Here is a 71,637-nt window from a genome sequence, read left to right on the forward strand (position 1 = left end):
CTCCCAACACTTCCTCAATATTAGAAAACTTCGCTTTCTTCTTCACTTTATTATCATGGTTCCTCTTCAAGACTTGACCATCCAAATAACAAAGGTTACCTTTATTTTTCTGTCCTTGCAACACCAAGTGTATCCCTTTGTACACTTTACATCCCCACTTTGAACCAACATATTTGTACCCTTGTGATGTCCTCTCCTCCATAGAAATCATATTTACAACATCAAAAGGTACAAATCTTACATTTGAGAAAGTTCAAATAGCACCATTATGGAGCTTTATCCTTACACTCCCTATGCATTCAACCTTCAATTTTCCACCATTCCCTAACTTGAAATGACAAAATTGTCCATCGGTTTTTTAAGTATTAAACATCTTTCGATCTCTGGAAATGTGCTTTGAGACAACATAATTCATCACCCATTTTGTTTTAGCAACCTCATCGTTTATCGTCAAAAACACACCATCTTCATCCTCAACACTTTTTATTACAATAGCTTGGGAGTTGGTGTCACCTTTGTTCATATCTCTTAATTTTTTTCAAGTCCTCCTTCATTTGTTTGCACCTCACTTGCATATGATCATTCTCACCACAATAGTAACATTGAATGTTACTCATATCTCGTTGCGGACGCGATTGCAATTTTGATCTTCCTCTTGGACTATCATGTCTCCTTGAATGATTCCCCCCTCACTCAGACTCCACCATAGCTATTGCATTATGTTCATCATCAACATTTTCAGTTCTCATCATTCTCTCATTTTCTCTAAGAGCGACAGTCATCTCATCCAAATTCAAAGTTGATCTTCCCACAAGTAGCGTTTGAACCAAAACTTTGAAGGACCTTGGTAGTGAGGCCAACAACAACAGTGTCTGCTCCTCATTAGAGAATTTATCATCTTTATTCAACAGTTGACTTACTAGTTGATTGAACTTGTTGATGTGGTCATGAAGATCTCCCTCATCTCCATTTTGAGTTGATACAACTCCATCTTTAAACAGAGACGATTGGTTAGCGACTTTGATGCATAAATATTCTCGAGCTTCTCCCACAAGGCCTTTGGTGTTGTCTCCTTCAACACGTTGTGTTTTATCTCGGGAGCAAGGGCTAACCGAATCTTGCTCACAACCCTCCTTTGGATCTTAGTCCACTCGGTTTCATTTATAAAAGTCGGTCTTTCATCTTCTAACGCCTGATCAAGACCTTGGTGCACCAAAAGGTCTTGAATAGTACTCTGCCAAATCATAAAATTTATTTTTCCATCAAACAACGGTATCTCGAACCTTTGTATGCTCCTGACCATAGTTGTGATACCATTATTGGGTAATCAACACTCCCACAAACAAAATTATCCACACCCACAAAGGATCGTGAGAACACAACAAAGATTACATTATAGAAAAAATAATAACAAACACAAGAATTTAATGTGGTTCAGCATCTCTTGCTTACGTCCACGGAACCGTCTCAAAAAGTATTTCACTATCACAAGAATGATTACAAGATTGTAACTTACCCCAAATAGTGTATCACTCTACAAACCCGAGTACCCCACTCAATGGTTACAAGAAATGATAACACTCTCACACAAAGACACTTTTTTCTCAATAAAGTGATTTTGTTTCACAATCTCTCTTCTCACACACTCTCTCTTCATGTGTTGTGTTTTTCCACTGATTCTCTTCTCTACTTATAGTGAAGATTGTCACCAACTATAATAAATAAGTTTTCTTGGAAGTTGAAATAAAAACAACTTTCAATGCATTCATTCAACTAAGGTTCATCTAGTAAAATATAATGTTTCACTTTATATTTAAACCACCTAAACCTTAGTGATAAAAATCTAATTCTCATTATATATGTAACTTATCTTTTGGCTTGAATAATGACTATAGCCTTGAGAAGGCATGTTCATGTGTACTTGAGTGTAAACTTGTTGAATGATGTTCAACCAGCTGTCTACACATAATGCCATTTGTCATCAACGATCTTAAAAGGGTTCCCGCCAAACAAGAGGCTCATGATAGATACAATTAGTTGATCTTATTGCTAATAATTTTTTGCACATTCTGTTCCATTTGTTGGTTTAAGGCATTAACATAAGGACTCTAGATACCTGATACCAATTTACTTTCAGTTCAGAAAGTAATTCAGTTAGCTGATTTGCAAAAAATGGGTTCCTTCTAAATAATTTTACTTGGATGAAGTACTAAATTAAATACGTACTTCCTTTATTCATATTAATAATATTTATTTATATTTAATTATATTGTTATTAAATATTTTTTTAAAAATGTTGTTAAAGATGATATGTCTAATAATAATGTACCATTGTTGTGCATTGTGCACCTTCATGTCCAGCACTGCTTGCATTCAAATTCATTCAGATTAATCTACCCTCATACAGACACGTATATGATGTGTCTTTAATTTTTATTAAAGGCTAACTACAAACTTGTCTAACATGATGGTGAATTGAAATGAGGTCAGGTTATATAATAAAGTATCAAAATCCCATTATAAAACTCTCATCTTAATCGAGACCCACAAATCAATTCAAACAATTATTCCCTTCAAGTAACCCACTTTTCTTACGGGGGCATAAAATTGGCCACACACAACTACATCATTTATAAGGTTTTAAAAAAAAAAACTCCTAGTATTTTATTTCAGCACTCAACAGTGAACAGCCTATAGGTGAGAGTCATTATATCCTAGTATGTGTATACACTTGTTTCCATTATAATTCATAGCAGCTACTCATGATCAAGGCAACCAAACCTTGTTTGGATATCACAGCAAATTAATAATAACTTCTGGCGGATTATAGAGATTGAAGAACTTCACAAAAAGACTGACTTATTTGTCAAGTGATCACGAAACAAAGAGTTATATTTTGTGCTTATAAGTGCCACAAAATACTGACACATGTTAGTGGAGCTGTAAAGTATATTCCTCATCTTCCTTGGAGTTCATAAACAAAAAGAAGGAATTATGAGTATTTTGGAAACAGATTTCATCTGTCTAAAAAAGAAAGAGAAACGCACTCCTACAACACTTATGCACGATTGCCCAATTGTCAGTTTTTGAGTTCAAGGCTTCAAGTAATCACTTAATTTAAAAATCAAACACTTAGTTGAGAGAAAAGAAAAAAAAACATTTAAAAAACAGTTTCATGAATTTCATCGAATTTCATCGAATTTAAACATTTAAAAAAATCGTTACTCTATGTGGATAGATTCATCGAATTTCATCCATCAAGCATCTTTTTTATCTCCTCTCTAACCTTAGCAATATATATATATATATCCACCTTGTTACATTAATTGTTTTGGATTAGCTTTTTTACTCCCCCCTTCTAATTCTCGAAAATTCTTTGCTATTGATATTTTTCCGAATTCAATTTTTCGTTTTGCTTCATGGGGGTATCTTTGAATTCCAAAGTCTTTCTCTCTGACAAAGATCTGAAAGGAGGCAACAACATGGATCCAAAAATGGGTTTATTGGTATACAAATTCAAGGAGATAAAGATCATCATCACCAAGAGGAGTAAAAGCAATGCAACAATATCGTAGTTAGAAAGTGGATGTGAACAAGTAAATAGGGGGTATTGTTTCTGAGAGAAAAAATAGCTAGAAGAAATAGGGTAGTTCGAGAAAAAAAAATTAAAAAGTAAAATGGGAGGTATAAAAGTAAAATAGTGAGGTAGAAATAATAATTGTCTAACGGGCTGCACAAAAGAAGCCCAGACTTAATTTGGTCTTCTAATTTGATGTGTTAAGATTTTTTTAGTTTTCCTATTGTTTGAGAAATTCACTTTTCATTGTAATTTTTTTACTTTAGTTAATGATTTTTTGGTTCAAAAAATAGTTAGATTTCATAGTTTTTCATATCAGTGAATCTTATAAGATAATTTTTAACTTTTGAATAAAAAAATTTAAAATCATGCCCTAAAATGAACAACATCATTATTTCTGAATGTGAACTTTAACTCAAATTTGAGAGTTAAAATGACCAAAATATTATTTTAAAAGATAAACAACCAAAGAAAAATATTTTACTAAAAAGATGAAGGACCAAACATATTATAGTTGAATATATGTATTTTCAATTAGAATGTTCAAATAATGAAAAGCACAGTTGTTATAATTCCTTAATTAACATAATTATGCATTTTTGAATTAAAAAAATAAAAAAAAATCATTTATATTTTAACCAAAAAGAAAAGTGAATGAAGTGCTACCATGTGGCATTTATTTATGTTGTAAAACTTAATTTATATATATATAAAGTTATTTTAAGATAAGTTTTATGCTTCTTTTATTTTATGATTTAACTATGCATGTATTAATTTTGGTATATTGCATTAGTAAATAAGGTTGGCTTGGTCTTATTACATATATTATAAGGTCTTTATCAATCAAGTTCAAATTTAAATACATAACTAGTCTGCAACCCATGCATACGCATGGGTCGTCTGATCGTATGATTAGTGATTTAGTATTTTTTTTTGCAAGACAGATATAAAAGGAATTGCAGTGTTGAAGCAAAAAAAACTTAATATTGATAATAAAATTGGTATTCAAACTACAAAACATTATTCATAAAATTAACAAAATACAAATAAAATTTAGTCACTATAACTACAATTCTAGTTTTTCTGATAAATTCTTAATCTTTTTTAAGACATCACTCAAATTTCAGATCTCATCGAAAACTTACAGCAGCTTGCCAAACAAAAGCTTATGACAATCTTCCAAATTTTATCATAACGACGGTAGTAAAATGAAACTTCATCTCCATAGATAAAATCGTTGTCCGCGAGAAACTGGTACCAAGGTTGAACAATGTATTTGTCACCGATGCTAGTGTCGAGGACTATGTCATTCCATTGCAGAGGAAGATCAAATCTTCTTTGAATTGTCATATACAAAAGTCAAGTATGTTTTCACCACCAGTGAGTGAAATAAAACTAACCCGTGCTATGCAAGTTGATATTCCTTCTCTGATTATTTTTGGTTGTTTCCAGCTAGCCTGTTCAGTAAAGAATCCCCATCAATGACATCAACTATATGTAAACAATTGCAAATAAATGAAACAAATTCAAAAGAAATTTGATCTTCAAATATCATTCAAGGTTGACAATAAAATAGAGAAACATGAATTCAATCTCAAACACAAATTTTTCATAAATGCCACTATTTTTTTTTACCTTACTGCTCATAAAAAAAATAATTTTCCTTTCGATGATTTTTCTAAGCAACAATCTGCCCTCCATAAAGAAGAACTTGAAATCATATTTCAATCAGTTAAGAACTGTTAAGTGAAAGATGTAAATGACAAAAAAGATGATGCAAAGAACTCACTATCCAAGAAAACGACATAGAGATGTATATTAATATAGGAAAAAAATTACTTAGCCCCACTTTCTTCTAAACAAACTCCACCAGAAACTGATTCAAAGAGAAAGATACAAAAAATCCAACCATGAATTGACAAAAAACCAAAAATCGCAGTAAAGCATGAACAAAAAAATACCCAAAAAATTGCAGGATGAGAAAAGAAAGAAAGTAAAAAAGTTCCTAAAAAAATATCAAGGAAACTTTGGTATTAGAATCACAAAAGTTAAAATGAAAAAGGAAAAAAAATGGAAGAGAACCACCACATACCCACAACTTCTAGTTGTTGGATGAAAGCCATTTGATTTCTCGTATGGAAAATATCAAGAAATCCATTAAAGAAAATTGAGGGGAATTAAAAACAAAAACAAATGTTGATCTTAGACATAAAAAACTGCCCAACTAAGAACAATAACTTCTAAAGGAGTAGGTACTATAGCAGTGTAATTTGCTCCAAAGATATGTATAGTGAGAGTTTTAGACATAAAAGTTAAACATACAATTAAACTAACAGGATGAAAATACCAATTTAAGTATGCTTTCAGTTGCAATTTGGATGACAATGTTATTTCCCAAAGAAGCTACCTATTCAAAAAAAAGCAACATACCAGTACCCCGGGATCCTTCAGGAATCAATAAACAAAATGTTAAGAATCTATTATGAACCATGGTAGTGGATAATATGGAGTTCAGCTAACACAAAGCTGCAAAGAAAACATTTGAGTACTGAATATGACAATCATTATAGGTATGAGCAAGGAAACTAAATATAGAAGAGCTTAGACATTCATCAGAAGTAAAAGAAAATAATGATTTGGCCGAAAGAAACCAAACATATAAGAGAAAGAAAAACATGATAAAAATTATAGAAAATGAAAGAAAAAGAAGTTACCTTTTACTGATATTGCACCTTTAATTGCACATTCACTCAACAAAACAATAATTTATTTTTCTGATTAGAAAACAAACTAAGAAACTATAGAAGAACAAAGTCTACATAATAATAACAATAATAATAATAATAATGAAACAAAACCAAAATATAAACATAAGAACATTCCTATGAGTACGAAAAATATAAGCAACTAAAATTTTGATTTCTTAATATCTACAAAAGATGAACCACTTCCTAAAGTGCATCCTTTTTTTAAGGAACCCAAAGAAACCAAACATATAATAGCAAAGTGGAATGTTGAAGTATCACAGTCTTGGGTATAAGGTTTCTAGGTCTATTCTATGCATGAATTGAAATGTCATGTATGTTTATCATTTGTAACATATAAAAGAACGAAAATCATGATAAAAATGATAGAAAATGAAAGAAAAAAAAGTTATATTTTGCTGATATTGCACCTCAAGTTGCACATTCACTCAACAAAACAACAATTTATTTTTTGATTAGAAAACAAACTAAGAAACTATAAAAAAAACAAAGCCTATATATAATAATAATAATAATAATAATAATAATAATAATAATAATAAGAGATAGGAAATAATGTTTGGTTTTGTTTCATTATTATTATTATCATTATCATTATTATTATTATTATTATTATTATTATTATTATTATTATTATTATGCAGTCTCTGTTCTACTATAGTTCCTTAGTTTGTTTTCTAATCAGAAAATAAATTGTAAGTCTAATATCTCAACTCTACCGTTAGTTTTTATCTTTATCTTGATTGCAACATCATGTGGAATGAACCTTCCACACACAACTACCCTGGTCTGATTCTTTTCTAGGGGATGGGTATCCGACTCTAGCACAATAGCAAAGTGGAATCTTGAAGTATCACGGTTATGTGTATAAGGTTTCTAAGTCTATTCTATACATGCATTGTCAACAATTTATAAATAATGAATTAGAATGTCCATTAAAACTCAAAATTAATCAAACCTTTCGACTTGATCGTGATGTGGTAGTGAACTGAGTAGATTGAGAAAATAGGCCAGTGGCACTTGTATATGTCTGATAAAAAAAACAAAACATTAAAAAGGATATATAATAAGTTGAAAAATTAATAAAATATAAAATAAACACACTTGCTAAAGTTAAATCAACTACACATAATATTATTATTATTATTATGACTAATAACATCAATCTATTTTTTAAATGTCATATGAATCTAATTATTATCACAAAACTTGATTCAGGAGACAAATTTGAATCACGGGATGAAAGTCATTAGTCTATTATGTACATTCACGCGCAAATATCAAAATAAAAATTTTCAACAGAATATACCATTAAAACTTAACCGTATACAACAACTTACTCCTCCATTGGCCAAAGCAATGGCCATAATTGCTGGAGCTTCCATGACCCATGAAATCGAAACATGTTAATTGCACATATACTGCACATATATTCATCCTGTTAATTCTGTATCAATCAAAACGAAATTCGAAAGCCAATATGTATGTGTAACACACCCTTTGAATCCTATTGTTGCAACCCTTGAATGGACAAAGCGTCATCACCTTCAGTACCGCCGTTGTCACTATCGCTTGTCCCAAAAATCAAACCACAAAAAATCAGACCAAAAAAAGAAAAAGAATAGATAAAAATGACACATTTATTCTTCAACAACATCCTGCGAATCCTATTGTTGCAACCCTTACATGGGCAAAGCGCTGTCACCTTCAGCACCACCGTTGTCACTGTAGCCTGTCCCAAAAATCAAACCACAACAAATCAGACCAAAAAAAGAAAAAGAATAAATAAAAATGACACCTTTATTCTTCAACACCGTCTTGTGAATCCTATTATTGCAACCCTTGCATGCGCAAAACGCCGTCACCTTTAGCACCGTCGTTGTTACTGTAGCCTGTCCCAAAAATTAAATCACAAAAAATCATACCAAAGAATAGAATGAAGATGAGAAGAGAACCATATAAAAAAACAGAAAATGCAACATGCACAACACAAAGAAAATGACTTTCTTGTAGCTGGTTGTGTTCGAATCGAAAGAGAAGAGAAGAAAATAGAAGAAGAAAGAAAGGAAGAGAAGCTAGCAAGACACATGACAACTCGGTGGCAGAAAACCAAAGTTAAAACTGGAGGAGTAAATTGACCAAATACCCAGCAAAAATGTCCGATGTCAAACTCTCAGCCATGGACACAATAAACATTTTACTTTACTTTAGTTTTATTATATAGATATAGATAGATAGATTGATATAACAATATGAATAAAATTTAGATACAACTCTTTAAATATTTATACAGCTCATGCAATTTCGAGCAATTGCACAAGCACATCCTATTTTTTTAACTATTATTTTTGCTTCCCTTGCAGAAGATGTGTAGTATAAAATTTGAAAGGTGTCAGTGTAACATAAAAAGAAATACTAATGCAAATATTTTCAATCTTTAAGCAATTAGTGTAGAAAAAAAATGATGAGATTAAGTGTAATTACACGAAATCTGAGGAAGTATTGCTGTAATTTGATCAAATTATGTACCTGAAGTATTATAGTAACACAACACAATACTAATTGTGTTAAATTTCTATTATTATGTAATATTAGTCACTAAATTAACAATTAGTAAATTATATAATATATACTTATTTACATATATGTAAGATATTTTAAATATATATATATATATATATATATATATATATATATATATATATTAGGTGCAGGGCGAGATGAGATATATATTTATCAGAAATCTTAAATATGGTGCAATAATGAATGATTGGAGTTGTTGGTGGTGCTAAGCACGTGTGAGAAGAATGTCCCAAATATGATAGTTCCCGCCATTTGTATCATCTTTCCCGGCAATTGCTCATTTTCGCATTGCTTCCCTCCTCCCTTCTGTCGCTCTCTCTTCTCTTCCCCTCTTTCTCTCTCTCTCCGCACCAAGTCCAAGCCTCCCTCCGCCTTCGACGCCCTCATGTCCGGCGCACGCGCCGCCGCCAAGAAAAAATCCCAATCCCAACCATCCCCCAAGAAACGCAAAACTCCATCCTCTCAAAACCCTAGCAACCTCAAAACCCTTACACCGCAAGAACCCGCCGTTAAACCGGAAGAACACACCGTTAAGCCCGAACCGCTGAATGCCCCTCCCGTGCCATCTTCTTCGAAGGAGAAGACTGCGGAGCTGAAGAAGCAAGTTCCCCAGCTGAAGAAGAAACCCTCAGATTTCGATCCTGCTTCGATAACCGCATGGGAGAAAGGCCAGCCTGTGCCGTTTCTATTTCTCTGCTTGGTCTTCGACATCATTTCTCAAGAATCCAAAAGAATTGTAATCACTGACATTGTTTGCAATCTTCTGAGGACTGTTATGCACTGCACGCCGGAAGATCTCGTCAAGGTCGTTTACCTCTCTGCAAACCGGATCGCGCCCGCCCACGAAGGGGTGGAATTGGGAATTGGCGAGGCTTCCATCACCAAGGCGCTTGCTGAGGCGTATGGAACAAATGAGGCCTGGATTAAGACTCAGTATCAGGTGATTGAATTGAGTCTCTTTTTTTTTTGGTTCTTTCTTGCATTCTGGTTATTGAATTGAATTTGACTCAAGAATATGTTTGTTAAGACTTAAGACTCAGTATCGGGTGATTGAATTGAGTCTTTTTGGTTCTTTCTTGTGTTCTTCTTGTTGAGTTGAATTTGATTGAAGGAGATGTTAGTTGTTTGCAGAAAAAAGGGGATTTGGGCTTGGTTGCTAAAGAGAGCCGTTCTTCGCAGCCCATGATTATGATGTTTAAGCCTGAAGTATTGACTATTAGGAAGGTTTTCAACACTTTTCGCCTTATTGCTAAGGTTTGTTACTGTCGATTTCTGAATATCGTGCATTTGGGTTGTTCGCTTATTCACACTACTTCTTACGACCCACCTTGCCTCAATCTTGTGGCTTTTTGTTTTAAATATTAGTGTCTAGTTTTGTCTTGACAAGTTTAGACCTGTTTTGATAAACTTCTCAATAAGCACGTGTAGTAGAAGAAAAATGAGATGCTAAAATGTTTTAAGTTTCTCCCATAAATTAAAATTAGCCTGTGGTTTGTTGTTTTAAACATTAGTGTCTAGTTTTGCCCTCACAAGTTTAGGTCCTATTTGGATAAACTTTTTCATGAGCACTTAGAAAAGAAAAAAGTAAAATGAGATGAGCTTCTCTCATACTTAAAAATATGTATATACTTCAACTTCTATAGAAGCTTTCTCATCTATCTTCTTCAAAAGTTTACGTGATAAGTTGATATTAGTGTCTAGTTGATTTTAATCCAAGTTGTTCTACATGCGCATGGGGTTTAATTTGAAATAATTATATTAAATTACAATATTGAGTGATTGAAGAAACTAAGCACAAGCATGCTCACGGGCCTTTGTTTTGGGATAACCAGGTTTAGTGTATTCTCATATGGTGGTAGAAAAGGATTTGCAAATATGAATTCTGTGATAAACTGATATTGGTAACTTGGAGTGTGTTATTGGTGCCCTTATCACATAGTGTTGTTAGAAGTTTGTTGGAGTTTAATGTGCTGTACCATGGGAAGGAGGTTTATTTATTTTTTATTTTTTTTCTATTTGCCAGGGACATATTTTTTGCTGAAAGCTGTTACATGTTCGTTTGGATCTTTAAATTTCTTGTCATCTGTGTGGCGGGTATGTTGGATGTTAGTATGCTTGGTCTATGTTCTGTAAGAAGAAAAGAGGAATTTGTGTTTGGATTTGAAACAATTTTTTGTATAGAGCTGAATGTTGTTAAATTTTGCTGGTATGATGTCTTTATTTCTAAAATGTGTACAGGAATATGGGAAAGAAAGTCAAGAGAAGAAAAAGAATCATATGAAGGCACTTCTTGTTTCTGCAACTGACTGTGAACCTCAATATCTAATCCGTTTGCTACAGGTTGAAATTGTAATTTTTATTGAAATGTTCTGGTGGACTTACTTCTTCTTGTTAATTGCATCTTGGTCTTGTTTTCTAGTCAAAGTTGCGAATTGGCTATGCTGAGAAAACTCTCTTAGCTGCATTAGGTCAAGCTGCAGTATACACTGAAGAACACTCTAAACTGCCTCCTGATATTCAGTCTCCTTTAGAAGAGGTAAGCTAATCTGATTGGGGTGGGAAATACAGTATAGAGTGAATTGGTTTAAAAAGCTTAGTCTTGTGAGGCCAGGTTGAATAGCAATAGGTGTGCTGGGTTTTAAATATTTTAAAGTGCTTCAGCACTAAACATTGGGGATGGGGTGCTGCTGCTGTCTAAATGGGCATCAGTGATTTCATGTTAAGTTACCACCAACTTTTCCCTATTCTGCATTTTAGGAAACTTTAGGCGTAGTAATTCATTATATTTCCTTTCCTATTATATATATTTTATTTCTGGTTTCATTTTGCATCAGGCTTCGAACATTGTTAAACAAGTCTATTCTGTTCTTCCTGACTATGACAAAATAATATCTGCACTGCTTACGGAGGGTCTTTGGATGCTTCCAAAGAAATGTAATTTTACTCCTGGTGTTCCAATTGGACCTATGCTGTCAAAGGCAACAAAGGGTGTATCTGAAATTCTAAATAAATTCCAGGATGTGGAGTTTACCTGTGAATACAAATATGATGGAGAGCGTGCCCAGGTGATACTTCATGGTCAAATTTTCCTTCAGAAACATGGCCCTCATGATACTTATTATGTGCAATAACATTAGCTGTATTGAGACAGATACATTACCTGGAGAATGGCTCAGTTGAGATTTACAGTAGACATGCAGAACGGAATACTGGGAAGTTTCCTGATGTTGTTGCTGCTGTTTCAAGGTAAAAAAAAATGTATTAGGAATATTATATGAGGTCTGGTTCAGTCTTTCTAGGTTGGTTATGGACATTCCTTAACAAGAAGCTGCATTTAGAGAACAAACACTCTTAATAGCCGGTGATTGCTTGAGATAAGTACACTGTTGTCTGCTTCCTAGTGCAACTCTCAACTCCGTAATTTCTGATATTTGCTTTCATTGATCAGGTTAAAGAAACCAACTGTATCATCATTAATTCTTGATTGTGAAATTGTTGCATATGATCGTCAAACACAGACGATCCGTTCTTTCCAGGTAATCTTAATTCTGTTTTTTTTTTTTTTGTGTCAATACATCATTTAGTGATAGTGTAAAAACCTTTTAATACTGGCAGATGATTCAAGTTAAGTCCATTTGTTTGTTATGCATGTGTTGTCTTACCTATCTCGGTGATGCAAGTTTTCAATTTCTGATATTTTGTGAGGAGTTGAGATTTTAGACATGTGACTTGAAAGAAAAAGACTTTTTTTTTTAACTGATACATAGAAAGTCCTCTCTTATAGAAGAGATGAAGTGTGTCAGGTAGTTTTCTGCTTACCTATATGACTATATCCCTCGAAAATGGGAAATTACGCCTTATCACATTTTACTGTACTTGCATTTATCCTATCCAAAGTCGTGTGATACAGGACTTACAATTTAAAATCTCTTTTGACTCTTTCAAGAACATGCTTATGTTTTTGACAGGCGCTTAGTACTCGGGCTCGCAAGAATGTAGAAATGGAAGATATAAAGGTTGATGTTTGCATATTTGCTTTTGATTTGTTGTATCTTAATGGCCAAGCACTTCTTCAGGAAAACCTGAGAGTCCGTAGAGAGGTACCAACTTTTGTCTCTGCTCTGCCAAAAGTTTTATTTTATTGTTTTCTTTATTAAGTAGCCAAGTCCTTGATAGAGATGGATGGAAGTTGCAAAACTAAAACCTAATCCAGTTTTTAAGATAAATTTTTTAGGGTCCGTCCATAAACTATTAGATGTGCTGAGTTTAGGTTTTGGGTCAGCATCTTGCCTTGGCAAGGCCTAGCTGGATTTTTGTAAGATTGCACTGTAGTTCTGTATCTTTTAATTCAATGGCAAGCAATTGATTGAGCAAGTGCTAACAAGCTGAGTTTAGGAGTTATATTTCTGAAATGGTGCTGAAGTGTATGAGTCTGGACTGGAAAGATGGGTTAGAGTTTAATTGATTGTTCATTGTGCCACTTGTGTTGGTGCAGCTAAGTTGAAAGGTTTGAGCACTGACTGATAGCTGTAGCTTTACTAGCTTATGGCTTACTGGTTAGTAGTCAATCAAATATTTGTTTCAAATTGAAATGCAATAAATCCTAGTTGGGGAGCTCAAGGGATTGAGTTTTTAAAATAATTCAGTTTGGTAGGGGAGGCTACTGATCTCTTTTATACTGTTTATTAAATTTTATTTTTCAGAAGTAATTTTTCAGAAGTAATTATTCATTAAAAAAATTCAGTTTTCTCTCTACAGCATCTCTATGCCTCTTTTGAGGAAGAGCCTGGATTTCTTCAGTTTGCAACAACGATAACATCAAATGATGTTGAGGAAATACAGAAGTTTCTTGACCAAGCTGTTGGTGCAAGGTCTACTGATTCTTCTAGTCTATTTAGATTCATTGTAGATTGAAATTTCATCGTTTGAGTTTAAAATTATACATCATTTCAGCGTAATATATTATACTCTTTAAGTTATGTTAATGTGATTGCCTCATTACTAAAAGCATTTGATAGGGCATTGAAGGACATTAGACTACTTAATGTGTGTTTGATTTGCCGTTCAATCGTGTTGAACGTGAATGATATGTGAGACAAGGATTTATTTTGAATTATGTTCATAAAGTGGGAAACAGGCAAAACAAAGACAAACACACTCTTAATTATTTATCTAAGCATTCACAGCCGTTTCCAACTTTGGTTTTCTTGCAATAATATGAACGAGAAATTGTCATTGATATTTGGCTTGTCTCTTGATATGTAGTTGTGAGGGGTTAATTATTAAAACATTAAATGAGGATGCTACATATGAACCTTTGAAGCGATCACTCAACTGGCTAAAACTGAAGAAAGATTATATGGACAAGTAAGGATGTGACATTCATATTTCTTAATTCTTTTTTATCATGATGGATTTCTATTTATTCATTGGCTCTAATTTGCAGTATAGGGGACTCACTAGATTTGGTACCTATTGCTGCTTTCCATGGTCGTGGGAAACGTACAGGTAATCACGAAGTATACTCTTTAATGTGGTGATGATGCCTATGTTATTTATCTTTTAACATTATGCATAAACAAGGCTATGCCCCTGGGATTTTATATATACTGCTACCGTAAACCTTTAGCTCAAAGTAGTCTGAAATGAGATAATGGCATGTCTTGTAGGAGTTTATGGTGCCTTCCTCCTTGCTTGCTATGACAGTGACAACGAAGAATTTCAAAGTATTTGCAAGATAGGTGAGTATTTTCATTTTGTTAAGTCACTGCTCAGTTTATTTGTTTACTAAACTTGATTCTTTCTCGTAATTTTCTTGATATGGTGGGTAGGAACGGGATTCTCTGAAGCAGTGCTTGAAGAACGTTCTTCTAGTCTTCGTTCTAAAGTGATTCCCAAGCCAAAGGTCCCTGCCTCTTGTTTCACTCTTGACCTTTTCTGTGTCCTGCTTAATATTTTATAAATTAATTTAAACACGCTCTTTGATTTCAGGCATACTATAGATTTGGAGAATCAATCAATCCTGATGTCTGGTTTGAAGCCAGTGAGGTGAGAAATATCTTGTCCTTTCTTGGCATTTACATTATTATCTTTTCCAATTCTATTCTTTAATGTACTATCATTAATAAGTTATCTTACAATGCCTTTACTGATATTACTGTGCCCTTGTGTTGAATTTCCTATTACTTAAATGGAAGATATGGAAGAATTTTCATATTGCTGGGGATACTATCATGGTTTGGTGCCACTCGATCATGGCTGAAATGTGATCGAGTGGTCATCATATTGGCTGGGGATTTTATATGTTGTCCATCAACCTTTTTTTTGACATTGCCTTCTAGTTTAATGAGCGTCCTTGGAAATGTATTGCTAATTACAGTGTGGAGGATAATGGGATGCAGCTAACTAACATTGTGATCATTTTCTTTTGTATAATTCCTGGGACAGTGTAGTAAGCTTATGATACAAACTGCTTAACCATATTTTCCCTATCATATTATGATTTATGGCAATTCAATTTTTAAGTAAGAGGTGAAAGATCTAGAGTTGACATGCTTTTTCGCCAATGCCTTTTTATTTATATATTTTTATCCAATAAAATTGCATTATGATCATTGTAGCAAAGTTTTTTACTTTATATGTTACCTTATTTCATCCAGGTATGGGAGGTGAAAGCTGCCGACCTGACCATTAGCCCTGTTCACCGTGCTGCAGTGGGCATAGTAGATCCGAACAAGGTAATAAAAACAAGGAATTGGTGTGGAAATGCCACAAGTTTTCCTTTTTTTCACTCTGAATTCTGCCTGTTAACATTATTTAATTGTTAATCATAGCTGCATTTAACTTTTTTGGTGGCACTTGTACATTTTTCTATAAAGGGCATATCTCTTCGATTTCCACGACTACTTCGAGTCAGGCCTGACAAATCTCCCGAACAGGCCTCATCATCTGAGCAGGTAAAGTGCAATCTTCATCATCTGACAAAAATAAATGACAGTATTGAAAAAAGAGCAAATGGGAAATCAAAATTATGCTTTACTCGCTTGCTTTTCAGGTTGCTGAAATGTATAACGCTCAAAAACAAAATCACACGATCAACCAAAATGACGATGAAGATGATGATTGATTGAGTGAAAAAATTCTGTTTCTCACGCTGAGCTATAAGATCTCAGTATTTTTTGCTCTGATGATCCATTAGAGTGTAAATCTGAATTCTTTACCTTCAAGCATAGGTCAGAGAGCATAACTGCCTTTTCAACATGATTGAAAATTCGGTGTAAAACGTGAAAGAACCTCATGGAGGGTCCGAAAAGTAGACATTTGCGCTTAAACCATGTTTAGTTTGACAATTTTTCAGTAGAGGCCCCCCTGTTCCCTTAATTCTTGTGTAGAATTCTCTATTGTTCTTTGTAACATGATGCAGTAGTTTAGGTTTGTTAGCATTGACGAAAACAGTTTAAAATGTTTTTTCACGTTAATGGATCTCAACATTAATCCATGTGTCAAATGATTTAGCATAGCACGTGTTGTGAGAACTTTATCTTTCGGTATTCAATAGTAAAATTTGAAGTTTCTTTCTAACTGTAGATGTCGCTGTTTCAAATATCTAATATCTAATTCCATGGACCTGACTCAGTAAGATAAGATTGAATATTATTTCCATCATGGAGTTATGGGCGAATCTTCTAAGAGCCAGATAAACTTTTTAGAGAAAACTAAGGAGGACTGGGTTCAATGATTGCCGTGAAGTGAGATATGCCTAATGCTTTGAACGCGGCATGAGTATCTTGGTCAAGCAAGTGTTTCATCTTCTTCAAGCCTCCGCGTTCAGTGGAATAAGCCCCCGTAAACCCTTGTCACTTCGATCCCAGTTAAAGGTTCTTCTGCGATAGGTCCAAACTAGTTTTCGTTTCTTACTTTACTTTGATTTGTTTTTTTTACCCTCTTTTTAATAGGTTTTGCCATAGGTTTAAACTTTGAATTTTCGTTCTTATTTGCAGACTAGAAGTGTGACCTGTTTTTGAATTTTCATTTGTCTAATCATTCTGTTCTTCGAACCTAAGCGGTTACTTGTTGGCCCGACTTATAATTATGGGCCTGGGCTTTATTTGGTTAAAAACTATAGGGTGTTGCTAGGTGCACCCAGCATTTTCCCATTTTGTCCTTCACTCTTATGAAAAAACTTCTTCCGGGTAAGAATTCCGTAATTCTTACGAAAGAACTTCTTCCATAAGAGTCTTACATTATTGGCCCAAGCAAGACTTGAACCTGTCGATTTCAGGTTATTAGCATAATGCTCTAACTAACTGAGCTAATGAACCAATTACGTTATAAAATAAATAATATTATTATATATAATACTAAAATTTCTAATGTATATTTAATGTGTGCATGTAAATTTAAATAATAAATTTTGTGATAATTAATTTTAATATAAATCATACGAATTATTTAATCTGCATATTTTTTAAAAAATAAAAAAATATATACTATTAGAAAATTTAATATATCAAAATTAATTGTTACAAAAAAATATTTAAAAAATAGTAAATATTTAAAAAATTTAATAAAAAAATATTTAATCTGTATATTAAATTTTGTAATAGTAAATATTTTTTATTTTTAAAAAAATATATGAATTAAATAATTCGTATAATTTATATCAAAATCAATTGTTACAAAATTTATTATTTAAATTTACATGCACATTAAATATACATTAGAAATTTTAGTGTTATATATAACAAAATTATTTATTTTATAACACAATTAATTTATTAGTTCAGTTGGTTAGAGCATTATACTAATAACCTGAAACTCTTAGGGAAGAAATTTTTGCATAAGAATAAAAGGCAAAATTGAAAAAATAAAAAAATGCTGGATGAACCTGATAACACCCAAAACTATATTTGTGTCATTGAGTTGTTTTAATTTGGCTTATTCGGCCTAATATTGACCAAAGCTTCGAGGTCTTGTCTTGTAAGGCATGAGTGGCGTCATTTGCGCAGCCTGTGTTCACGGTTTAGAAGAGGCTTGGCGTGTTTTCTAGGACTTCCTTGTTGCCGTCACTGCCAAGGATACATTGATGTTAATGTTTAATTACACACATATTTATGAAAGTTACATTTCTATTTTAATTTTTCAATTAACAAAGCAATTGGCGCTAACCTCGCAAGAGAGGTCAAAATAATGAGATATAAGGTTAATTAATGGTGAAGAAAGAAAAAAAAAAAAAAGAAGGAAGGAATTTTGTATTTCTTACGAATAAAAACTAACAATTAATATTTTTTTATTAAAGAAAAAAAATCCGAAAATCTTAGGTTCTTGAATAGGAACTGTGACAATTGCTGGGTAAAGTTCACATTTGGAAATTACGTGCAGTACGCACTATATTTAGGCAGAGTTATGCAGCCTGTGCATGCACCTGTCTGCTTTGGAGAAGACTGTCCATGTGACTTACCTTTACCTGCCCTTGAGCGTGTAACATACCACTGTTATAGAACATGGCTACACTTAGTATATCAACTGTGATGCTGACATCCTTCTCTCGGATCTTGGAAATTTCGTAATTGGTCCCAACTCCCAAATAATTATAGTTTGATAACTAAAAGGATTTTCTAAAATAACAATCGCACTATTATAAGAGAAATGGTATACCATGAATTGGAGTTATTAGAGGAGAGGGATGACTAAGCTTTTTGTTATGCCATTGACAACAACAGTTTAATGATTGTAGACAACAACTTTTTGTTATTTAAGAAAAAAAAAAATCGTTTTTGGGGTACGATATGATTCAACTTTTTATATACCATAATTTGGCATTCTTCATTTGTTGGTTGAGTGGATGATTTTTGCTTTCGTTGCCATGCTCTCATGGAACATGATAAGGTAACATAAGAGATGTATTGGTTAAAACTGCTCTTCTGTGCCTCTTTAAAAGGAAGAGATATTTGGCGCGCTCATAATGGAAAATCATAAACAGATTGAGTGGGAGCAGATACATACATACATAAAACTAAAAGAAGAGATTGCTTTACTGTAGTTATTAGAATAGAAAAAGATAGAAGAAATAGGATTAGAAGTGAATAATGATAACTTTCTCTAAAAAAGCTTAATATAATCATACACCACACCAGTAATAGATCCTGATTCTGATTTGTGGGTCCCACCTACCCCGACACACAGAACTAATGGCCGTCCCTCTTGGTGGTTGGCCACACCATCCCCCAACTCCAACGACTACACACCCAAATCATCCATCCCCTTAATTGTTGATGTGATCTAATACACCAATCTCTCTCTCTCTCTCTCTCACCCTAACACACACACTCATCATTCACTGCACTACAGTAGTAGTAATATCCTAGTTACATTACAATTTCAGTAGTGACCCTTTTCACTTCACACAAAACAAAAGGAGAATGTGAAAAGGGCAAAAATGCCAGCCAGGGACAAATTCTTCATCCACCAAAAACATCACCAGCAGAAACCCAAAATCAAACCTTTTTTCCTTCAGTTCTTTTCCTCCCACCGAGTTAAAAACAAAACCACTGTACATTAAACACTAGATCAGTCGAATCAAACACCACCTTGCTACTCTTCCTAACCTTTTTTAAATCATATTATAAATTAAAAAACTAAAAATAGATAAATAAAACTGACTTTAGTAACAGTTTAGTAGTAGTTGTCAGTGGAGTACAATCCTTTGGAACTTGTTCTGTGTGGGAGAATCAGTGCCCTCAAAGAAAACCCTTTTCCTACTTACTCTCCCACAGTTGGAGGTGATGAAGGAATCTTGATGAAGTTGTTGTTGTGGTGGTGGTGAAGGAATGGTGACAGGTGGAATCTCAAAGGACTCAAGAGGGGGTGGAGGGTGTCTCCATTGAGGAAGTGGTCCTGCAAGAAGCAGTGTCTGAAGCAAAGGACCAGCTTTCATCACTGCTTGCAAAAGCTTACCCTTTTCTGGCAACGGTTTATCTTGTGAAATTAACTCAATCATTGATTCTGGCAACTGTTGCTGCAGCTGAGAAGAAGGACCCGCATGATGATGCGGTTGTGGCGGCAAATGCTCCATAAGTGGAGAAGAAACAATGCTTTCTTCACAATCAGATGAAGAGAGGCCATTATTGGAGGAATCATTATTAATTCCTCCTCTTCTTGGCTCATCCTCAATGCTGGAAACTCCAGAAGCAGGTGCTGTTTGGTGCTGCTGATGAAAAACCATTTTCTCCAACACTAGTAGTCTCTGGCATTTCTCTTGAGCTTCATCTCTTTCCCTTATCACTTTGTTCAGAAGCTCCTTTAGGGTGAGAAGCTGATCGTCTCTTTTCCTTAGCTCTTCTTGGACACCTGCTCTTGTTTGTTCCAGCTCAAGGGTTGTGTACATCAGAGACTGCTTCAGCTCCTCCACTGACTGTGCCAACATCAAAGTTATGTGATTAATCAACAATTAGTCCATAATAAAGGGTCGTTTCTCATTACTCATTACACATTTTTTTTATGACTAAAATGTTCGACTAAGGGGGAAAAAATGAAGAAAAAAAAACTTTTGTAGGTAGTTATTAGTTAGTTAGTTACCTTGCCGTGGCAGTAGTAAGCCCAACTAAGAAGAGGAGTGCGTTGGTTGTCCATGTTTTTGGTCTCAAAATTAATGACAATTTGGTATGAAATGAACAAAAATTGTGTGTTGTTGGAAGAGAGAAAGTGGAAGGGGAGGGAATGAATGGAAAAGATGAAAAGTGCTGAGAGAGAGTTAGGGGGTTTGGGGGAGGGTTGAAGGTCTTTTATAAGAACTAAGAAGTGGTCCAAGTTACTGTGTGGGTTTTGCCTTCTCAACCGGGGTTGAAAAAAAAAGCACAAAAGCTAAACTGTGCCCAAATCCTACGCCCTCCTATGCCCTATGGTTATCACTGTATGATGTAACTTATAATATCTGGTTAGTTCCGTGATATGTGATGTCTTATTATTGGATGGATATTAGTTTGTAGAAAGTTTTTAAAGGCTAGTAATTTAATATCATCTATATCAAAATTAGCAACATAGTATCAAAAACTAGAGGTTCGGTCACAAGTCTACCTGTATAAAAAAAAAATATTAGGAACACGTTATTCATAAATATTAAGTTTTTATTAACATGAATGATTGAATTTGTATTTTTTTTAATCACCAATCAATCTTATGTTTCATAAATGCTAAGAACATATTTTTTTAATACACATTTCTTATTAATTGAAATTTATTATAAATTTTTGTCAATTTCAAATCTTATTTAATAACTTTTTCATAATTTTCTAGTTTTTAATAAATTTTAAATAATAAATCATATTGTGCCAGATAGTCATTAAAAATTATTAACTCTTTAAAAAAATGCATCAATCAAGAAAAATTAATCATTAACTTTACTAAGAGACATATTGAGTTTTAAAAAAATTACACTTTTGTTTTCGGACAAAAAGAAAGAGAAGTGAATTGTATCAAGAAAACTTATTAAGCTCATGGCAAACTTTTAACTAAATAACCCTTATACAGGACTACCCAAGTACCCAAAATATATGAAATATGAAACATAATGAAAGTAAATTGTTTTTTAAATTAATTTTACTTGTAATATTAGTAGTTGGAATTTTAAAACTGTCTCTTTGATTGATGCATTATTTCTTCTTCTTCTTTTTTGACTATTATTACTAAGAAGAATTTTCTTAATTTTTTTAGTGGGAAAATCTATGTAAATTGTATTATTAAAAAACTTAAATTATTCAATAGAACTTATAGAAATTTCATCTATTAATAAAATTACTTAATATATTTCTAATACAGACATATATTTTGACTGTGATTAAATATTCTCACCAATATAAATTCGAGATCAATCCTTAAATAGAAATAATAGTAATTAAGTAAAGTCTTTTTTAAACAATAATAACATTTTTTTAGTATTCATTAATCATTACAGATAAAGTTCCTTTAAAATTGTAGTCTATTATATTTTTATTGGAACAATCATTATTATTAGAAAAAGAGATTCATGAGATTATCAACTATGAATTGTTCATCCCAATTAATAAAGTACTAAGGTAATAGTCAAGACAGTATTATTTTTATATGGCAAACATCTTTCGTCAGTTTAACGGAACTTTTGCATAGAGAAATGTTGGAGAGACAAGGAGTAAAAGTCTCAATATATATACGATCTAAAATTGATTAATATAAAATTCTAAATTCAATTGAACTGTATGTAATGTATGACTTTGTTGTTCTACGTTATGATTTTAATAGTTCGTATGTATGCTGGATGATAGCCAAAATAATTAAGCAATAAAAAGCAGGACCAAGCAACATACTATTTTTATATATAACAAAAAAAAATATAACACTTTTATAATATTATTTTTATTTCCCTATATTATATTACTCATCTTGTCTTTTTTCTTCTCTACTTCTTATCTCTCTCATAATTATAAAAACTTTTGTACAAATTTGTTATAAAAGAATAATCTCTCTTTTGTGTTAACCTTAACCTCCCACCGTTTCGGGTCTATTGCTTGGCTTTTCCGGCATCTTGCATGCTTTTGATCAAGAAATTAAAATCTAAGATAAGAAAGCCACCGTATAAAACAGTGATAACTGATAACCTTTCAACTATAAAGTAACAATAATAGCAAAAAATGAAGAGCAGGACGTGACATGTCCCTTGAAAAGTTCAATAATAATAAAATGATTTTTTAAATATAAATATCTCATGTAACTAGAAAATTAAGGAGTATTCCCAAATTTTTCAATTCATGGTGAGTCTAACGGGAGGAGTTAAATAGATTTTTTAGATTTAATAGTATTCAATGTTATAAAATTGTATTATAATTTTACAATAATATGAAACATCCTGGAATGCCAAAACATTAATTGTTTGGGTTATTGTATCCGTACATCAATATTCTCATCTATTTTTTTTTATCTAGCTTTCTTCGTTTATGATTATCTCCGTTCTTATATATAAGAATTAATTATCTAATTTATTAAAATTAAAAAAATAATTAACTTAGTTAATAACAATAAATTTATCTTAAATTTATAATTTTTTTAAAACTATCATTCTCATTAATATTTTTTCTTTTAATCATTTGTCAATATATTATTTTTCTTTTTGTAATGATATATTTCTAATATAAAAATAATTAATACTAAAAAAATTATAAATTAAATCTTATAAAAAGCAAATATTTTTTTAAACTTAGATATTATAAACAGGAATGAAGGAAATATTATATAATTTTTTGGATTAACATAACAAAGGAGTATTCACTTATTAACTGGTGATTAATTGATTATCTTAAGTATCTTATTTTAATCACTTTTATTTTTATCATTCGAGACTCGAACAAGAAACCAGAGGACTAAGCCCAATTCTACTCTCCCATACCAACAACTTGTTGGTTCACTATTACACAATTTATCAATTTTCTCTCTTTCTTTAGTTTTTCTGATTTTTTTTCTACACATATATAGAAAAATGCATGAGGTGTGCGTTTAATGTTTTCCTAATTTTTTTATTATGATGGTAAAAATATAAGATAAAAACCTCTTCATCAAAACGAGACTAATTAGATTCACATGGAATTTTTTTAAAATACAGTTATTTCCAAAATGATCTTATCCCCCAACATAATTAATTAATAAATAAACGTGTTAATATTACTATTCAAACTTTGCTGGCTTTTGACTGAGATGAAGTTATTTTACGACAGTAATTTGAATCCATGAAGTATATGATTCTCACTTATTATTCCTTACCCCCAGGGCAAGTAACTTAAACTCTCTTTTTCTATGCATGCATCGCCATTTTTGGCTAAGCCAACTTACCCTTTTCATTTTCATTACACGTGGGCTGCTTCCTGCAGTAAATCCAAACATTTATTTTGTATTTTACCACACGATTCCAATTAATTGGTTCCATATATCCACATGAATGCCTCACTTTGATTTTTCTTCTTTGCCTAAATTACAAGAGAATAAAGTTTGAGATAATTTTAAAACATGAATACTTGTTTTGGATCAAATAAAAGGGTTACCTTATTTTATTTGGAAATGATTTAAATTAAGAAATATGTTTATATGTATATATATTATTGCATGAATGGACATTAATTATAAAAAATAAAATTATTCATGGAATATATGCCAATTAAATTATATTTTTTTATGAAATACCTCAATTGGAACTATGTGTTTTTTTATATAAATAGACAGAGGGTATAATATAAATATTTTCATCAACCAACACACACAAAATAAAATCAATATGTTCAATACATTCATAAATTTTTTTTTTTATATATATATATATACCTTTGAACATAAAAGATACAAAAAGAAATATCATTCTGTAAACACAATATTGCTCTCATCACTTGAGTTTTGAGAACGCAAGCTATAATTAAGGGTTCTATTATAGCTTAAAGAAAATTCATTAGTAAAAAGTTACACCTATTGAGTTATGGTTTGTTTGGTACAGAAGAAAAGTAGATGATGGAATAAGGAGGGATGGAAAAAACTAAAATATCTAATACTTCCTTTATTTGGGAAAAGAAGACAACCGATAGAGTGGATGCTACAACATAGTCTCATGGTTATTTTATATAGGCTAAAATAGAATTTTTGTTTTTTATTTTTTTAAATTTATAAATTTATTTTTATTTTTTAATTGAGATATTTTATTTTTTATTTTTAAAATAATTGTGATTTTAGTCGTCCTATTAAGATATTTTGCTTTTTACTTTTAGTTTTCTTGGTTAATTTTAAATTTATTGACGGTGTAATTTTTAAATTATTTTTTTAATAAATTATGTTTGTTAACAATTAAATAATTAAAAAAATATTTATCATATAAATAATAAATAAACATGGGTCCATCAACATTTACAAAATACATAAATTAATATTTAAAATTAATCATAAAAACTAAAATTATAAATTTTTTTAAAAATAAGAAATAAAATATGTTAAATAAAAACAAGAAACTAAAATCGTAAAATAGGAGACAAAATATTATTACCAAGATATTATTACTTTTTATATTTTCAATCCCGAAATATTGTTCAACTATCGGGGTCTACTTTTAAGAGCTATGACTTGCAATTACTCGTTAAAGTTTTCTCCTTGTATCTCCAACTAGAGGGTAATCTCCAAAATCTAACACCTACCCTTTCTATGTAAGAACGAGATAAAGGTTAGAAAAACTTTTGTCATATAGTAATGTAGATATCATGTGCAACCAATAGGATGCATTGGTCTTTTCTTTTTTCAATGAAACAATTTGTTTTGGTTGACAATTTCAACAGTTGAGCGTGTGAAAGATGACTAATATATATGTTGACAAAATTGAAGTGGTTCTGTATGAACATTATCAGCAGCAGTGCGTGTGGATCGGAAGATGAATAATTTGTTGTTCAATTTTTATGTTTTCCAGTAGTAATGTGAAAATGCAATCATAAATTTAAGTTCAATTTGCTAATTAACTTACAGAGAAATGGTTTTAGTTGAGTGATTTGTTGAAGTGGTATATGCTTGATTCTATTATGTAGGATATCTAATTTGAGCCTTGAGCAGTTGAGCATGAGCAAAAAATACTCATGGAAACAGTTAGTCTTAGTCCATACGGTAATTTTTTATTTTTTTTAACAACAGTCTATACTGTAAATTAAATGTTAAGACTCGATAAATTTTATTTTTCTCCCCTAAAAGATTAAAAAAAATGATTTCCCGTTGAAAAACCCACTTGGCGGTTGTCTTTTGATATTTGCCCTTTATCTTTGATCCTTCGACTGACTTTGATTTTTCTATACGTTTATGTTGGGTATCAAGTACTAGAAACCCACTTAATAAAATTTGATTCTTTATATATCAATTTTTCACACGACACCTAACTATATATCACTGCGAGGGGTATTGTTGCATTTCAATTAACTAATGATAGATAGAACTTCGAAGGGGGGAAAAACTTAAAGTATTAAGGATTAAGGAGACACTCGAAGAAAGTAAATGGGATAAGGAAATGGAAAAAATATTACTATTGATGATATAGAGCTGTGAAATCCGATTTTATCATTCACCCGGTCGACATAGTGAGTTATGGATTAATGATTCATTTAATATGTCATTAATTAGTTTGATTTGATTCGATATATATTAAAATTTTAAAATTATATATGTATCTATTATATATATAAGTATATAACTAATAATATTATTTGAGTATCCAAAATAACAAGTTATAATAATGAGATATCAAAATAGCGTCACCGAATCATTCCAAATCAATTACGTGACCGTTTTAATTGTGAATCTGACTATTAAATCCCGATTGGACTAGTCCAACTGATCAAACTGAACCAGATTTCACAACTATCCTATAGATTATTGAAATTAACTTACTTATAATTCATATTTAGTAACTTAATTTACTACAAACTCACTTGAGTAGATAATGGAATGTCTTTTCATATCAATGAATAAATAATACATTTATTGACAATGTAAAAACAAATTACACTAATCTAATCACAAATTAGTATGCATGAAAAATCTGTTAACATTTAAAATAATTATATGTTAGCCGTCATATTAAAAGAAAATCCTAATTGACATATTAAAAACCTTTGTACTGAAAGGGCATGTTAATTAAACTAAATAATTAACTATTTTTTAATAATTATTATTAACTCTTTTTTAAGGCATTATTAACTCTTTTCTTTCTTATAAAATATGAAAAATATTTCATCTTTTATTATTTATTATTTTATTTACATGGTTGCTTACTAAGAAATATCAAATTCTTGCTGTAATAAAAAATATGAAGAACGAGGTTCGTATTTTTTTTTTTGACAACAAGAATGTGGTTCGGTTAAGACTTGAGAGATACTAACAATTTTACTCCAATATATTGAATTTCATTTTGATTTTTTTATATAAAATGAAAATATGAAGAGATTTATTTTTCAAAAAAAAAATCTTAGAATGACCAAAAACATGCCAATGAACCAACTTTATTTTAAGAATATTTTGTTGTTGAAGTAGAAGGCAAACAAATGAATTTATTTCATCTGGTCACCTCACACCTCACGAAATAATTTCTTTGTAACATTTTATAAAAAAAATAAGCATGTGACCAAGAACGAACTTTAAAAAAAAAAAAGAAGGAAAATTAGATTCATTAAAACTGTGAAAGAGGATTACATCACTAAACGAACTAATACTATACTATGTACTATATAATATGAATAGCTCTCCCCAAATCTTTTTTTTTACTGAGGTTAGAAACGAGTAAAATAGTCAAACTAAACTCAAGTTTGTTCAATATAAATTTGAGTTGAAATTTATATGATCCATTTTTTTTTACTCAAGATTGATTTGATTTAAGTCCATGAACTATCTGGTTCAACTAGCAAAGCTCAAATTGCATAAGCAAAAGTCAAAATAAGATAGGTTATATAAATATTATAAATCATATTGCATCTTTGTCTCTTGTCATACACATGACAAACATATGATTATATTTATGTTTGATTGAACTCATCATACATTTACCCTACATGCGTATGTATATATACATTGAACTTCTCAATTTTAACTAATCTAATCTATAAATAAAGTTGATTACAAAACCTAAGTCTCTCTAACTAAGTTTAAGTTGTTTCGGTACATTTACAATCATATTTATTAATAAACAGGGCTGTTTTAAAGCAAAAGCTAAAGCCTATGGCTAGAAGTCCACTTTTCCGGAGATCCCAACAAAATATAAATTATATATATTTAAAAAATTACAATGTTACTTGAAATATTAAATATTGTAGAATTTTTTTTCTTCTCAAAATACATAGATAGCTCATAACATACTATTAATTTCTATTATTGTAATTTTAATGAAAATTAAAATTAATTAAAAATATTTCCATTCAAACATGTTTTAAGGGAGATTAAATAATGAATTTTATGGTCATACACTATAATTTTATACTATTAATCAATTACATATTATTATTATTATGACTTTTAAGAAAATTATTATAAAAATTAATAATTTATTATAATAATTGATAATTTGATAATGATATAAAATTATTTTATATTGAAATTGAGTAACTTGTTTTCTCTTAAATAATTTAACATATTTATCAATTAGAAAAATAATTAAATTTTAAATTTGATTATATAAATGCAACACTTGAACTTACGTCACAAAAAGTGAAAAAATATTTTTTAGAATATATTTTTTATATTATTTAAAAAATTAATGTAATTTTATTTATGACTCGGTTAATAGAGACAATGGCAATAATTTTATTACATTTCTATAAGTCATAACTTATTTAACACTTCATCGGTGAATAATATAATCTCGTTTCCTCTTCAGATGCTCTCATCATTCGAACCTTCCAGACATGTCCTTTTTCTCTAGCAGATGCTACTATTTCCTGAAAGGTAATGATGATAAATGAATCCAAATATCTTAACTGTATGAGAATTACATTAATATTAAATTATATCTAGAAAGCGTGTCCATGATGAGAAGAGATTTTCTGGTACTTTAATTACTATAATTGTTCGATTATATGGCTTTTCTTGTCGTGCATTTGGTACATAATATACGAAGTTTTTCTTGTATTTATTTATTTTTTTTTAAAAAAAGAAGAAACATTGTTCTTTCTCTGCATGTCAGTTTTGAATTTTGACAAAGAAATAAAAGAAAGAAAAATGTAATTATAAAACATCCCACGGCACCCAACTTTGACTTGATCAGAAATAGGTCTGTATGTGCTTAGTAGACTACCTTAGAAATTAGAATAGAACCCTAAGGAATATTTTCCATTAAAAAAATGATAGACAAATTACTTTTACATAAATGATGGACACATTTCGCTTTAATTTATATAATATAATTTTTATCCTTTGATAAATTTATTTAAGTTTCTATACATATGATTCAGCTACATGCATGGAAAGATATAAGAAAGATGTGAGAATATACGAATTGTATAATTAGCATTTTTATTACCCATTTCAATCACTGTTTAACTCACCGAGCTTGGTAATATCATATTCAAGGTCTAGAGATATATATAAGTTAGAGTGGTCACAAAAAGGAGCTGGTAACCAAACTTTCCCACCAACATTTGCCCAAAGAAAGGTGAGGGCCCTCTTTGAAATAGTGAAGTCCTATGGAAAGGAGGCTTCCATTTGACGAAATCAAGACCCAAACGCTGTAGTTTCTAGAAATATTAAATGATATTTTGATTAAGTAAGCTAGGGTAGCTTACAACTACATTAACATATCCCCTATAGGGTAGGACACGTGTTTGAAGACAAGCCACTTTTTTAGTCATTTTTTTTATGAGCTAAATATTTTTTGTCATTTATCACGACTAATGGCCGTTAAACTTATGATGAGGATAAATACGTTAATTAATTCCACCATGATGTGTTATCATATGCAGGATAGTAGGATACCTAGTGGTTACATATTAATTTAATTAACGGCAAAATTATGTCTTTGTTTTCTAATTTCGAGACAAAGTGTGTGGTAAATCCAAATTGATAATACAAAGCCCAAACCCAAAAGTAGTTGAACAGGGCACCATACCTTTATGTCCCATCTGGGTTTGATTTAGAATCTTTACAATTTGGATTCTCTCACCTTTCTCAAATTACATGCATGCTAAGAAGTGGGTCGATTAATGCCTAGGAAGCGGCAAAATTAAGCATTTAGAAGGGGCCATAAAGTGGTGATAGCGCAAGAGCACCTTAAGCCACGCAGGGAAGATGCCAGACAGACAAGAAGGACCTTGAAACCATACTTATGCTTTGAAGACTATGATTTTGATCTTTATTAGTGAACAGTGACTCAATGAGGGCTACAAGGATTATTTAAGGGTATTCCCACTTTGATTTCTCCTTCTCGATCTTTTCTTTTTTGCTCACTGAATATAATATTTCTGCAGATGGCATTGATTTGTTGTCCACTTGTGAGGTTCAGGAATTTGAGGACCTTTTGGCCTTTGTGCTGTCCCCTACGGATCATATATATAATTTATACCCTTGACTAAGTATTTGCCATTAGTTTGGGTTAATGAGAAAGGATGGAATTAAGTGAAATATAAAAGAATGACAGTAATTAATTTTATTATTCAGATTCTTTTTCTTTAAATAAGATTGAATTTAAATTATATGAATAAAGCATGCATGTGGTGAAAATGCTATCCTTTTAAGTTAATTTACTTAAGTGATTTGCACGTAAAAAAGATTAATTGATCTAACTTGATTTATATCAATTAAGATTTAATGAAACTTTTAAATATTAAATGTTTTAAAAATAGAGCGGAGTTACTTTTTTTATCCATATTTCATCATAAAATTCATCAAATTATTGGAATTATAATTTATCTGGTAAGCGATGTAGAATTTATGAAATACGGGAACAAGTCCTACAATCAAGGTCAAGGGATAAGAGTGGCTTAGACCTTCAAGTATCATTAGGATCATCTCATCAGATACAATCCACTTTAATATAGAGTGATTTAACACGATTTTAATCTTATTAAAAGGTGTTTTAATTAGTTAAGTGAAGAGGACATTTATAAACTATCATTGTTTTTTACTCTAAGCAATATAAAACTTTAGATATATCAAAGCACAATTATTTTAAAAATAATATTTTTTAGAAGAATGTAAGATAATAAACGAAGTTGGGATGATATGAAGTTTAACCCAAACTTGTCCTCAAAAATGCATCATCTTTCATTTCAAAACTCAAACTTATCCGGGTCAACTTTGAGACAAGTTAAGTTAGGAGACACTTTTTTTTTACAGTAACATATCTATTCTTACTCACCCCTAATAACAATAGATACCAAAAAAGTTGATATATTTCATATTTTTAAAGGGTGAAAGTTAAAAAGAAATTTTACAAGAATCAAACCAAAAATTACATTTTACATGGAAAAAACGTATTCAACCAAAAAATAAATTCACTAGATACATCTCCTTCAAATATTTTCAAATATTTTCTATGCTTGCTTGATTTAAGGATACATGCTACCAGAGAGCTACTTTACAAAACTTGTGTTGGTAACGAAAGAAAAGGAAAGATAATATTTAATTAGTAGGTTTAGTTGCCAAACAATTATTCTGCTTGCTAATAATCAAAGTGATCTCAAAGTTAATTGGGTTGTCTCTTGCAAGATTTCCTAATGTCTCTTGACAACAATTAACGAATTTCTTTAAGGGGGTGGTTAAAGAGAGTCATATCTTTAGTCTAGTATCAAAAGGGTAGATGGATAAAGTCATATTCAACACTTTTTTTACTCCTCCACTTTCAGTCTTTTACACACGAAAATATATTGCACCAAAACAAAATGCTAGAGTGAAATATCATAAGCCTTATAATTTTGTTCATTTCAAAATCAATTTTATATACATTATGGATATAGATATTATGTATCAGGAGTGTAGGATATTGATGACGTCTAAAATTTAAGTGTCAGCATGCTAATGGATTCTCTATAAGACTATGACATTGTAATGACCATTAACCTTTTACTTTGCCTGCAAACAAAACTTCATGCTCAGCATATGCTTATTATTTCCAATTTTTCACTACCACAAAAGTAATTTTAAGAGTTGATATGAAATTAGCCTTGGCTTCTTTAAAAAAAAAAACAAAGAGTTGATATGAAATTAATTAGTAAATAGAGCTCTGACAAGTTATTTCAGGTATTGTACATGACTAATTAATTCTCCTCAAATAATTAAGGATTAATTATGGATATGTTTTAAACAATATTGCCTTATACATGGTCTAATAAACCAAAAACATTCAGTAAATAGAGCTTTAATAACATTTTTTAACCACTGTCGACTATAAAAAACAAAAATTAAATAATAAGAAGTTTGTGTCCACTTCAAAATCTTCAACTAGATCGACTACAAAAGACCATACGTTGCTTTTAAGTACACAAACGTATCAATTATCAAATCTTCTAATTAATTAACGCACCGTTTGAATATAACCAATTTCAGCAGACGTGTGATGCGATCAACAAATTATGTTCACAGATTAAATTATTGTACACCAAAATCAAATCAAACTGATTGATTAATTAGGGTTTGTAACAAACAAACAAAGAGCCAGTTTACATAAGCTTGAGATTGCATAAAAGACAGAATATACCTTTGATTAAATGTGAAGATATTAATTATTGGATTAACACACAGTAACATAACAAAGGGTAGTACTTAGTTCAATTTGAGTGGGGTCCTAACGGCTAATACCTGTCGGAAGGAACCCTAGAGAATCATGGATGCCAACTTTGTTTAAAACGCGTGGGCTCCATTTACTCAAAGCAATTAAGATTAGAAAAAAATAATAATCAAATTAATAGGGAAAATGGGTCACTTAGAGCCAATCCTTTATTTATTTATATATATATATATATATATATAGAGAGAGAGAGAGAGAGTCTTTAGGTGGGTCGTCAATTCCATCACCAATCATATCATGTTTTGCTGATCTTTGGAATCCCAAGCAGTCATTAACACAAAAGTTGGGGCCCCAGTTAACTAAAGTTATTATTAAGTTAATTCAAATATTAAATAATTAAATTTGCGAATTAAAAATTAATCCTAGAATATATTAGCAAATTATCACATTGGTAATCTCTCCTTGTAAGCAAACTCTACTAGGATTATGATTTCAACAAGACCATATTCGACAGACATGGTCGGTGTGATTTATATCCAACTCAAATATGTGAATATCAGAATATATTAGACTTTTCTAGGATTAAATATAAAGGTTTGTTTACTTTTTTCATGGTGAAATCGATTGCTTTCTTACAAGGAAATCAATAAAAATGACAATGATATATAATTATATAATTTTTTTACAATAATGAGATATACGTATAAATTAGGTAAATAACATTTTTTTGTTTTCCTTGTAAAAAAACAATTCTTTTTTTAAAAAATAAATGGTAATCAAAATGATTATTTAAATTCTAAATGATGCTTATTTAAAAATGCTTTAATTATGGAAAGTAATATTTTTAAATTTTTTAAAACATTTTAAAAAATAATCATCTCTTTAAAATAACTAATTAAAAAAATACTTTGTAACTAATTCTTTGAAAAATATTGATAACATAATATATTATTATCTAATCATAAATTGTTGTGTATGAAAAAATTGTTAAATTTTATAATAATTACTTTAAAATTATTTCTATCATAACTTATAATTAATTCAGTGCAAAAACTATATATATATATATATATATATATATATATATATATATATAAAATCAAAGACATTTGAATGTGATGTGTACTTTTAGGTAAAAAAAAAATAAAAATTTAAAAATATGACTAAATTTGATAAAATATTTTTTTAAACATAATAGCCATACAAAATCATGCTAGTATTTTTACAGTTAAAAACTAATTATTTACTAAACTTATAAAAAAGTAGTTTCTTTTTTTTTTTTTTTTTGGTATGCAAGAGGACAAAATTTACCAAAAACTACACTACCAAAATACGAAGGAAAGAAACCTTTACGGCCACTAAATCGTGAAAGAGCAAATCTTTGCATTGTTATCCTTAATTTATTTCTGGTTGATTTGGGCATATTTCACATAATTTATATCTTTAGCAGAGTTAATTGAACGGTATAGACAATATTTTTATTAAACTATTTTTGATAAAGTATTCTAAAATTTTCCCAACAAGCTAGTTTCAAAATGGTTAAAAAAATTATCGCATAATATAGTGCAACTAACCAACTAAGATCACATGGTCGACTAAATTTCGATACTTCTATAATATTGTTTTTCTGTACTTAATTTTTTTTTATTTCTGAAAAAGCTTCTCATGTGTGGAGCTGAAGAACAAACGAAGGTGGATTTTAAAAAATGTGAATTAACAACAGGATTTAGGGTCTCGAAGTGTACGAAAAACGACGGCCCCTTGGTTTTGTCGCATTGTGGCGACCAGATCTTGCATGCAGACAACATCCATTGTTAGTTAGTTTGCTTGGATACTGCCGCGTGGCCCAATCTCATTTCCAACTATCCTGTTTTCATTTTGCTTTTTCTAAGATGGGAATGCCAATTTTAATACAGAAACTATATTTATTAATTATAATTTAATAATTTTATGTTGTGATACAATATAATTCTCTTATAGGAGATGATCTTACTCGAATCAAGTAAGATTATTGTGTAGATAAATTTATCTCTTTTGGTCTACAAAGTTTAAGTTATACTTGAATGGATTTTTCATCATCTTTTATTTTTTATGAGCTTATTAGGTACAAAAATGTCTCCCCCCCTCCCTCATTTGACCCTCCCTAGTGTTTTGGTTACTTGTGATTATTAATATATTTTGAGGTAAGTTTCTTAGGTGTAACTGGGGTTGAGGTGCTAACATATATAGTTGAGATATCATTCGCTATTTTAAACCTGATCTCACCTCCTCTCTTTGCAAAAAAAAAAAAAAAAAATAGAGAAAAAAAAGTAGAATTACTATGGACAAAATTAGATATTTAATCATGTTTCATATTTAGGACATGAATTTGAAATAATTCGTTAAAATAAAACAAGTTTATCAAATAATTTACGCATTTGGTGATAAAAATAAATGTATATGCAATAAATTTTAAAATCATTACCATCTTTAATCAATAATTTATATTATATTATATTTTATTTTAAAATATCAGCTAGAGTCAAATCTGTATTATGCATTGGAATATGTAGGGACATTCGCGAAACTTGTAAGACTCATCCATAAATGTTTTTTTTAGTTTTTATAATTAAATATGTTCGCATTTTAATATTTGTCCCTTTATTTCTTAGACAGTTGTTAAAGAATACTCATTAGCAAGTTTTATAATTTATTTCAATTTTTATACTAAGTGGGGAAAAAAGGTACAAGAAAATCCAGGTGAAATCTGATTATAATAGATAAAGCAATCCATCATAAGGACAGGGAATAAGAGGCAAGAAATATGGGGTATGATTTTGGTTTCTGAGTTGATAATAATAATAATAATAACATAAGAGAAGAGACATCATTGTCTAAACAAACACCAAAAGGAAAGGATTAGCAATGTTATTACGCATAAAAATTGAAATGAAAAGCAGCTAAGAGGAGGCCCCACACGGTTTCTTGGTAAAGCCGTTTGTTTATTGAAGAAAGAAGAAGATGGATGATGCAATGCAACTCACACAAAGGCACCAAAGAACTGTGGTATTGACTATTGAGTCTCATAGCACATGGTTGCACAATTTCGATTCGGTCAGAAATCACTTGTCAAGAAAAAGGTCACATGGCTTTAAGACCTTTAAAGCTGAAAATGATTTATCGTGTCATTTTCTTTAATATTTTGTTCTGTCTTCTTTTGTTATTTTAAATTTTTGGGTCCAACTTCATTTATGTTAAATAACCCTGACTTGGACCCTGTGATAAAAACTTGACGGGCTTGGATCTGGAGTTGCAAGTTGCAACAGAGTCGACCAAATATTTTGGGCAACTTAGAATAAGAAGCCCACATACAGCAACAGTTAAGGACTTGCAACCCTTATGAGTTATGACCAAAAACGGATCTTGTAATCCTAAGAAAATAGTTACTGCAATAGTAAAGGAAGCCCTTTAAACTTCTGTTTCATTTACATGAATAATCCAACTTATAGATATATATTTTTTGGTAATTAGATAGGGAATGTTTGGGCTCCCTAAGTTTCTTTCTATAATTTTGCCACTACAACGTGTCTAAGATTCTGGTCTGTTTTAACATTTTAAAACAGTTTTTACAAAATTTATTTAATCCCTAACTTACTTTAATCAATTTTTCGGTGATATTCATTAAAATAAATTATTTTTTTAACTTATTTTGATAAATTTATAACAAAAGTTATTTAGAATATAATTACGTTGTTTATCTGCAGTTAAAAAAAAAAAGTTGTTTATCCAAACAAACTTTAAAACTATGATTGTAGATAAAAGAGAAAAGGGCAAAAAATTGCGCATGAAAACTGAGAAATAAACTTTCATAGAATTTGGTGTCTCATTTTACTTAGTTAATGGAATTATATTCGGCATACTTTGTTGTCATAATAGGATGAGTGATGTGGTATTTTTAGAAATATCATACAAAAAAATCACACTCCAGTTAAAGTGTTTGACATAAGAATGTTATTATCACCTAAGATTCGTCCCAAGTGACTGTTATTATCAACTAATAAAAAATAGTGATTAAAGTGAAAGAACTCGATGAAAGCCAACGAGCTAGGAACATGTTGGATACAACACAACATACTAATCAACACCATCATAGGATACATATGTTAAATGATTAAAGACAGAACATTAAATATAATTTTAGCAGTTAATTTAGCTTAGTCTAGTCTTCGCATCTTGACATTTACGGGAATCTCCTTGTAAGAATGAACCTTCTGAACTGCTCTTCGCAAGGGTCTTCCGAAAGAACACCTTGTAGCTTCATTCCTTGAAGCAGAGCTTTTTCCTCTTTCAGTTTTTGAAGTTGGAGATTGAGTGACAAGATATGTAGCATCCTCTAACTCGAACAAATTCTCTAGAGGTTCATGTTCATGGGTTTTGAACGTAGTAGAATGTCTCCTCAAACGTCTCCTGTGTATCAAAAAATTGGAATTTTTATCATAGTATCAATTTTCTACTATAAAATTATCATTTTGTAATGCAATTTCAAGCATGTCATTCATTCAACACAACTAAAGAAAAGTGCTTTTGTTCAATGATCTTAGCATAGGTAACCAAGTCATTAATTTAAAGTTTTAAACCATGAATTGTTCATCTTAAATTGAATTAAGCTAAGAGTCAAAGGTTAATGTTGTTAAAGCGTGAACTAACCTATTGTCTTTAACCTTGTCTTTGTTTGTATTCTTGGAAGCAGTAGAAGAACCAGTAGCTGCAAAGTTCCATAACAAACTTAAACAAAGTTGATTAAAAAAATGTCAAAACAGTTACTATGAAGTTAAGTTCCAGCATTTACATTTACTCCTTATGCGTCTTCTATTCATACATTTGTGTTGTTCATCATTGCTGGCTTTAGGGGATGGCACTCCTGCTTTTTTATCTCCTTCCTTGAGCCAATGAAAACATACAGCAAGAAAAAGAATGAGGAATAACATTCATCAATGCCATCAATTTGGCAAGCAAATAAGTGAAAGGTTTTTGCCTAGGCACCTGTAACTGTGATAATGCAGTAGGATTCTTTTCGCCCTCAATCTCCACTTTTTCCTGAAAAAATATGGAGAGGTCTGGTTCAATATTGAAGGTCTTAAATTGTGGTCAATGTTGTGATTGTGGTTTAGTTGCATTCTTTAATATTACAAGAAACTGCCATCAGATGTGGTTGATGCGGCCACAATTACAGTTGTATTGCGGTTGTAGAGACTACAAAAACCTTTATGTTACAGCTAAAATCATGATAGCAGGCTATTTTGTTGAACATTGAGGCTTCATAGTCATCAAAGTACACTATTCATGTCAATAGACAAACTTCTCAATACATTTTCCTCCTAGCAATGATATACAAACACCTACTTATTTTAAACACCCCACTGACACTTCTAATTTTTTTCTATCACTCTTCCTATCACATCATAAATCTTATAATATCCATATTTTTATATTTTTTTTCTTTAGGTGTCTTATAACATAATGGGTGTCTATGAAACATTTTTCTCTTCCTCTCAACCACATCCTACACCCAGCATTCCATACATTTGGTTAATGTAAGCATGTAACCGAGATAATGTAAAGCAGAAAATCGAGCTTAAAGCATAACATACCTGCACGTCCACTGTCTTTCCTTTAATCAAAGCAGCCCTCCACAAAATTTCATGCTGCAGCGTTTTAATCTGAAACAACCATCATCCAATTCAAATAAATAAAATAAAATAAACAAATTGAAGTTGTAGTCCACAAATACACAGTTAGAGAACTAAACCAACTCACTCATGACTCACCCTTTCCCTCCCCATGTTAAGCTCCTGCAAAATTAACCACAAACAGTTACTACTAACTATTTTCACTCTCAATTTAACATCAATGATTAACAAAGCAATTATTCAATTCCGAAACTAATTACCGCTAACATGTGGGTATTGGACTGAGCAAGGTTCCAGTTTTGGATTTGCAGCTTCTTCACATCAGCTCTCAGCCTCTGCAGCTCCGAGCCAGTCGCTTCAATTATCTTACTGCTCAATTTTTAATCAAGTAAACAAAAATTAATAACATTTTAGTTAATTTCTTTCAATTCTAGGATCCTAAAACTCGATAACAGGACCAAGGGAGGGTCTAGGTCAGTTTGTCAAAGCAGGATTTGTGAGTGTTGTAAACCCCCTAGTACTGGCTTTGATTGTTAGATAAAAAAAAAAAAAAAAAACTTACTAACAGGTACATTTATTTACTTTCTTTCTGTGAGGAGTTGAATCAATGCCGTTCTTTCCTGCATCACAATAATTTTTAAATTAGACACCCAATAAGAAATGGTCAAACAAGTGTCGGTATTAGAAACATGTTTGACACGACCACACTTGGACCAAAAGAGGTGTCCTCGCTCCATAGATCGCAATTCAACCAAAATCATTTAAAAAAGAAATAGATAATAATATTATAAAATAAAGAACAAAAAGTAAATAAATAAAACGTACCTTGAGGAGTTGTTGAATGGAATTGTTATCGGAGGAAAGAGTAGTGTCAAGTTGTTGAGAGTAATTAGGATTAGTGTTGTTGGTGATATCAGAAAGCTTCTTTCGCATTAAGCTTCCGATGGATTTCTTTGCCATTTTCTCTCTTTGCATGCTCATAATACTACTACACCAACTGTTATTGTTGATTAATTGTAAGTTTGGATATTCATATGAATGGAGGGTAGAAAAGTGAAGAAACCAAGATTGGAGAGAATGAGTGTGTTGGAAGGAAAACAAAGCGAAAAAGAAGAATAGTTTCGTTCGTAACCTAACGGCTTCTTCAACTGAAATTACCGTTACGTCGTCCGAACCTAATTCAAAGCCTTCCGAACCTCCCTTTCAAAAATATCAAAAGGTCACAGGCGCGTTACCTTATCGCCCCATCCTGTTTCAAATTTTCACCTTCACCCTCTTTGAATTTTGATTTTAAATTTATCCACCCTTTATATCTTTAATTCAGACTTTTTTCTTCTTTTAGTGATAAAAAAAGATATCTTAATATACTTTTTGTTTTAATAACGCGTGTGATTCTTTTTTTTTTTAATCTAACACGTGTAACTCAGATGAAAAAAAAAGTGTTTATTTTTCGTTTAACTTCGAATTCTATAGATTCAACTATGCACATTTTTATGTTTTGAAATATTTTTATTTTAACATATTTTTCATATTCTGCTTATAATAATAATACGTATTTCTTTTGTATTATTTTATCTTAAGTAGCACTTGTATATTTTACTTCAATCAATATAACAAGTAATGCATTAGATTACTTGTTAATTACAATACAACCCATTTTCTTGAAAGTGATCGAATCTTTTTTTACTTAAAAGAAATGTCATTTATAATTTTTTTATCTTGAAATTCTTTTATATAGTTTTGCAAATTTCTTTATTATTTTCTTTAAAATAACATCTGTTTTAAGTTGTATCACCTTAAAATAATTATACATATTTTTTATTTAATTTTGTTTTAATGTCATCTAAATTTAAAATATCAAAAGAAATATTGACAATAAATAATATTTTAAAATTAATCCAATAACATGCATGGATATACAACTTTGGTTTTAGTATTTATTTAAATAGAAATAAAATGAAAGGAAATAGGAAAGAGAAAAATAAAATAAAAACTTTTTTTTTCATTTGTTTGAGGGAAAATAAAAAGTAAGAAAATCATTTTCCGAAACCTACTAGAAAACACCCCCACCACCAGTTAGCATGAAATGGGAGAGAAGTTATCTCTCATTCTTTTTTTTAATTAATTAAAAATAATTTTTATAACATGATTTTAAAAATGAGGTGATGCCATAATCTAAAGCTCTCAAAGGGAAGAGTATAATTTGCTTTAAAAATTAACCAAAACTTGTTTGTTTTGGAGATCAAGGATCCAGCACCACTAATCAGTTAACACTAAGTTACTTGTCTGTAGTTTGCAGTTTCCACACCTTTGCTGCTAGGAGCATTGACTTGATATAAGAAACAGGCACCAAAGAAACTACTGAAGATAGGGTACTTAGGGCATTCAATACTACTATAGGATACTGTTGGACTTTAACATAAGGGGCACAAACACATGTCATTACATGTAAATTTTGTGTGAGAAAGGTTATTACATGTTAGCACGTAGCAATTTAAACAACTCATTTTTGCTACAAATCTTGATTCATACCAGCAGCAGCAAGAAGCAAAAACAACCCCCTCATTTTTGCCACTAGAATGGCATCAAAACATCTCCTTAAGATGAGTGCATTCTGGGAGTCTGAAGAATCTGATGTGTAGTCAAAATATGATAGGTGCCAAAGCAACACGGCATTCCTAACCCTTCAAAATTTGGCCATTTAGGCTACTGCCCAAGAGTAACTATGCAGCTGATTTATCTGATTCTCTGTTCTGTCATAACAAAGATGTCCATTACATATAAAATGCCAAATAAATGAAGATGCACCCTTAAGGGAAAAGAGTGAGTTGTGTCAGTGGCAGTTTGCAAGGCAAGAATGCAAAACATTGGTAAATAGTCACTTCATAACCACTGTGTCACATCATCCTCTAAGGGTCTATTTAAACTTCTCCATAAACACTCATAAGAGAAAAAAACAAGAAAAATGAAAAAAAAAAAACCTCCATAAGATAAATTAGCTTTTGCATAAGCTAATTTATAAAAGTTTTCTTATATTAACTTCTCCAAAAGGTTATCTTTAACATATGCATAAGCTAATGGAGAAGTTTTTTTTATTTTCTTTTTCTAAAACTGCTTTTGGAGAAGTTTATCAAAACAAGCCCTAAGGCTTTTACTGTCCATGATATTGATCATTCGTTTAGATGAAGTTTTTTGACAAAATATATCGCCGTTCAATAGACCAAGGAATAGGATGAGTATCATCTTGCACATCTACAGCACTCACTATTAAGGTTCTTAACATGCAGAGGAGTGAATGCAAGTCCAAACCCAGAAAACCCTTGCCAAAGGTTTACAAGACTTTAGCCCTGTCTATTGCAGGATTTGATAACTTTAATTAAAATATTTTAATCTCATTCTTTGTTTTTTTATTTTCTCTGGTTGGAGAAATAATACATGTGAGATAATTCTGGGGATAGGATACTGAAGATACCTGAAACTATTTGTAGATGGAGAAGTGCAGAAGATATGAAGCCCTATGACGAACCTGTAAGACAAAAATGATTTCTGTACATGAAATCACACTAACCAAATCGGTGGTTAAAAATAAGAAAGCCGTTTCATTCACCTTTGATGCATATGATCGTAGGTTTGTGGCTGAAATCAAGGTAGAACAATGTCGAAGATAAAGAGAGAACATCTCATAGATTACAGGATTGTCTTCAATTAATGAGTTGGACAAAACCCAATTCTCGGTCAAAACTAAGTTAATATACATCCTGTAGAAATCACAACTGTTGTCTTTGAAATTAATTTCTGTAAGTGATCTGAGGATCTCTTCTCCACTGTAGACCTGAGGACAAAAGGTTAATCTCAATTTCCAAAAGTTCAAAAGCAAATGTATCCATATTTCATACTACAGCTATTAATTTGGTTGCATTCATTGATGACTTGTTTGACAAAATTTTCTCATAGCATTTTGTTATCAAGTGTCAAGTTAGCTTTGCACACTTGTGCCAAGTGTTTCAGATCGTAATACATGGAAATATTTTAAAAGGGAAATGGAACTCCAACTAATAAACCAAAAATGCATTATCATTAATGAATAGATCTACACACTCAAACAAGTAAGACTATACTCTAAATTACATAATAAAATTGATTAATGGGTACAGAAATATCAAGAGTCTGTTTTGAAAATTTTAGTGGTGGTAACTTTGGATTAAAGAATACAGAAATATCAATGGCCTATTTGAAAGTTTAAGTGGTGGAGAAATTTCAGATCAAGTATGATTTTAGTGTTTGTTAATACCAAAACAAGAATGAGTGAAAAAATTGCTGACAACATTTCACATATACAAAAAAATGCTTAAATTTTCATCACTAAAACTTTGGTGCTAAGATTCAATCAAGCAACAGCAGACTTCGTGTATAACCTGCTGCTCATATGCTAACTTTCCATCATATGATCAGGACCTGCATTATACTTTATATATGCACAAGCATAAATAAACTTGCTAAGAGAAGGGCAGGTAGCATACTCCATCAAAACAAGAAAGCAGTGTTTGATATGCAACAGCACTCCTAAGTTGCTTGCAACGAGAGCTAGCTTCTGAAATACATTCAATAGTCCGGATGCAATTCAAATCCTTTGAGACTCTGCACATCCACGACAGCAAGAATAAGAGAAAGGGAGCAATGACAATTTACAACGACAATGGGCAAGATCTAGAGAATAAGTATCAACATACAATTCAGCTTGTTTATTTACAGTACATACGCACTAGGTCATTATTTCCATTGATGATAACCATACAAAGAACTTGAGAAAGAAGACAGATCTAGGTAGACAATCCTTATATTATAAATTTGAGCCCTAATTTTTGAACCAGATAACATTTCCATTATACTCTCTTTATGAAACCCAAGTTCACCATTACTTAGCACTTAAGTACATATTTTTTAAAAATTTCAAATTATTAATCACAAAATTGTTACTTTGTTTTCAAATCATCAATCAATCTCTGCACCAGTATCAATACAGAACAGAGATCAAGAACACATATAGTACAATCCGTTTGCTCCTTCACCTAGGAATTTGAGGGACCAAGTTTTCTTCTTATGACTCACAAGTCGCAACTGGCTCTAAATATCTCTGCACATTCCCCTTTTATTACTGAATAGTGAATAGTAGTTATTCTGTTAGCAACAAAATTTGGTTCTTGTCCACTTCCAACCCTTTTAAAAAGGGGTTCTGCTAACACATATCAAAAGTAATATTACTGACAAGAAAATGTTTATATACTGTTACCAACATAGCAAGAGCAATTAATAAAAGTAATAACCTGCAAGCAATGAATTTTGCTACGTTCTCACAACTTGAGCACCATTCCTGGTCTGTAAAGTAATTGACAATCACTTCCATGCAGTCATTCAAAAGCACCAACAAACCCTGAAATTGGCGATCTAGGAACAGACAAATAATAATTTCAACTATCTCTTCAGCTTCTACAGTGGAGAAGATAGCCTTTTTACTCCTGCAATGAGAATCAAGAGATATGAGTTGACACCGTCATACTTTCAAAATATTATCACTTGAATCATCAACAGGCTATCTAATCAATGCAGCCTAAAACTCAAATAATGACTAACAAAGGAGTCAAATAACACAAAATTCATTCAGGTTATCCTTTAAGTAGACTCACTGCTGTTGGCTGTTGGCTTGTTGCTTACCTTATCAGACAACAAGCAGAGACAAATCTGATCCAAGCTCTAATGTTTTGAGGAGGTCCTTCAATGTCAGAATCTAAAACACAAAGATGTAGATTGTTCTTAGATGCATGCAGTCAATGTCAATGTGGAAAATATTAGCAATTCCACTTGAAATAATGCAAATATCACTACATTAGCTGCAATAGAAAAAGAAATAAGACAGATTTAATGTGAAAATATAGAAACACTATAGGGTTCAGACTTACAGTATTGAAACTTAACTAATTCATATTTTTATAACAACAATCTGTAACCCAAAGTGGAGAGATAAATGGGTATAGATATAAGAGAGTCACCTAAATTATTAGGCTCGGCACTGGATGAAAATTTAAAGAGAAACCCATAACTGTCAAGAGCTCTTCTTAAATCCATATATTCAGGAAACCAATCAATTTTGACCAGTGCTTGATCAACCTGGTAAAAGATTATTGTGAATCATAAGATATAGTATCAATAGACAATAGGAATTGAAATAAACATATGATTTTATCAATGATACAATGCCCAAAGTAAACATAACAAACAAGTTTACCTCCTTTTCAGAAGAGAGAATTGCACACCAAAATTCGCTGGAAGAATTGTGGAGCTCTTCTTTTGATGAATATAACACTGAAAGAACAAAGTAAAACATATGGATGACAGATTGCTGCCATGCTCATAGCTATTAACAATATGCTTTCACTCACTTGTCTTGAAGGCCCAAACGGCTACTGGCTTTTCTACATGACCACACAGAAAAGCTAATTTTGAAAGCCAACCATTGACTAGTAACCCTTCAAGAAAAATATCTCCTGAAAGAACATATAATATTAACTGATATAACCACTTAAAAACAGGCACATCAGTTTCCTCTGATAGCATATAAGCAGTAAATTGATCTAAATATGGCTTGTTTCAGTATTTTGCCATACTAAAAACAGATAGTTTTTTGACATGGCAAAATAACAAAAACCAACATCATAACAAACAAGACACTTGAGCAACCTTTGTCCGCAGTCAATTCAACCACTGAATTTAGACAGTTGTTCAAAAAGGACTGAAAAAGGTTACAACTTCCAACATCAGGAGACTCTAGAGAGGGGAAGGCTTTCTGCAATTCACAAAATGAAAACATTAATAAACTCAAGCATCCAAACAATTTAAGAGATAAAAGCAACAAACCATGTATAGAGAATGACTAAGGGTCTATTTGGATATAAGTCAGAAGTACTTTTAAGAGTTTCTCTACTAGAAATATAGAGCTTTTTCCAGTAGAGAAGCTCTTAAAAACACTTCTATCCTTGTATCCAAATAGGCCCTAAGAAACTTGTCTTAGTATAATAACCTTATCTCCAAAAACTTTTACTCCCCAAGGTGAAATTTCTTGTTCTTCACCAAAAGCTGTCAACTGGATGAGCAAGCCCAAGTAGTCAGTAACAGACAATGCCAAGTACACAAAAACTTAGTCAAAGAGAGATAAGATCAAGTAAAAAAGACGTTGCCTGATTGTGACATTTCTCAACAATCCTAGTCAACCTAGCTTCCTTGCTATCTTCATCATCATAGGAACTTTCAATCTTCTTTGCCTTCTTTTTCTGCTTTTTCCTCTTCTCTAAAAGCTTGCCCTGTTCTATGTAATGATCTTTAAGAAGATCATCCAACCCAATAATTTTCTTCCTGGTTGGATTTCAAATTCCAGTTATTTGTTATCACCCACAGTTTGTTTGAAAAAACCATGGAACACCCAGATAATGCAAAACACTGATTATTATAAAAATTGTAAGAGGGAAAAAATAAAACCCTAAACCCAAGAAAAAAATGGTAAAAATTGAAACTTTGAAGAATTTGGGGGCAAAAGGTAGCGAGTTATGGGGGTAAAGGAATACCTTTTAATAATATTGTTAATTGGAGGGCATTTGAGAAGGTCGTCTTCAACCTCAAAATCCAAAGGGTCGTTCGTATCCATCACAGAGAGTTCAAAGTTGGTATTTGAAACTATTGGTTTGCACACAAATACAATTGTTGAGGGGAGTGGCAAAGTCATGAAGCAAAGAGTGATTTTATCATTTTATGGGCTTTACAACCTATTTTGATGCACTCAAATTTTGGAGGGAAAATCTTCTTATGATCTTTATTTTTCCCCGTTGATTCACTGGTGCGCTATCAATTTGGCGGGGGATAGGTTAGGATTTTTGGTTCATTTGTTTGTTGTACAAGTTATTTAAAATAATAGGTATTACTTATATTATAATTATAATATATGAGTGCTAATAAAATAAAATAAAAAAGATAGGGACTTTAATTTAGGATTTAAGTTATAATAGAAAAAGGATTAGTTATAAGATTTTGTTATGATTTGACTATCTAATAGACTTATTATTAAAGATTATTAATATTATGTATGATTTAAATATTTTATATTTTCTTTTTTCTTATTGTAAATAGGAGAATGAAACTCAAAATTGTACATTTACATGTATCATTAAAAAGACGGATTAATCTGTTAGCCCACCTTTGGGTGGAGTGGCTTAACATGTTCAATTCATCACGCCTAATGGGACCAACCCACTCTACCTCATTTTTAACAGACTAATGGTGAGACAGACCAAAACGGATTGGACTAACCTTTTTTGTGATGTCTAACTAAGTATACAATTTTTTTCTCATTAACACCTCATGTCAGCCTCATCTTAAAAGGAGGGAAGTACATAACCTGCAATGCATTTAACATAACTGAACTCCATGTGCAGCTAATACAAAGACAATATATACACAAATACATTCACAAGTCTTGACACATACTTTAAAAGAAGGTGAAAAAATTTGATTGTTGCTGCAATGGTTTCTGTTAACAAGGAAAGTAAATCAATGAAGAAATCAGGTAGAAATTAGCCAATAAAATTCGGATTTATTTGTAATTAGAATAAAACACTTATAGGATTGTGATATTGTCATTATTATATTCCTAAAATAGCTTGATTTTTTCCAAAAATATAGCTCTAGTGCTTGTATATATCAGCGGCCCTATACAAAGTTTAATTATATCAAAATATATATAGGATTTTTTTACATATAGAAAAAAAAAACAAAAAAAGGAACTAAATCAAAAGGGGAATCTTGAAGGATAACTAAATCTTCTTCCTATATATGTAACACCAACCTTATATAGCTAAGAAATCTGAACAAGAAAACGTTCCTAGTTTACATAACAATTTTTTTAAAAAAATAATATATAAATAATATTAATATTGAATAAAATTTAAAATCTTAATAAACTAATTAAATAAAATATTTATTAAAATTAATAAATAAGCTGAAATAAAAAAAAATTAAAATAAGTCAACAAACTCAAATAAAATATTAAAAAAACTTATATAAAATAGTAATTGAAAAAAATAAACCTACATGAAATATTGATTACATAAGCATATTAGTTATATAATTATATAATATATTCATTATAAAATTAATAAAAAAATCAACAGAAAATAAATAAAGTCAATGTCATTGACCTCCTTTAGTTTTCAAGTGGTATTGAAAATTATATCGAAGGTTTGTGAACAATCTAATGGTATGGACAGTTGCACAGGCACCATTTTGAATTGCTCATTTGTTTTGATGATTTGTGTTTATTTGATGAGATGACATGAATAAATGATATTTCAAAAGGATAGAAAAATTCTTATTTGAGTGGTGTCATCAAAGTATTGTATTGAGATAAGATACATTCTTCAATTGAAATAGGCTTAGTTTACCAAAATATAGATGCTGTTAGTGTTCTTTTCGCGTGGGCCTTGGTGTATGTTTCCCCGTTTTTGTATATTTTTTTTTTTTTAGTAATATTGTGATGTGATGCAAATGATATATAATAATGGGTTGGTTTGTTTAAATTTAATAAAATCATTTTAAAATCAACGTTTTTTAAAAAGTGTTTTTAATAAGCACGTAAGATTTATTTATCAAAATAAGTAGAAAATATTATTTTTTAAAACAAAAATAGTTTAGACAACCATAATAAAAAAAATTTAAAAATTACTTATTTTATTAAAATAAGTATTTTATCAAGAAATAAATTTAAACAAATTCACCTGACGGTTAAAATCCAACTTGGTTGGGATCGTAGTTTTTATTGTGAAACTTTTACATATTCTTTTACTTCAAAAAACTTAGTAAATAGTGTTCTTTATTTTTAAAAATAAATAATATCATTAATATAAACATGATTAAAGCTCTTCTTTCCATAAATAAATATAGCGTCAGTTTGTCATAAATTAAAAATAATCTAGTAATTATTTTTTAGATTTTTTTTAAAAAAAGTCCTTGTATATTTTTTACCATCACAAAGTCACTTTTTTTATAAAAGAAAAAACTAATGAGGAACAAGGAACTATTTAAAATAACTTCTAATTTTAATTAAATTTTAGAATTTTTCAACTTTTGATCAAAAAACATTAAAAAACAAAAAAAATTATCCTTTTCTTAATAAAAATGTTATGACAATTAAACACGCCATAACCGCAACATAAATGCAAATAAGTATTGTATGACTGTAGTTCTCATTTTCGAGAGTTTTACTGACTAATGTTTTAAGGAATTTGATTAAGAAATTAAATAAAATAATGTGTAAATAGAAGAGTGTAAAAAAAATTATGAAAAGTGTAACTTTACACTATCAAATAAATAACTTTCTATCTTTAGTTATTTAACCAGAGTCATTGGGGCATTTGTTAGTATTTTCCCTTTCCACAAAATGTAAATACACCATAAACATGAATAAACTTTTAACCTAATTAATTTCGGCCTCAAAGTTTACCGTCACCATTAGTCACTGGCTCTTCATCATAAGCTGAGGATGATGTCAACTCTGTTTCATTGGTAGGGGATTCCTGAAACACCATTCTACCCCAAAACACATAATATAATATTTTTAAAATACGTTTGTTGCAAAATTTAATTAAAAATGACATATTTGACTTTCCAAAAAAAATAGCAATAAAAAAGTATTACATCTTCATAAATTTAATAAAATAGTTCAATAAATAACATAATTTATAATTAAACTAATCTTGGTACTCCTAAGGCCATACAAACATTATTAAATAAAATATTAAAAAAATTACTCATTGAAAACTAAATAAATTTTAAAAATCTATGCCGAATGTTACATTGTCTCAAAGCATTCATAAACATAAAATTAAAAGATAATAAAACAAAGGTTTAAGTCTTTCCTCCAGAACCATCATTATAACCTTGTAGAGATTCACCTACAAAGGTGACATTCAATTCAAATACATACAAAACAAATGGACGAGGAGTTGATACATCTCACCCTACATTTAAAACTTTAAGGAAGTCATAAAGAAATAAGATATATTTACAAACAATTAAGTTTCACAAATCTGTCTCATCCAAATCAAACGTTTCATATACAAAGATACGCATGAAATGCGATGCACATTAGACCCGTAAACTTGTATACATGTGGTATCATTTTGAAAAACATTGAATGTAGTTCAAGAGTCCATGTGGTCAATGAATTGCCACATAATGGGCAACAAAACACAATTATTCCCACCAAGAGGACACCTTTTGTGATGCATTAGGGTGTTCCAGCCTTGCAAGGATATTCCAGCATACGTGATCAACGTGAGCTTAAAGGAGATTTTGAATTGTTGCACCCCCAAGGTCAAAGTCATATATCAACTCATTCATGATCTTCCCGGTTAGGTTCATAAACACCCTTCACTATAAAACATATATGCACAACATGATGCATGGTTTACAAATAATATGCACATGGTTTATTCTCTTAATATTTTTCGGAACGCATACGCATACCATGACATATTGTTTTCACATATACTCATGGGCATCATGCACTCAGCCACAATATCAATCATATTTACTCATTCACACAACAATATCATGGTATCAATTCATCCACAAATCATAAGTATCATAAGTATAAACACCATGCATCATACTACAATTTTTACAATATCAATATTACACAGTTACTTTTCCACCTATGTTACTATGACTTTCATATAGTATAATATTCATATTTAGAATTGTAGAAATCCTATTAAGTAGGTTCTTATCTTTTTAGAAAGCCAAGACAATTATCTACAACCTTTATGTTTACCTCAAAAGCTAGTTCAACCATATACGAACCTAAAATTAGGAAACATATAAGTAGATCTCATAATCCTGACAATTTGACTTTACTTACTAAAATTACGTTATCTAGAGTTATGGACATTGTTTATGAGTGAACCCAAAGTCATTAATTAGATATCATTCAGGGCTACAATTCTTATGAATATCACAAAGTCTAATTCCATTGTTTTCCTACTCATTTGTTGTATTCCAAGTTAATGTTTTCTATGAGGAAAGTCAGCACGTGTATTCAACATCAATTATCAAATTCAATTTCAAGAATATCAAAAAACCAAAATATAAAAAACATCCAACAATCAAATTCATCCAAATCATAACAAAACTAGATGCTTCGGGGTATTCACTACTCATCCAAGAAAATAAACTTGCTAAAATCATAAACCTAAGATTATATTGTCACTAAAACAAAAGAAGAGAAAGAGACAACACACTCCCCCTAACTTCAAAAGAAGCAATTCCTCAAAAATGAAAAGGAAGACAATTTCATGGTCACCCCCAAAAACACATTGATAGTGTCGTCCACCATGATCTCCACGACAACTCTAACTATAGCAAAAACTTGAGTGTGATTTAAAACACAAACCCAAGCCGCCTACATGCCTTGAGTTTGGAAACTCAAAGGGAAAGATAAAAATATTAACTATAAGGGGTTTCGCGATTGATGCTAAGCCCACTTAATTCTTTGATGCTCCTAAGGTTTGGTGGTCCTCTGTATATATAGGAAGAAAGGGATTCATAAGGTTATTTTGCCCAATGTGGGACTTAAATGTGTTGCTTATCTTGACCATGTGGCCTACTTTGGTCAATTTTCACTTAGATAGTGGTCGGATTTGGTTTGTAAGGTGTAGGGATGAATTGTAGTTTTTATATCAAGCTTTCCAACGATGCAAATGACACCTTAAATGAATGCGTACAACTCAAGATATGACATGATCTTTCTAGGATTTTTATCATAAAACTCCACTAGACCTGGACACTTTTCAAGTGTATCTAACACTCTAGCATAAAAAATAATATAATACAATTATAATGACAATGACACTATCAACAAGAAATATAATATAGTAGCAAATAATAATAATATAATTATCACTAAATACAATGCATAAGAAACACACATGTCCAAGACATGCACAAACACAAGACAATTGGTAATATAGAATAATGAAAATAACAATAATAAAAATTAAATCATAAACAATATAACAAGTAAGGATTATCCTTAAGGTATGTACCTAGTACTTAAAACTTAAGGTGTTACACTTTCTCTATGTACTTCTTGTATATGTCACTTTTGTAGAATTCTCTGCTCCTCATCACAAAAATCAAAGAACTCATTCCTACTGTAAAAGTCATGCATAACATTATTATCAAAGGAAGCTTATAGCATTCGATTCCTATACAAGTCAATTTTGTGCCCTTGACACAAATTTATCCATTTTTTAGTTGATTTTTAGCCTCTTTATCATAAAAAAACCCAGTCACCCTCACATTCAACACATACGATGCAAGGGGAATAATCGTGACCACAATATTCTATAGTGTGGATAAATATTTAAGACAAAATATTTCAGAATTAATTGTTAAGGACAATAGCAATGTTACACCAAAGGAGAATCCAATAATTGGGTGCTGGGAAAATAATACGAAGGTAACCAATGCATGTAACGAAATGCGAAAAGGCCAACAATATAGGGCGGGGAAAATTGTACTTGTGAAGCAAAATTTCAAACATGAAACTAAACAAGACCCTCCCAAGGAAATTCCAAATGCTTACAAGTGACACAAATGATCTTGCTGTGTTGTCAATGTACCTTAAAGCCTTGCTAATTTGTCCCAAATTGTCCATTACTGCCACATTTGTTCCATACTCGACAAATGATGAAATCAACAATAGCAACATGCCAATGCTTAAGAGTGCTTGCAAAATGGTGTGATCCTCTCCTTTTTTAGGTTTATTATTGAATATGTTTGCAAAACAAGAAATCTTTGCATCCTCAACCCTAGGTTCAACTATTTCCAATTCCTTTATGATTACCTCATTTGAAGTATTTTCAACTTTTTTCTCCATGTTCCACAGTAAGAACTCTTTTCTAACAACAATAAACATCGGAAAAGATAAGCACAAAACATACCAGAGTGGCACATTCAATATAAGCTGCTTTGGATAAAGAAATTTGTCTCTGAGCAATGATCATTTCCATAATGATTAATACAAGTGTAATTGATGCTAAAAGGAACATGTACATTACTTTTGACTCAATGGGGTTCTTAGTGCTGGTCCCAACCTTCATGGTCTGAATTACACAAGTGAATGCAATGGATACAACACTAGGAAGCTATGCAATGAGAAGAATGAGAGACTTGGAATCATTCCCATCAATAAGCCTACTGAATCCAAGGTAGCCCTTCAATAAGCCTAATATTGTGCCTTTACTTTCTGGGAAGTTTTTGACACTTGTGGTTATTACTCCAGTGTTGGCAAAACTCAAAGAACTAGAATTGATGGCAATGTAAATGCAAACCTACCACACGTGGGGTTTGGATTTTTTGCTAATGATTGCGAGCCAGGTGATGAAATAACTAGTAAAATTAAAGGCTGAGCCAAGAAGGAGCACCAACCATGGAGGGATAACATCTACCAAGAGACCAACCGGGGTGCCAAAATTTGAACCAAGGTCCTTGCAAAACCTTAAAAAGTTTAGTGTGCTTTGGTCATAACCTTGTGAAGATTTGATTGCTTCTGAGTATGATCCAAACACATAGATGCCACCTGCTTCTACCATGATAAAGAAGGAGGCACAAAGCATGAACAATCAACCTTGTATTACTTGTGATATGAACTTTACAACTCCAAATTGGGCATTATTCATGTTGTTAGTGGTCATTTTTTTTGTCTCACCCTCACTCACTAAGAGGATATATGAATATATAGCAGCAAAAACAGATAAAACAAGTATTTCTTAGGATTTCAACGGGTCTACGGTTCGAAAGCGAAAGATCTTTCACATCATGCATGAGTTACAATACCCTTAATGTCATTTGGTGAAATTAAATCTTAGTCGCATGTGTCATTATTAAAAAAAATCAAGGGTCAAGATTGGTTGAAGGCTATCGGTTTAGGCTACCGGTTAAAAAATATTTTCCTTTCTTCACAAAAGTCCCATAAGGCAACACATCATCTTCTAAGCAAAACTTGGAATTGAATTGCATTGGAGGGTAAAGTCTCATGCTTTCATATGCCATAGCTTGTAAATAGTTCAGTTGTTGAAGCTCTTCAAAGCTTGTAAGGTCTTTGTTATAGTCTGATCCAATTACTTGCTTTGCTTCTAGAAGAATTTGGGATTCCACTTATGGGTGTTTTGCTAAGAGCCAAAATAAGCTTGTTAGAGCTGAAGCCACGATGTCAGGACCAGCTAGTAAGAAACTTACAATAATGTCTTTTAAGTATGTGTCATCAATGACTGTTCTCATAAGCCATGACAACAAGTCGTCCTTGTGAGTGAAATTGATGAAAACCCCATTTTTATTCTTTGCCTTATGACCTATTTGGCTAAGATGTTAATCATTTTAATCGCTTCTCGAAGCCATGTTGAGGAACCATTTGATCTTCCAAATTAGAGGGGAGACCGACATGGCTCTCTTCGCGAACAATTTCAACGCCAAAGATGCACACATGAGATCTGGATGGAGTGGAAAATATTTTTTAACCGGTGGCCTTCAACCAATCCTAACCTTTTGTTTTAATAACAACATGCGGCAAAGATTCAATTTCACCAAATGAGACTTGGGGTATTATAACTCACGCATGATGCGAAAGATCTTTGAAAAATATGTAACTCACGCATGCGACAAAGACCCTGTTAAGGATTTCTATGTAAACTTTGAAAATATAAGAGGGACAATACAACATCAGTGATGATCTATATACTTTCAAGGATTTATGATATTGATAAACATCAACCTCAATTTAGAATGGATTAAAATGAAAAAAATAAATAGAAAATTATAAATGTAATAAATTACGTAGTAAAAAACAAAAAGTCAAATAAAACAAAAAGAGAAAGTTACAAATGTAATAAATGAGATGATAAAAATTAAAAGAAAAAAATCCTTAAAAAACAAGAAAAAATAGTATAATATTTTCCATACAAAAAATCTTATCTACATTCTTAGTTTCCTAATTCTGTTAAAAACAAATCCTACTTTCCTAATAAAAAATAGACATACACGAACTTCTCTTTTCCACAATATTCTTTATTTAGTAAACAAAAATCTTAGTTGGCAATAGTAAAAAAATATTTAAGGTTATTCTTTCAAAAGTGCATCTAATAATTAATTTTTTTCCTTTACAATACATTGTTTTCTTATTGAAAGTTTATTAACAAATTGATGCATGTACTGTGCATTTATATATGTGTATAAACCTTACCGTTATATAATGTTTTTAAATAAATACTACATTAATAAAATTAATTAAATATTAACTTAAGAGTTATAAGATTCACTTCAGTAAAAAAAATCATAACATTAACTTGGTGATTAAAAAAAATGAAAAAAATCATGGGATAAAATTCTTCTCACGAATAAAAACTAATAAATTAATAATTATTATTGATAGATAAAAAAAATATTAACTTAACATTTGTTTTATCACCATTCTCATTAAAATTGAAATTCAACTTTTGATTATAATTTTATGCTTTAATTTTTTCACAATAACATAAAAATTATAATTGTAAACAAAATTTAATTCAGTCAAATGGATATCATGAAATAAATTTACATACATTTTATTTTTATATTTTATAAACTAAATTTAAGAAATAATAAGATTTTTTTAATATATATATAACTAGGCATCAAATTTTATTATTATTAATTTTTAATTAATACCATTTCTATATATAAATATAATTAAAAAATATACATTTACTATACCTATGTTATCAATGTATTCATTAAATTCAATAAATATATTCTATTTAATAAATATAATAATTAATACTATACAAGAAAAATATAACTATATTCATATATTTATATAAATACTATGTTAATAACATTGACTAAGGCATAGCGAATTTTGGAAAAAATACAAGAGGTGTAATTATAATTGTAGGTTCCCATTAACAATGCCAATGGTGTTTAGGGAGAATTGAGGAGAGGAACTTGGTGTTATAGTGAAAAATAATTAAAAGTTTTTTTAAAATCATTTAATGACATATATCAAACACAACCTATAAAACTCAAACACTATAATTCAATCGTGTGCCCGTATGTTTGACATACGACAAACACTAGCACTCATATAACACGTGTTAGACACACAATTCCAATATCAGATTTTAAAAAAAAATTGTGGTTTGAACACTTGTAGACACTACTACTTCAATGCATAAATTATTTTAAAGTTATGAAAAAATAATTTTTTTCCTAAAAATATTTATAGATAAATTAATTCAAACATGTCCTTAATAATACGGATAATGTCTTTTGCAGGTTGGAGCTTTGAGTCTGCCACCAAGTTATCCCCACAAGTAACTATTGGACCAAGCCCAAGTCCGAATACCCACTAACTTACTTTCATGAGCATAAATTTTTGGAAAAATTTATAAAAATATATTTGGTTTTTATTCTTTTGGCTTTTATATAACATTCTTAGAGATAATATGTTTACCATCAATTAGCATGAGGAAGTTTCATTCACTCAATTACCACAGGAAAAAAAAATATTTCTTCCACCAACGAAGGTGAGAAAGTTTCATTCTTACTTGTTCATAAATTAGCATCCCCGGAAATCTTTTATCCCATGAAAATACTTTTATTTTCTTCAACTACACAGCAAACTTTTATTTTTACACAACACAGAAAAATTTTATTATCATGGTATTTTTTTTATCAATATTAAACCATTTCGTGTACAAAATGATATATGTATATATATGTTTGGTTTAATTTATTTTGGAAATACAATTATTTGTTTTTATCAAATTCGCAGAAAAACCTTAAAAAAAGGAATTATTATTATTATTATTTAAAACCTTACCGATCATATATGCTAAAAAAAGTGTAAGGCTTTTAAGTCCGTACAGATTTGTTTTACCCTCCTACCGTGTCAAATTTGCCAATTATCGTATAGGACAATAGTAGGGGATTGACCCAAAAATGTCCTAAAATTTGTTGGGTGGAGTGGCTATTGACACTACCATATGGGTGCCTTTTAGCATTATTCTGGAAATGCTCTTTTTGGTAGCAATACAATAGAATTATAATTTTATTATGTATTGTTTGGGGTGAAAAAATTATAGACAGAATTATGATTCTATTATATATTTTTTGGGGGTGAATTTTTTTTTAATTATGTTGCATAATTTTTTCATTTCAAAAAATATACAACAAAAGTATGTTTTTATCGCGTTTTGGGTTGAAAAACATAATGAAATTATATTTCTATTATCTATTTTTTTGTTTTGTAAAAATCACAAACGAAAGTATGATTTTATTGTATTTCTCAACCCATAACACAACAAAAACTTACTTGCAAAAAAACAAACAAATTAATAAAAAACTTAACACAACCATTCACAAAGAGATGAAGGAGAAATGAGAGGGAGAGTTGAAGGGAGAAGGGATTGGTTGCCCAGGGAGGAGGAAGTTTGGAAGGAGAAAGGGTAGGGTGCGAAGAAGGGAGTTGGGTGGATGGGGAAGGGGTGGGTGAAATTGCCTTAAGGGCATTTTTGTCTTTTCACTCCCAAATTAATAAAGTGTAGTATCAATAGTAAACGTAGAGTGCCAACAATAGTTCCCTTACTGGGCCTTATTTTCTCGAAAAGACTTCATGTAATTTTTTGCAATTGAGGTTTAAACTTCTAACCCTCCCCCCAAAAAAGTATTAAAATCAGTCATAAATCTATTTAGATAAAGTATTTTATAAGAACTTTTAACACAAAAAATAATAAAATAAAAAATTCTCCAATAATTAAAACTAATTTATATATAAATAAAAAATATTCTTTTAAAAAAACTAACATAAAAGAGAACTTTTACATATTAACTTATAAAGAAACTCTGTTTTTTCTCCTTAAAATATTTATAAAAAAAATTATCCAAACAAACTCATGATAATTCATAGGTAAATAGACCAAAAAAGGTTCTCCTTATTTCTCTTACTCTATAAGAAGTGGGCTGACTTGTTAAATATGAAAGGCTGAAGCCAGACAAGACAGCATATATGCCTCACTCCGTGAATTTAATTTATTTAGATGGAATATTTACTTGTTAGTTTTTATATAAGGAGTTTAATACTTGTTAATGCAATTCAAGCTTCTTATTCTCCTTCTACACTCCCCTTAGTCCTATTTTCTTTTAGACATACTTTCGTTGTTAGTAGGAAAATTCAATCTCATTATATTTTTTTCCTTCCTTTTTTCTTCACCACTATATTAACTTTATAACCCTTCACTCGTATAAAAGATCATTTGGCCATTAATTGGGGAACGAGATCACGTTTAAATTTGAACATAGTCTAATCTCACAGAGGACAGCAAGGGTTAGGGAATATACTCCTTCACCATTCAAACCAAATCCAACGTCCCCACTTCCTCAAATCTAAAGCATATGAATAATAATAACTATAGTTGCCAATTAAGCTAGGTTATTCCGTTTAGCGTGTCACATGTTCCCGTAGCCAAAGGCAATTTTCATTGAACTTTTCTCTCCAATAATTTGAAAGATTCGACATTTTTATGACAGAGGGGGTGCCACTCCTGTCCTGTCTTCTGTTTCGGCCATGCATGTGCTAACACAGCTCAGACCGCAATGGCGCAATGCAGTAGTAGGGTCATGCATGCCCCTGCCTTTTCACATTTCTAACTTAAGAAAATCTCTCAAGATAATTTCTCTTTTAATAGTCCAAGACTCCTTCCCAGTGAAAAAATTCTCTCAATCATAAATCAAATCTCTAATAATATATTTAAGAAATTTAATTATCTATTAACTATATATTCTACACTTTATTGGTTTTCTTATCTCCTCTTATCGTCATCTATGAGTTCTTCTTCTTATTGGAATATATATATATATAATATTTATTTTATTATCATTTAATATTAATATTAGATTATCATTTATATTATTAGAAGTCATTTTTTTAAAAATTTGTATTTAAAATGTTATTTAATTAATTAATTTAACTCTTCTAATTTGCTGTCCTCTTTCACCTCAGTTACTTTTAACCATATCAAAGGATGTTTGTTCACTTTTCAATTGTCATAACTCCATCACTAAATTGTGTGTGTGTGTAGGAAGGCATTACTATCAGGTTAGTTGTTCAAAACAGCTTAATTACTATAATTGCAAGTGATTGATTTTCCATCACTTGGGTGGGTGATGCGTGGAAAATGTATCCATATGCTCTTAATTTGATAGACAAACCATGCCAGAATTTTACCATAAAACAATATATATATATACATCACTGCGAATTAAATAATCGTCCTTTTTAGCGCAATAACGAATATGGTCAACTCTGGCCATGCCTTCCAAATTGTTAAATTTGAAAGACAGATACTCATGGTAGTGTCATTCACATTTATGTATAAAACTATGCATTGACCTAACAAACTGCACACATAAATGCTTGCGGGGTTATTAAATTAAAGCCAAATTTGAATAAGAAGATGGTTAAACGTAATAAACCCTGAAGAGTTGCGTTGATAGGTAGATGGAGTACTAGATAGAGATGAAGGCATAAGCTTCCAAAAATGACATCAAACTTGACAATAGCTTAGAGTTGGACCCAAGTAAAGCAAAGTTGTAGGATCCACTCTTTTGTAGTGATGATGTTCAAATATAAACTCAACAGAAAGCTTTGTCCATAATTAGTTATTAAACTTAATTAATTAACATAATATGGCATGACAAATAATTTTATCTCTTAAATATGTAGTTAAATTATACAAAAAATATCTATTAAAAGAAGTTAATTAACACCTGAATTTCAATATCTCAACTGTTTACGAAATATTCATTGAGTTTTGATTAAGAAATACCCTAATTAGTAGAAAAAAAAATATGAAAGTGGAAAGCGTTATCTCACCCTAGACCACAGCTTTGAGGCTTTAATTTGAGATAGGCACCCACCCCTATCTAGCAAAGGGAATACAACAATCAGTAGTGTATTATGAGAATAGTCATTTAGTTGTGTGCAGCCAAAGTGCATATATAGGGGGACCCCATCGACCCCTTCAATCATTACTTGAACTGTGCTACACTTCTGTTCTATTTATCCACTTCGCCTCTTCATCATATATATATATATATATATATATATATATATATATATATATATATATATTTTTTTTTAACTAAAAATTATATTTATATAACAAATTTTAATTAAATTTGTATATTTTTTTTGTATAATGAATGTAAGAGAAAAGGTACAGAATAAAATGAATACTGTGATAGAATGATAACTAATAATATTATAAGAATATTGTATAAATAGTATAGTTCATTTTACCATTCTAATGTCATCAAATAGAGAGGAATAATTTAGATACGTTTTCAAAATGATATATCTTTGATAGTTGAAACAAAATCGCCCAAAGACAAGGACCTTTCGTCTTTGGTATTTATCTTTTATAATCATGTCATAGAAGAGTTGACAATTGTTCAGTGAGTCAATAAAACCTTGAGTGGTTCTATAGATATCCTTGCCCATGAAAAATACTTTAATTTGGCTTAGCTTTTATGTGTAATATTGATCGTTGCTAGTTTCCTTAATCAGGGAGGGAAAGGGCTTGGCTTGAAAAGCAGATAGAGAAGACAAAGAAAGGAAAGTGAAAAAACTCATATGAGTCAAGATCCTAAGCAATAAAAAGGATCAAAAAGAGAATGAAAGAAACAAAGCCAACCACATTTATTTGAAGTTTAACTATAGGTTTAAATATTTTTTTCCCTCAAATTTGAATCAAGTTTATTTTTAATCTCTCAAATTTAAAAATAATTTTTAGTTTCATAATCTTTAAATAATCCACTTTTGATAGTTATTAAGGCATGACTAAAATGATCACAAACTAAGAACTAAAAGTTGACTAATTTTCAAATTACAGAGACTATTTTTTTAAAAAAAAAAATTAAAGGATAAAAAAAAAAATTAATCAAATTTTGAATAAAAAATATTTAAGCTTTAATTATATTTATATTTTCACGGATGGCTGCAATGCCTTCTATTATTGTTGCATATATACCATCAATTTATAGCCATTAATATTTGGCAATTAGTGACAGTAGAAGCCACAATCTTTGATGTCATCATTAATTGATTATTAAGAAATAATTATTACAACGTAGGCTAGACGCATTTTTAGTTTTTTACTCTATGTTTGTGACTGGCTTTGGGTGTGGCTGCTTAAACAAGTAATCCAAATGTATTTTGAATGCTTTATCTGACCAAAACTCCTACCAGAAAATTCCTCCAATGGTATCATATTCCACCCAGAATGTTTCTCTTTGGATTTCATTTTAGGTGACGCGTATCAATCCTATTGCCTTTGACCACAAGATACAAGCAAATAATAGCTTATTCTTTAATACTACCTAAATCACATTCACATACACCATCTTGGCCGGTGAATAAATTTGTGTTCTCTTACGTCAACTAATGCTGCTTCTTTGATCAGTTAAAGCCATCTATAGTCTAAACCATTTAATTTGCATATTTTTTTTTAATACTTTCACTGTTTATGAGTTTCTTTTCCTAGCTTATATGTGTTGCTATAAGAGAAAATTATTGCCTTGCCGTGTACGAGACTTATTAATTATAGAAATGTCATGTTCCGTACTTGCCCTTTTCCTCTTTTCTCAAACAAGTATATCATCCTAGCTATCATATCATCAATTCATCACCTATGTGTGTGGCCAGCCTCTGGCTAGGGAAAGTATTATTCTTAATATATAAGAAAAAATAAATGTTAAATAATTCCTTTTCAGTCACGTGATAGCATAAGATGTTTACATCGACTAAATATGTGCTAAATAATATTTACATATTATGGTATTAACACATTATGGAAAAATTAAACTTCGTTAGTAATAGATAATAATTATAAATTTAAATGATATATAGATTTTCTCTAATAGTAAAAAAAAACTAAGTAACGGTATTTTGAAATAAGTAATTGATAGAAATATTCTAAGTAGATAGGCTACTTTCTCATATAATTATACCATTAAAGTTTGTTTTTCTTAATATCATTTGAAAGAACTTTCAAGATAAAGACACTCTTAATATAATGAACAGATTGTTTGTTGAATGAGTCGATTTTTTGTTTAATTAAGTGTAGTCTGTATTAACCATTAATAAATATAAGCACGTAAATTAATGGCATGATTTGATTTGATGCAACACGAAAGTGATAATAGTGATAAGTGGCATCAATGTGTAAATAGTAGTTTTTTTTTTTAATTTCAGAATTGGGGTTATTGGAAAAGCAATTCCTCTTAGCTATTTCAAAAGTATTAATTATTGACGAGTGACCTTTTTTTCGTTAGGCTTAATTTTTTTTAATTCCTATTATTTAAAGACCTTTTTCTTTTTGATTATTTTTTATATTTTTATTTTTATTATTGTTCTTATTATATTATTTTTGTTGTTTGGTTCTATCTATTAAATGTTTATAAGGCTGATAGAGGTCTAACTCACCACCGGCATGTGTCTATCTATTATATTTTTATTTTTTATTTATTTAATATTACCCTCTATTTCTGTTTGTATACCAGGAAATTAAAAATTATACCTAATAGCAATCTGGTAATACCTTATATTGAGTGGGGGAATTTAGGAAATTAAAAATTATACCTAATTAACTTTTATTATTAATTATTGAGGGGGGAATTTAGGTAAGATCTAATTTTATGAGTGGATCGGAGCGACCATTTTAGTAGGTGAATTACGATTGGATTGGGATGGAGCTTGAGACGATAGTCATTAATTCGCTTTATATTTGTTAGGAATTTCCAATAAGATGTCAATATTTTGCTGCAAAAAAATATATTAATATTTTCATTATTTTTCTCTCCCTAGTTTCATTTAAATACCAAAAAAGTTTCTTGTTCTTCAAAGCCTTTGCCAGGGACATGCGAGGTCCACAACATCTCCAGTTCTCAATTTTGCTTTCATTTATTTATTTTTGCCTATTTTCAGTTTGAGATTTGCATCACCCACATGATTTTTTTTTCCTTCTAAATTCTAGCTTTGCATGGAACGCACATGGTTACAACTAATCTTAGATGTGTTGGCAACCTTAAACTCATCATCCAAATTTCAATCCCAAATGTAATAGTATTAAGGATATGAGTTAAGAAACCATATGTTTGACTTAACTTGTGTTAAAAAAATATTTCTTTATTTTTATTAATTTATTGAGATTTTTTTAAAAGTAAGCACGTATTGTTTAAATTTTAATCTTTGCCAAACATGTAATAAAGTACAATATATTAATTATTTTAATTACTTAAAAATTAACTATTAATTTTTATAATATCTATACAATATTTTATTTCTTTCTTTTATATTTTCAATAACAAAATGGAGAATTTAGTGCAAAAATCAAAACTGAATATTATTTTTTAAAAAGAAAACTTGCTGATATTTGCATTTGTCTTCAATAATTGCATAGCATTGCATTTGCATCAAATATCATTCACCGTTCAATCGCTTGGACATTACCTCATTGGCTTTATGCACTTTCAAGAATGATCACCAGACAGAGATTGTCACGTTGATCTTGATGTTATTACTTAATATGATATTTATATTGATTGTAAAACATGTTTAAGACAACCTTATCTTCTCTGTAAAGCCACAAAAATTGGTTGTACCTAGAAGCTCTCTCACCAGCTCAATCCAACAGTGCGCACATCAAATGGGAACTAATATTATTGTAGATACTAGATAGTATTAAACCAGCTTTAACTAGAAAAAAAGTTTATTAATTTTAATTTTAAAACGCAAGTCTTGTTTAATCGACGTTGATTTGAATTTGATTTATTTTTATCTTTTAATAATTTTTATTATATAAATTTATCAAAATGTAAAAAATAAATTAAATCTACCTTTAAATGAATATATGAATATAAAAATTTAAATACATTTTTAAACCTAAGAAAGAAATCAATATGTTATTGATGACTGTGAAACTCACATAAAATTAGAGTTCTATAAATGAAAATTTTTATTAAATATTTATTTTATGATTAAATATTTTAATAAATAAATATGTTTGAAAATATAAACTCTACTAAATACTATAATTCAAATTCATAATAAAAATATTTTATTAAACACGTAAATTATATTATGTTTATATTTATGATAAAAAATTATATTTTGATAAAATATTATTTCTGATTATTATTTTTAAAAATATTGAAAAATAAAGACAACTTTCAGAATAACTATCTTAAAAATTATAATAATAATAATTTTTAATTAATTCACAGTGTAATAACAAATTATTGTTTGAAAATTTAATTTAATTTGAATGCGACTAAGTTCAAAATTTGAGTCCACATATTCAATTTTATTATTAGTTTTACATTATAATTTTCTTAATGTTTTGGATGTTAATGGGATTCTTTTAATCTTAATTTTCAATATGTTTAAAAGGTGATTCCAGACAACAAAGTTAAAAAGTACTGAGAAAGAGCCAAGGAGAACCAAAAAGCTGACTAATAACCGAGTCCGTGGCCAACCTCATTTCTGATCCATTTCTACCATTCAGCCTTTCACCATGTGATCTTACAAACAATCTCTGTCTCACACACACACACACACACTTTCTGTTTTTCTTTGTTAATTTGTTCCACCTCAATAATTAGGGAATAATCGTAATTTGGAATGCACCACGACCCTCTCTAAGAAAATAACAAAGCCCATAACGTTTTTCCCTTGAACGCAATAATTTTATCAAAGTATAAAAACTCCAACAGCAAACAGAGATTTTGGATTTGAGTTTTTGATATGCAACTTTGTCAAATACTTAGGATTTTTTTATTTATTGTGGATAGTAATTTTATCCTTGAATAAAATTGTTTTTGATAAAAAAAAAATATGTAATCTAATTTATTTATTTTTTTTAATAAAAAATCCCAATTTCCTTTTCCAAAAAAAAAAAAAAAAAACGTCGAGAAACCTCCCTTGTTTGTTTACTCTTGAGGCAAAAACGAAGTGCTAACAAAACTCCCCCCTTTCTCCTCCTGTCAGTGTTTCTTCGTCTCCACTTCTTCTCAAACCAGAATAGCTGACAGCACCCTCCCAACCACCTTTGATCTAGGTTGTTGTTTTCTTCCTCTGAATTTAAATGAAATGGCTCAGCAGAAAAGACCCCCAAATAGCAGGGGCTACTACGTTAAGATGAAACTCCTTCAAAAACATGGCAGACCTCATCATCACCATCACCATCACCAGCAAGAAAAAAACTGCTTCTACAGATACTACAAATGGGTTCTCTGGCTTTCTCTTTCTCTCTATTTCTTCACTTCCTACCTCATCAGCAACAACAACAACCACCACACCAAAAAACCTTCTCACGTCTCCAGAGCACTCATCCAATCAAACCACACCACAACTCCTCAACATGCTCTTAACTCTCCAGGTACCTATAATCAATCTCATTTTATTTCATCATTATTTTAAATTTCCTTTTTTTTTTCTTTACTAAAATAAGACAGATTTTCTCCATGGAGACAATCTTGTTCGAGTAATATCATTAAAACACTTTTAGTATTTAATTTTCTCAACCGAAACAATCATGTTCGAGCATAGTTATTAAAACACTTTCAATATTTAACAAGACTCCATAATCACAAAACTTGAACTCGAGAGGAATGTCAGTTGATACATGCACTCCGGGATATTTTATATTTTTTATTGATGATTTTGTTTTTTGTTTTTTGTTTACTGTTAGAATCTTTGAAGAAGTTGAAGGTGTTTGTCTACGACCTTCCTCCGAAGTACAACACGGATTGGTTGACGAACGAGAGGTGCAGCAAACATTTGTTTGCGTCGGAGGTTGCAATTCACAGGGCTTTGTTGACCAGCGAGGTTCGCACGTTTGACCCATACGACGCTGACTTTTTCTTCGTCCCCGTTTACGTGTCTTGCAACTTCAGCACCGTGAATGGCTTCCCCGCGATTGGCCACGCGCGCTCCCTCATCGCGTCCGCGGTAAACCTCATCTCCTCGGAGTACCCCTTCTGGAACCGAAGCAGAGGCTCCGACCACGTCTTCGTCGCGTCGCACGATTTCGGCTCGTGTTTCCACACCCTGGTGCGTGCGTTGAACGCGTTTTGTCGTTCGCTGTTTTCGTAGGTTCATTCGATTACTATTCGCTGAATGATTTTTTTTTTTTTTTTGTTTTTTTGTGAAGGAGGACGTGGCGATGGCTGATGGCGTGCCAGAGATTGTGAGGAACTCGATCGTGTTGCAGACGTTTGGCGTTGTGTACGATCACCCGTGCCAGAAGGTCGAACACGTAGTGATTCCACCGTACGTTTCGCCGGAAAGTGTAAGGGACACGATGGAGAATTTTCCGGTGGACGGACGGCGAGATATTTGGGCTTTCTTCCGAGGGAAAATGGAAGTCCATCCCAAGAACGTTAGTGGACGATTTTACAGCAAGTAAGAGTTACCTCCATTTCATCTCTCTTAATTAAATGAGTAATTAACTAAGAATTTAATTTAACTTTATTCTGTACAAAAATAGTCAAAACTTACATTAACATATATTTTGCTAATTATCTCCATTTCAATTGTCTAATTAAATGAACAATTAACTAATAATTTAATTTTGTACAAAATAGTCAAAACTTAGTTATAGCTTGATAGGTAATTTTGATATTATTTTTTAATTAAAATTATAGTTTTATTTCAATTTTTAACAATGTTTTTTTAGGGATAAAAGCTGAATATTATTGATGAGAAATATGAGATACGTCAAAAGATGAAATTTTAATTTATATAATTATATCTAAGTTTTATTCTTTAATTTTAATCTACTGTAATTATATATATATTTTTTACATTATCAATAAAAAAAAATCATTATTTGAATTCATAAAAATATGATTTATAGCAAATTTGTGATATTTATGAAGAAGAAGAAATATTCTTTAATTACTTGTATTTTTATTTTTGTTAATGAATTTTCTGTTAACCTTTGCAGGAAAGTGCGGACGGTGATATGGAGGAAGTTCAACGGTGACCGGAGGTTTTACCTGCAGAGGCATAGGTTTGCCGGTTACCAGTCAGAGATTGCACGTTCGGTGTTTTGTTTATGTCCTCTGGGGTGGGCCCCATGGAGTCCGAGGCTGGTCGAGTCCGTCGCCTTGGGTTGCGTGCCAGTTGTCATAGCGGACGGTATTCGGTTGCCGTTTGTCTCCGCGGTGAAGTGGTCGGAGATATCGGTGACGGTGGCGGAGAAAGACGTGGGGAGGCTGGCTGAGATACTGGAGCGCGTGGCGGCGACAAACCTGAGCACAATTCAAAGGAACCTGTGGGACCCAGCAACGAGGAGGGCCCTACTTTTCAACAGCCAGGTCCAGGTAGGGGATGCCACGTGGCAGGTCCTGAGGGCTTTGAGTGAAAAGCTTGATAGATCCTTCAGAAGCTCGAGGGTTTCACGCCAATTGGATTTTGACACGTAAGAGGGTTTAAAGTTAAACTCGACGACAAGTTGTGTTTATTTCTTCACTCACCCGTGGTAATGAAGATGACATTTCAAAAACACACGCTGCATGGACAATAATAAAAATAAAGAAATAGTGATGATAATATTAATATTTGGTGGATGACAGCTGGAATTTCTTCAGAGATGGAATTTAATGACTCATGTTGGGGCCCAAAGTAGCAGCTTCAAGACTTTCTTCGAGTATATTAATGGTGACGTGGTTGTGGTGATGATGACATGGCAAGAATTCATTCGTTGGTTTTGCGGCTTGGACTGAAAAATATCTGTGGAGCTAAATCATTTTTGCTTGTGAATAAAAATATAAGAAGAATACACAAATTTTCATTGGCAAAAACACCAAAAAGGGTCATTTTTATATTTTATTTACCAAATAGGGGCTGTTTTGCAATTATTTACCTGGGGGTCTGTTTTTTTATTACAAAGCGCCCCCCAGAAAGGCGCTTCCATGGAGCACGCGACACGTGGCACAGCGCGGCGCACGAGGCAGCAGCAGGGTAGCGCCCCTGACACGGGCGCGTCTGGTAGCGCCCTGCGGCTGGGCGCGACTGGTAGTGCCCTGTCGCTGGGCGCGACTGGTAGTGCCCTGTCGCTGGGCGCGACTGGTAGTGCCCCTGACGCGGGCACGACCCAGGCGCCTATGTATTTTTTAAATATATTTTAATAAATTAAGCTGATTAACGATTAAATAATTTAATAAAATATTTGACATGTACATAATAAATAAATAGTTATCACTTAAGGTTTATAGAATACTTATGTCAACATTTAAAATTGATCACAAAAATTAAAATTGTTGATTTTTTAAAAGTAAAAAATAAAATATCTCCATTAAAAAATAATGGGACTAAAAGTACAAATATAAGAGAATAGAGGAACAAAAATTGTATTTTAACAAAATTAAACATTTAAATTAAAAAAAAATACACGCCCCCCTTCCCAGTTCCGTTGAGTCTGGGAGAAAATGTATTTTTTTAGTGGGTCTAAATCTAATTTCTTTTTTTTTAATGTTAAGAGACGTTTAAACTAAACCAACGTACTGAATCAATGTTTTACTATCAATTCAATGAGTCATCTGTCATATGCTATAAAGTTCCAAAAGATCATAACTTTTTTATTTTTTTTTAAGAAACAAAAGATCATAACTTGAAAATTTCATATTTTATAAAGTTATAAAATTCATATTATACCATAGAAAACTTAATTAAATGACAATTTAATTGAGTTTCGTCGTAAATTAGAAAACTTAATTAAATGACAAATATTTTTTTTAAATTATTTAATCGTTAATCAGCTTAATTTATTAAAATATATTTAAAAAATACGCGCCTGGGTCGTGCCCGCGTCAGGGGCACTACCAGTCGCGCCCACGCGCTGGGCACTACCAGTCGCGCCCAGCAGCAGGGCGCTACCAGACGCGCCCGCGTCAGGGGCGCTACCCTGCTGCTGTCTCGTGCGCCGCGCTGTGCCACGTGTCGCGTGCTCCATGGAAGCGCCTTCCTGGGGGGCGCTTTGTAATAAAAAAACAGACCCCCCAGGTAAATAATTGCAAAACAGCCCCTATTTGGTAAATAAAATGTAAAAATAACCCTTTTTGGTGTTTTTGCCAATTTTCATTTTTGTTTGTTATTTTATTGTTTGTGTTGTGTAGTGTCAGGTTGGTGACAAAAGGGTTGGGAAAACGAAGGTTGAAGAGATTTTGGTGTTTGTGAGTGAAATGATTAATGAGAATGGAGATGGATGGAGGAAGATGAGGGTGTGGGGTGCGAGTGTGTCAGAAATGTCATAACTTTTATAGTGCTAGTTTAAATTTTATGCAAGTTAATGGGGGTTGTCAGTGGTCACGGATGAGTTAAAGGTTGTCAAAATCAACGCAAGCATGGAGAAAAATCAGAGAGAATCGACCCATGAGATGCGAGGGGCAGCAGCACAGCACTTAATTTGTCAAGACTCTGAACAATAATTCCCCGTATTAGTTTTACTTGTTAAGTTAAAATCTAATTAACACGATATCAAGGGACTATTCAATCTTACAAATTTTATATTCTAAATGTCGATTCACGTGTGTGGATGGTACTAAGTAGTCTCACATCAATTATCAATTAAAAATATAAGTAGTTTCAAGTTTATACAGGATCTAATAGAATATAGTCAAAAGTAGACTTTAATGCCTTTTTTTAATAGGCTCATTAGTTGAAGAGCCATCTTAAACTTACAATAGTTCATCAAGGATGTGTTTGGATAACAGTTCACTTAAATGTAACCTACATTTTTTTAATATGTCATTTTTTCCCCTTTTTATACTTTGAAAAGTTCCAAGGAATGTTTGGTGTCTCTAAAACAACAATTCAAACACACATTAAGTTATTTAACTTGCTCTACATAGTTCTCTTCACGTTCAACATAGTGATCTCCATCACTTGCTTACGCCATACATATTAGAAACTCTGAAATTTTCATAATTTAATACTTTTACCTTAGAAAGAAGTATATCTAATAAGCTTAAAAATCCCTTGGTCTTGGCTCGATATCATAGCCAAAATAATATTTTAAAAAATTGGACAAATCTTTTTCTTAAGTTATTTTTTTAAGATTGAACTATATAGACCTGATTCATTTTTAATGTACAGACTGAGTCTATTGTGTTTATTTGGTGACAATTAAGGATTTTATTTGACGGTTTTATAAGTACAATATAAATTCAATTAAAAAATTGCATTGAAATAATAATAATAATAATTGTCAAGTAAAATAAGTGCCTCTTTAATGGCTCGAAATCTAGTCTTTAATCATAATTTTTTTTAAAACTTTTGTTAGAACTAATGTGTCATGTGAGAAATATGTGATTTATGTAGGGATTAATAAATAAATAATTAAGAATTAATGATTAAATTGTAATTGGATTAAATATGAAAAATGTCTAGAAATAACTGTTACTTGATGAGAGAGTAGTGGTTATAAATGAATTAATACTCATTGAGACAAGTCCTCTTCCTAATAGAAAACTGTTCTCTCTAATCCCTGATCATCATGAATGTAGATAGATAGAAGGAATAATCAATGAAGTGAAATTTTGTTTCTCTACTCTTCCAAGGAATCAAAATACACCGAGGAGAAGTCTCACGATGAATAATGATATACATTGTTTATCTATTATTTGTGAGAATCATATATTTCAAGATCCTATTGGTGTCCTATAATTATTAATCTAGAGAACTCTTAAGTCTTACATTTGATATCTAGAAAACCCTTAATTATGAAATTTAGGAATTTTATTTTACCACTCTAATTTTGTGTGTTTTCGCTATTGCATCTTATGTTGATTGATATATAATAAAGAGAAAGTATTTTAATTTGAATGGAATGAAAGGAATTGAAAAATCTCCCTGCGTTTAAAAGCAATTCTCGTTGAATTGAAAGGAATTCTTTTAGAATTGTTATTTTCAGTCCAATTTTTCCTATTCTCAATCCTATGTGCTCATTTTTTTCCAAATATTATTGTTGAATGTGATTAAAGGATTCAAAATTTATACCCTGAAATTAAATTAATATGAATGCTTTGCAATTGTCGGTAGCATTAAATATGTATATGCTATATATATTTGCTTGAATGTGTTTGAATATAAAAAAACAAATAAATGTGAATATTATTTTATGGTCTGGAATGAAATTAATAAAATGGTTATGAATTGTTAATAGCAATAAATATGTGTAGGTCATATATTTGATTGGAATTAAGTGTATGATGAATTTGTTAGTCACTAAAGTGACTAAATCTATAAGGTTATTTAATTCCAAATTAATACTTCAATTACTCATAGAATAATGGATGCTAAATTATATGATTATTGATTTATGGGTAATTGAAATTTATTGTTATAATACATTTATGGATTGTCCAAATGTGATTAGTTGTTCTTATAATCAATGAATATAGTTGTAGGTAATTTGTGTGTACCATTAGTTTATTTATATACCCAAAGGTAATATGTACTACTAATTAATGCATATTTAATTGTCAATGATGTTAAGAGTTTTCTTAGCATCATTACATTTGTACGTTGTGTGTTGGTGTATCACCCAAAGGAGAGCATCAATATACATTGATCGTTATCTGACTGAATTATATGTATGACATGTGTTTTATGTCTAAAAATGCTTATGTGATGTTTATTATGTGGTACCTGTTTCCAATTTACTTAATTCTCATGTATCATTTATGTCAATTTTTAATGGGCTTAACTTCTCTGACTAGAATGAGCAAGTCCAATTTTATCTCAATGTATTGGATCTTGATCTTGCTCTATTGGAAGAGAAGCATGCTATTGTTACTTATGCTAGTAGAAATGAAGAGAAAACTTATTATAAAGCTTGGGAAAGACTAACAGACTCAGTCTAATGTTCATGAGAATGACTGTTGCAAACAATATTAAGACAATTTTTTCTATGACCGATAGTGCTAAAGAGTTTATGAGGTTAGTGGGAGAGCACTCTTAAATAGCTAATAAGTCTCTTGCTGAGACATTAATGAGTACACTGACCACCATAAAGTTTTATGGTTCACGTACTATGCATAAGCATGTCATTGAGATGACAAACATTACAACAAACCTTAAGACTTTGGGAATGACTGTGAATGAGAACTTCCTTGTCTAGTTTATTTTGAACTCATTACCATCTGAATATGATCTGTTTCAAATGAGCTATCATGCCATGAAAAATAAATGAAATGTGCATGAATTGCACAATATGTTAGTTCAGGAAGAAGCAAAACTTAAGAATCAATGAAGTCACTCAATTTATTATGTAAGCCACTAAGGGAATCAAGGAGTTGGAAAGAAATTTGTGAAGAAACATGATAAAGGCAAAAGGCCACTAAAGATCAATGATGACTCTTTGCAAATCCAGAAGAAGATATCAAAGGGCAATAATTGCCATTTCTGTGGGAAATCTAGACACTTTTAGAAGAATTTTCCAAAGCGTAAGTTTAGGTTCGAAAAGAAAGGTGAGCTTAATGATCATGTATATTTTGAATCAAACTTAACTGAAGACTATTCACATTACAATTATGTCTACTTACTGCATGAGAAATCTCAAGCAGTGGATGCCTTATAAATTTACTTGAATGAAG

At 30.9% G+C, this 71,637-nt stretch overlaps 5 protein-coding genes across 11 annotated transcripts; 2 read left to right on the top strand and 3 right to left on the bottom strand.

Moving 5' to 3' along the window:
* The first annotated feature begins 9,101 nt into the window (after window positions 1-9,101).
* On the top strand, window positions 9,102-16,444 carry LOC114373449 (DNA ligase 1-like). 4 transcript variants are annotated; one of them, XM_028330910.1, is made up of 17 exons: window positions 9,104-9,865; window positions 10,057-10,179; window positions 11,164-11,265; window positions 11,345-11,461; window positions 11,760-11,990; window positions 12,077-12,171; window positions 12,374-12,461; window positions 12,894-13,025; window positions 13,684-13,796; window positions 14,191-14,292; window positions 14,372-14,433; window positions 14,595-14,666; window positions 14,757-14,830; window positions 14,917-14,973; window positions 15,585-15,662; window positions 15,804-15,881; window positions 15,980-16,444. In XM_028330910.1, the coding sequence occupies exons 1-17, from the start codon at window positions 9,161-9,163 to the stop codon at window positions 16,049-16,051; spliced, it is 2,301 nt and encodes a 766-aa protein (XP_028186711.1). In that variant the 5' UTR covers window positions 9,104-9,160; the 3' UTR covers window positions 16,052-16,444. The 4 variants fall into 4 exon arrangements, 3 of the variants coding, with proteins under 3 accessions (XP_028186712.1, XP_028186713.1, XP_028186711.1); XR_003658403.1 differs by lacking the exon at window positions 15,980-16,444 and having other exon boundaries at window positions 9,102-9,865; window positions 14,906-14,973; XM_028330911.1 differs by lacking the exon at window positions 15,585-15,662 and having other exon boundaries at window positions 9,102-9,865; window positions 14,906-14,973.
* A 2,553-nt stretch (window positions 16,445-18,997) lies between these two features.
* LOC114377663 lies at window positions 18,998-20,698 on the bottom strand. The gene is made up of 2 exons (XM_028336287.1): window positions 20,503-20,698; window positions 18,998-20,338 (listed from the first exon to the last, which is right to left on the bottom strand). The coding sequence occupies exons 1-2, from the start codon at window positions 20,554-20,556 to the stop codon at window positions 19,613-19,615; spliced, it is 780 nt and encodes a 259-aa protein (XP_028192088.1). The 5' UTR covers window positions 20,557-20,698; the 3' UTR covers window positions 18,998-19,612.
* A 15,468-nt stretch (window positions 20,699-36,166) lies between these two features.
* LOC114375408 (shugoshin-1-like) lies at window positions 36,167-39,061 on the bottom strand. 3 transcript variants are annotated; one of them, XM_028333182.1, is made up of 9 exons: window positions 38,668-39,061; window positions 38,425-38,462; window positions 38,103-38,211; window positions 37,981-38,004; window positions 37,804-37,872; window positions 37,196-37,249; window positions 37,032-37,092; window positions 36,860-36,917; window positions 36,167-36,619 (listed from the first exon to the last, which is right to left on the bottom strand). In XM_028333182.1, exons 1-9 carry the CDS (start codon window positions 38,821-38,823, stop codon window positions 36,367-36,369), a joined length of 822 nt encoding a protein of 273 aa, XP_028188983.1. In that variant the 5' UTR covers window positions 38,824-39,061; the 3' UTR covers window positions 36,167-36,366. The 3 variants fall into 3 exon arrangements, with proteins under 3 accessions (XP_028188983.1, XP_028188982.1, XP_028188984.1); XM_028333181.1 differs by having other exon boundaries at window positions 37,002-37,092; window positions 38,668-39,054; XM_028333183.1 differs by lacking the exon at window positions 38,668-39,061 and having other exon boundaries at window positions 37,002-37,092; window positions 38,409-38,462.
* A 957-nt stretch (window positions 39,062-40,018) lies between these two features.
* Window positions 40,019-45,748, bottom strand: LOC114374658. 2 transcript variants are annotated; one of them, XM_028332326.1, is made up of 13 exons: window positions 45,459-45,748; window positions 45,075-45,249; window positions 44,918-44,980; window positions 44,578-44,683; window positions 44,280-44,384; window positions 44,126-44,202; window positions 43,890-44,007; window positions 43,555-43,627; window positions 43,167-43,358; window positions 42,363-42,480; window positions 41,450-41,674; window positions 41,315-41,368; window positions 40,019-40,590 (listed from the first exon to the last, which is right to left on the bottom strand). In XM_028332326.1, exons 1-12 carry the CDS (start codon window positions 45,614-45,616, stop codon window positions 41,321-41,323), a joined length of 1,458 nt encoding a protein of 485 aa, XP_028188127.1. In that variant the 5' UTR covers window positions 45,617-45,748; the 3' UTR covers window positions 40,019-40,590; window positions 41,315-41,320. The 2 variants fall into 2 exon arrangements, with proteins under 2 accessions (XP_028188127.1, XP_028188126.1); XM_028332325.1 differs by having other exon boundaries at window positions 40,019-40,595; window positions 45,459-45,747.
* An 18,227-nt stretch (window positions 45,749-63,975) lies between these two features.
* On the top strand, window positions 63,976-66,831 carry LOC114376158 (probable glucuronoxylan glucuronosyltransferase IRX7). The gene is made up of 4 exons (XM_028334126.1): window positions 63,976-64,415; window positions 64,728-65,089; window positions 65,190-65,440; window positions 65,985-66,831. Exons 1-4 carry the CDS (start codon window positions 64,127-64,129, stop codon window positions 66,463-66,465), a joined length of 1,383 nt encoding a protein of 460 aa, XP_028189927.1. The 5' UTR covers window positions 63,976-64,126; the 3' UTR covers window positions 66,466-66,831.
* The last annotated feature ends 4,806 nt before the right edge of the window (window positions 66,832-71,637 follow it).

The sequence above is a fragment of the Glycine soja genome, chromosome 11 (genome assembly GCF_004193775.1).
Source record: "Glycine soja cultivar W05 chromosome 11, ASM419377v2, whole genome shotgun sequence".
NCBI classification, from domain to species: Eukaryota; Viridiplantae; Streptophyta; class Magnoliopsida; order Fabales; family Fabaceae; genus Glycine; species Glycine soja.

Coding starts and splice junctions, on each gene's coding strand:
- LOC114374658 (XM_028332326.1), bottom strand. CDS start 45,616: ATGACTTTGCCACTCCCCTCAACAATTGTATTTGTGTGCAAACCAATA. Junction 45,250..45,458: donor ATTAACAATATTATTAAAAG/GTATTCCTTTAC, acceptor AAATCCAACCAG/GAAGAAAATTATTGGGTTGG. Junction 41,369..41,449: donor TACGATCATATGCATCAAAG/GTGAATGAAACG, acceptor TTTGTCTTACAG/GTTCGTCATAGGGCTTCATA.
- LOC114373449 (XM_028330910.1), top strand. CDS start 9,161: ATGATAGTTCCCGCCATTTGTATCATCTTTCCCGGCAATTGCTCATTT. Junction 10,180..11,163: donor CTTTTCGCCTTATTGCTAAG/GTTTGTTACTGT, acceptor AAATGTGTACAG/GAATATGGGAAAGAAAGTCA. Junction 14,293..14,371: donor AAGAAAGATTATATGGACAA/GTAAGGATGTGA, acceptor TCTAATTTGCAG/TATAGGGGACTCACTAGATT.
- LOC114376158 (XM_028334126.1), top strand. CDS start 64,127: ATGGCTCAGCAGAAAAGACCCCCAAATAGCAGGGGCTACTACGTTAAG. Junction 64,416..64,727: donor ACATGCTCTTAACTCTCCAG/GTACCTATAATC, acceptor GTTTACTGTTAG/AATCTTTGAAGAAGTTGAAG. Junction 65,090..65,189: donor GCTCGTGTTTCCACACCCTG/GTGCGTGCGTTG, acceptor TTTTTTGTGAAG/GAGGACGTGGCGATGGCTGA.
- LOC114377663 (XM_028336287.1), bottom strand. CDS start 20,556: ATGGACAACCAACGCACTCCTCTTCTTAGTTGGGCTTACTACTGCCAC. Junction 20,339..20,502: donor CTTACTACTGCCACGGCAAG/GTAACTAACTAA, acceptor ATGTTGGCACAG/TCAGTGGAGGAGCTGAAGCA.
- LOC114375408 (XM_028333181.1), bottom strand. CDS start 38,823: ATGAGCATGCAAAGAGAGAAAATGGCAAAGAAATCCATCGGAAGCTTA. Junction 38,212..38,424: donor CAACTCCTCACAGAAAGAAA/GTAAATAAATGT, acceptor AAAATTGAGCAG/TAAGATAATTGAAGCGACTG. Junction 37,873..37,980: donor TTAACATGGGGAGGGAAAGG/GTGAGTCATGAG, acceptor TGGTTGTTTCAG/ATTAAAACGCTGCAGCATGA.